The following is a 72,089-nucleotide window of genomic DNA, read 5'->3' as shown; positions in this document are numbered from 1 at the left end:
GCCTGGAGAGGGGCCAGGTAAGTCAGAGCAGTGCCAGGAGCGGGGCCAGGTAAGCCAAAGCGGGGCCAGGTAAGTCAAAGCGAAGCCAGAAGCGGGAACAGGTAAGTTAGAGCGGAGTCTGGAGCGGTACAATGTAAGTCAGAGGAGGAGCCTGTAGAGGGGCCAGGTAAGCCAGAGCGGAGCCTTGAGCGATACCAGGTAAGTCAGAGCAGAGCCTCGAATGGAGCCTTGAGCGGGGCCAGGTAATTCAGAGCGGAGCCTGGAACAGGACCAGGTAAGTCAGAGCGGAGCATGGATCGGGAACAGGTAAGTCAGAGTGGAGCCTCGAATGGAGCCTTGAGCGGGGCCAGGTAATTCAGAGCGGAGCCTGGAACAGGACCAGGTAAGTCAGAGCGGAGCATGGAGCGGGAACAAGTAAGTCAGAGTGGAGCCTGGAGCGTGGTTGGTAAGTCAGAGCGGAGACTAAAGCACGGGTAGGTAAGTCAGAGCGGAGCCTGAAGTGGGGCCAGGTAGGTAAGAGCGGAGCCTGGAGTGGGGCCAGATAAGTCAGAGCAAAGCCTGGATTGCGGGTAGGTAAGTCAGAGCAGAGCCTGGAGTGGAACCAGAAAAGAGAGCAGCATGGAGCTGAGTCAGGTAGGTCACAGCGGAGCATGGAGCAGAGCCAGGTAAGTCAGAGCAGAGCCTGGAACAGGGCCAGGCAAGTCAAAGCGGAGCTTAGAGCGGGATGTAGAACAGAACCAGGTAAGTCAGGGCGGAGCACAGAGCACGGATAAGTAAATCAGAGCCGAGCCTGAAGCAGGACCAGGTAAGTCAGAGGGGAGCATGGAGCAGGACAAGGTAAGTCAGAGTGAAGCATGGAGCAGGACCAGGTAAGTCAGAGCGAAGCCTGGAGTGGGAACAGGTAAGTCAATACAAAGCCTAGAGCGTGGGTAGGTAAGTCAGAGTGGAGACTGGAGTGGGACCAGGTAAGTCAGCGCAGAGCCTGGACCGGGGCCAGGTAAGTCAGAGCAGAGTCTGGAACAGGACAAGGTAAGTCAGAGCGGAGCTTGGAGCGGGGCGAGGTAAGTCAGAGCGGAGCCTGCAGAGGGATCCGGTAAGTCAGAGCAGAGCCTGGAGTAGAACGAGATAAGTCAGAGCGAAGCCTGGAATAGAACGAGATAAGTCAGAGCGGAGCATGGAGCGCGGATAGGTAAGTCAGAGCGGAGCTTGGTGAAGGGCCAGGTAAGTCAGAACGGAGCCTGGAGCAGGGTCAGGTAAGTCAGAACGGAGCCTGGAGCAGGGTCAGGTAAGTCAGAACGGGTCCTGGAGCGTGGACAGTAAGTCAGAGTGGAGCCTGGAGTTCTGGTAGGTAAGTCTGGGTGGTCTACGGGCAGGTAAGTCAGAGCAGAGTCTCGAGCGGGGCCAGGTAAGTCAGAGCAGAACCTGGAGCAGGACCAGGTAATTCAGAGTGGAGCCTGGAGCGGGGCCACATAAGTCAAAGCAGAACCTGGAGCATAGCCAGGTAAGTCAGAGCAGAGCCTGGAGCGTAGTTAGGTAGGTTAGAGCGGAGTACGGGCAGGTAAGTCAGAGTGGAGCTTGGAGTGGGGCCAGGTATGTCAGAGCGGGGTCAGGTAAGTCAGAGCGGAGCCTCTAGCGGGACCAGGAAAGTCAGAGTGGAGCCTGGAGCTCGGCCAGGTAAGTCAAAGCGGAGCCTGGAGCTGGGCCAGGTAAGTCAAAGTGGAGCCTGGAGCTGGGCCAGGTAAGTCAAAGCAGAGCCTGGAGCAGGCCCAGGTAAGTCACAGCGGAGCCTGGAACGGGACCAGGTAAGTCAGAGCGGAGCCTGGAGCGGGAACAGGTAAGTCAGAGTGGCGCTATCAGAGGAGTCTGGAAAGGGAAAAAGTAAGTCAGAGTGGAGCCTGAAGAGCGAGTAGGTAAGTCAAAGCAGAGCCTAGAGCGGGACCAGGTAAGTCAGAGCGGAGCCTGGAGTGGAGCCAGGTAAGTCAGAGCGGAGCCTCGAGCGGGAACAGTTAAGTAAGAGCGGAGGCAGGTAAGTCAGAGCTGAGCCTGGAGCGCGGGTAGGTAAGTCAGAGCGGAGCCTGGAGCGGGACCAGCTAAGTCAGAGCAGAGCCGGGAGCAGAGTCCCCCCCCATTTAACCTTAACACTGCATGATCCTTTGCGTAGCGACACAGCTCCCGCCTGCTTCTCGGCTCCCTGGTGTCCTGTTTAGTGAATCAGTGCTGTACCCCACTGTAACCAATGATAGAGATGATCGATCAGAAAATCTTAGATTCTATAGAACTCGAACCTTCCACATTTAATTCCCGATGCCTTCCCGGTCCATGGGGAAGGAGGTGACAGCCCGGGTACTGCCTGGAATTCCGGGATACTATTACCTAGGCTGAATGTGTGTGCAGGGAGGCTGTTCCCCTGCCGCATTGTGCCCGGCAGCTGCCCCCCCCCCCTTTGCTACGCCCAGTGGCGGATTAAATGTACCCTGGGCCCCGGGCTGTTCATCCAACCTGGGCCCCCCCCCAGTCAATTCACCCACATTATAATCTGCTACTGCGCCCCCCCCCCCCCCCACTGTCCCCAATAAACACTGCCTGCCTCCCCTCCCTGCTGGCCCCAATAAACATAATGTTTGGTTCCTTGCTGCTACCCCCAGTAAGCACTGCCCCCAATAAACATATTGCCACCTCACCTGGGCCCCTGATGTTGCCCCCCAAGGTCACAGCAGCACAGAGGATGTTAGGAGAGGAGGGTGCTGATCTTATAGGAGAGGTCACAGCAGCACAGAGGATGTCAGGAGAGGAGGGTGCTGATCTTATAGGAGAGGTATGAGCAGCACAGAGAATGTCAGGAGAGGAGGGTGCTGATCTATAGGGGAGGTCACAGCAGCACAGAGGATGTCAGGAGAGGAGGGTGCTGATCTATAGGAGAGGTCCGAGCAGCACAGAGGATGTCAGGAGAGGAGGGTGCTGGTCTTATAGGGGAGGTCGCAGCGCCCAGCAGCACAGAGGATGTCAGGAGAGGAGGGTGCTGATCTATAGGGGAGGTCCCAGCAGCACAGAGGATGTCAGGAGAGGAGGGTGCTAATCCTATAGGAGATAGTCCCCCTTTATAGATGGTCTCCCTCTTTCCCCTCTATAGATTGTCCCCCTCTTTCCCCCTCTATAGATGGTCCCCCTCTTTCCCCCCTTATAGATTGTCCTCCTCTTTCCCCCCTTATAGATGGTCCCCCTCTTTCCCCCTTATAGATGGTCCCCCTCTTTCCCCCTTTATAGATGGCCCCCCTCTTTCCCCCCTTATAGATGGTCCTCCTCTTTCCCCCTTTATAGATGGTCCCCCTCTTTCCCCCCTTATAGATGGTCCCCCTCCTTCCCCCTTTATAGATGGTCCCCCTCTTCCCCCCCTTATAGATGGTCCCCCTCTTTCCCCCCTTATAGATGATCCCCCTCTTTCCCCCTATAGATGGTCACCCTCTTTCCTCCCCTATAGATGGTCCCCCTCTTTCACCCCTTATAGATGGTCCCCTTCTTTCCCCCTCTATAGATGGTCCCCCTCTTTCCCCCTTTATAGATGGTCCCCCTCTTTCCCCCCTTATAGATGGTCCCCCTCTTTCACCCCTTATAGATGGTCCCCCTCTATAGATGGTCCCCCTCTTTCCCCCTTTATAGATGGTCCCCCTCTTTCCCCCCTTATAGATGGTCCCCCTCTTTCCCCCCTTATAGATGGTCCCCCTCTTTCCCCCTTTATAGATGGTCCCCCTCTTTCCCCCCTTATAGATGGTCCCCCTCTTTCCCCCCTTATAGATGGTCCCCCTCTTTCCCCCTTTATAGATGGTCCCCCTCTTTCCCCCCTTATAGATGGTCCCCTTCTTTCCCCCTTTATAGATGGTCCCCCTTTCCCCCTTTATAGATGGTCCCCCTCTTTCCCCCCTTATAGATGGTCCCCCTCTTTTCCCCTTTATAGATGGTCCCCCTCTTTCCCCCTTTATAGATGGTCCCCCTCTTTCCCCCTTTATAGATGGTCCCCCTCTTTCCCCCTTATAGATGGTCCCCCTCTTTCCCCCCTTATAGATGGTCCCCCTCTTTCCCCCCTTATAGATGGTCCCCCTCTTTCCCCCCTTATAGATGGTCCCCCTCTTTCCCCCCTTATAGATGGTCCCCCTCTTTCCCCCCTTATAGATGGTCCCCCTCTTTCCCCCTTTATAGATGGTCCCCTTCTTTCCCCCTTTATAGATGGTCCCCCTTTCCCCCTTTATAGATGGCCCCCCTCTTCTCCCCTTTATAGATGGTCCCCCTCTTTCCCCCCTTTATAGATGGTCCCCCCCTCTTCTCCCCTTTATAGATGGTCCCCCTCTTTCCCCCTTTATAGATGGTCCCCCTCTCTTCTCCCCTTTATAGATGGTCCCCCTCTCCCCCCTCCCTTTGTAGATGATCCCTCTCTTTCCCCCCCTTTATAGATGGTCCCCCCAGTCAGTAAATAACACAAAAATAACAAAATACAACTCACCTACCCTGCGTTCCCCCGTCGATCCTCTCCCCTTCTGCAGTCTTCGGCTGATGTGCGGCTGCCGGGGGTGTCCCGTCCTATCCCCGGCAGCGCGCGCATCACACAGCTCCTAGTGCCGCCTGGGCCCTGACTTCCGGTACGTGCACTCCCAGTACCGGAAGTCAGGACGAGGACGGGACACCCCCGGCAGCCGCGTATCAGCCGTAGACTCTTGTGACCGCAAGTGAAACAATGCTTGCGGTCACAAGAGTGCAGTGGCGAGGGGAAGGGGGCCTCCCGGGCGGCATTATAATGTGGGCAGCGTGGCATGGGCCCCCCCGGAGCCTCGGCCGCCCAAACCGCCTACATTATAATCCGCCATTGGCTACGCCCCTGTACTAGGAGATGCTAGATTTGTCCTCCTAATGCTGTGTTTACACGGAACGATTATCGTTCGAGATTTCTCTATAACGATCGCATTTGAGCGATAATCGTTCCGTGTAAACACAGCAAACGATCGAGCGACGAGCGAAAAATCGTTCATTTTGATCTTTCAACATGTTCACAAATCATCGTTCATCGTTTGCTAAAAATTCGCAGATCGCTTTGTGTAAACATTCTTTCAAAGATTCACACTATGTAAAAGATAGGCTTAAGCGATCTTAAAATGATCGCAATAACGATTTTTCTTACAAATTTTCTTACGATTTTTCTAACGATCTATTCGTCTAAACGCTGATCGTTATAAAAACCAAATTGTTGCTTCCAAATCGTTAAACAATCGATTGGGCGAATTATTCGTGTAAACGCAGCATAAGGTACTGATATTCACAGGATGAAGGAACTTGTGGTCTCTGATCATGATGGGTTTAATTCTTTTCGGTCAGTTTCATATCCTTGGAATTCTTTCCTGGATTCTTTGACCATGTGATCATGTCTTGCTGGCTTTCCAACATATAAAGATGGGGTTTTCAGGGTTCAACTTACAGCTGACTGATAATCAAGCAAGTGATAAGGTGTGGAAGGGGGAACAATAAGTCATAACAGTCCTTAACACTTTAGGGGATCTGATCAGCTTCTTTGATACCTTGTATAACTTTTCTAAGTTATGGAAGCACAGACCGATGTATCAAAGGTAGTATATGTCTCTTTGCCATAAGTATCTAACAGTGTCAGCCACTTGGAACCTGAATTGCAGCTTCCACTCTTACTGTTTCCAGAGGACATAAGTTGGTAAGGGGCCTATTCTACAGAGCGATAATCGTTCCATGGAATAGAGACAACGATCAGCCGCTGATCGTGTCATCGGCTGATCGTTTAGGTGCCTACCACTATATAGGGGGGTGAACAGAGGTGGCCATGTGCAATATCGGAGCTACACAGAGGGGCCTATTAATATTTAGAAATCTACAGGGGGCTATTATATGGGGCATGCACAGAGGAGCCTAATACTATATTATAGCTGCACAGTGGAGCTATTTTCTATATGGGTATGCAAAGAGATTCCTATTACTATATAGGTGCTGTACAAAGGGACCAAACTACTATATAGAAACACAGGGGACGTAACTATTATATGTGCTTAAGGAAGGAGTAATCTCTGAAAAAAAAGGAAAAGTAAATGACTCTGATCAGAGAAGGGTAACTGGATGTAATTGCACTCTCCTAGAGGGTCTGTTTTGGTCACGGTGTGACAGTATTATGTAGGCGTATCATTGTTATTATCTTTCTATTTGTTCAGTAGCAGGATAGAGGCAACATGTAATGAATGTGTCATGGTAAAATTCTTTCATACATACAGTGGGGAAAAAAAGTATTTAGTCAGTCACCAATAGTGCAAGTTCTCCCACTTAAAAAGATGAGAGGCGTCTGTAATTTACATCATAGGTAGCCCTTAACTATGAGAGACAAAATGAGAAAACAAGTCCCGAAAATCAGATTGTCTGATTTTGTAAGAAATTATTTGCAAATTATGGTGGAAAATAAGTATTTGGTCACCTACAAACAATCAAGATTTCTGGCTCTCACAGACCTGTAACTTCTTCTTTAAGAGTCTCCTCTTTCCTCCACTCATTACCTGTAGTAATCGCACCTGTTTAAACTTGTTATCAGTATAAAAAGACACCTGTGCACACCCTCAAACAGTTAGACTCCAAACTCCACTATGGTGAAGACCAAAGAGCTGTCAAAGGACACCAGAAACAAAATTGTAGCCCTGCACCAGGCTGGGAAGACTGAATCTGCAATAGGCAACCAGCTTGGAGTGAAGATATCAACTGTGGGAGCAATAATTAGAAAATGGAAGACAAACAAGACCACTGATAATTTCCCTCGATCTGGGGCTCCATGCAAAATCTCACCCCGTGGGGTCAAAATGATCACAAGAACGGTGAGCAAAAATCCCAGAACCACGCGGGGGGACATAGTGAATGAACTGAAGAGAGCTTGGACCAATGTAACAAAGCCTACCATCAATAACACACTACGCCGTGTCACGGCCGCGGCGGCGTCCCGTGCTCCGGGCCGCCGCCGCGACCTCTCCATGCAGCCGCCAGGGTCCATGTGCAGGGACCCGGCGCTGCTACTAGTTCAGCCCCGGGGGGCGCCTTACCTCGCCCCGCTCCTGTCCCCCGCTGTGCCGGCCGGCTGTCTCAAATTTAAAGGGGCAGTGCGCTCCTAATTGGTTTTAGTGTCAATCACTCCCCTATAAGTTCCAGCCCTGCCCCCTCCCAGGTGTTGGAGCCTCTGCATGCTTTCCATAGCGTTTGGCCCAGCTCCCTGTTGTTCCTGACCTTAGTCCTTGTCCCTTGTTCCTGTCCGCAGTCCTTGTCCCTAGTCCTTGCCCGCTGCTTTCCCATTGTTCCTGAGTCCTGTCCGCCACCTGCGATCACGCCTACAGACCTCTGCCTGCACAATCTCCTGCCTACTGCTCCTGCCACGCCTCGCCTGCCGTCACTAGCAACCAAGCCAGGGGTAGCGACCTGGGGGTCGCCTGCCGCGGTAAGTCCATCCCGCCATGCGGCGGGCTCTGGTGAAAACCAGCGGCCCCTTAGACTCCGCTCCCTAGTGAGGTTAGTGTCATCGCGAGTGACGGGCCAGTGGATCCACTCCTCCAGGCGTTACAGTAGGCTCCAACCATGGATCCCGGCGAGGTGCCTGATATCCGCGACATAGCCCGAGTGGTTGCCCAACAGGCTCAACAAATCCAGCAACAGTCGCAGCAGATCCAGCAACTCACTGCCGCCTTACAGCAGCATACTATAGCCCAGCGCACACCACCTCCTGCTGCTTCTTCGATACTTTGACTGGCTCTCCCAAGCAAATACGGTGGTGACTCCAAGTTGTGCAGAGGATTCCTGACTCAATGCACTATGCACATTGAACTTTTAAGTAGTCAGTTTTCCACCGAGCGCTCCAAAGTGGCTTTCATCATCAGCCAACTGGAGGGTAGAGCTCTGGCTTGGGCCACGCCGCTGTGGGACCGAGATGACCCTGCTGCTGCCAATCTCCGAACCTTCCTGGCCGAGTTTCGCTCCGTCTTTGAGGAACCTGCCCGTGCGTCTTCGGCTGAGACTGCTCTACTCAACCTCTCTCAAGGGAGCTCCTCCGTTGGCGACTACGCCTTCCAGTTCCGCACCCTGGCAGCGGAATTAGACTGGAATGAGGCCGCTCTAATTGCTACCTTCAAGAAGGGCCTGTCCAGTTGGGTGAGAGACGTGCTTTCCGCCCGAGACCTACCTACCTCCCTGAACGAACTCATCCTACTGGCCACCAGGGTCGATACTCGTTTTTCTGAGAGAGAGGAGGAGGTCTGGCATGAATGGCGACTAAGCCTGTCCCGTCGCCATCACCAGCTGGCGCCGGGCTTCCAGAATCCTGATGTTCCGGTGTCCCAGCCAACTCCGGAGATTCCTACGCAGGTGGAACGGGCTCATCTGACGCCTGATGAGAGAATTCGTCGTCTGGAGCTGAATCTCTGCCTCTACTGCGGTGGTCCGGATCACTTTCGACTGAGATGTCCCCAACGTCCTCAAGCGTCCGGGAAACGCCAGCACCTAGGTCCGGTGGGAGAGGCCTCCCTAAGTGTGAATGCCACCTCTCCAAGGTTGTCTATGCCAGTCTCCATCCAGACACCCACGGGACAAAATCACCAGACAACTGCCTTTCTCGATTCTGGGTCAGCAGGCAGTTTTATTGCAGCTACATTGGTCCAAAGATGGCGGCTACCCGTGACCCAACTAGCCAGACCCCTGGGCGAGATTCTTACCGACCATGTGCACTACCAGACTGCACCTCTAGGCCTCCAGGTGGGCACCTCACATCAGGAAAAGATCTCCTTCTACGTCCTGCCCCATTCTTCTTCCACCATCCTCCTGGGACTCCCTTGGCTGCGATTACATGCCCCTAAGCTGGACTGGAGAACCGGGAAGATTCTCAGTTGGGGTCAGGACTGTTCCAACCGGTGTCTGAGATCACCTCAGCCCAAGTACTCTATGTTGTCTACCAACCCCGCCAAGCCTCTATCCGGCCTACCGGCGGAATACCAAGACTTGCCTGATGCCTTCTCTGCCACGGAGGCGAACTCTCTACCACCTCATCGGGCGTACGATTGTCCCATAGACCTCCTTCCTGGAACTTCTCCTCCACAAGGTCGGGTGTACCCTCTCTCCGTACCCGAGACTGAGGCCATGTCCTCTTTCATCCGGGAGAACTTACAGAAGAGTTTCATCCGCAAATCCACATCCCCTCGCCACATAGGGATGGACTTCATCACTGATTTGCCTCCATCTGCAGGCAAGAAAGAGGGGGAGGCCAAAGGGGGGGGGTGGTACTGTCACGGCTGCAGCGGCGTCCAGTGCTCCGGGCCGCCGCCGCGACCTCTCCATGCAGCCGCCAGCGTCCATGTGCAGGGACCCGGCGCTGCTACTAGTTCAGCCCCGGGGGGGCGCCTTACCTCGCCCTGCTCCTATCCCCCGCTGTGCCAGCCGGCGTGCGCGTCCCCGCCTCCTAGGGCGCGCCGCCAGTGACTCAGATCCAGCAGTGCCAGACGTGTCCCACTGCTTAAGCCAGTACATGTCCGGGCCCATCTGAAGTTTGAATGTCCTATGGTCTGATGAAACCAAAGTGGAACTCTTTGGTAGAAACACAACTTGTCGTGTTTGGAGGAAAAAGAATACTGAGTTGCATCCATCAAACACCATACCTACTGTAAAGCATGGGGCTGGAAAAATCATGCTTTGGGGCTGTTTCTCTGCAAAGGGGCCAGGACGACTGATCCGGGTACATGAAAGAATGAATGGGGCCATGTATTGTGAGATTTTGAGTGCAAACCTCCTTCCATCAGCAAGGGCATTGAAGATGAAACGTGGCTGGGTCTTTCAACATGACAATGATTCAAAGCACACCGCCAGGGCAATGAAGAAGTGGCTTTGTAAGAAGCATTTCAAGGTCCTTGAGTGGCCTAGCCAGTCTCCAGATCTCAACTCTATAGAAAACCTTTGGAGGGAGTTGAAAGTCCGTGTTGCCAAGCGACAGCCCCAAAACATCACTGCTCTAGAGGAGATCTGCATGGAGGAATGGGCCAACATACCAACAACAGTGTGTGCCAACCTTGTGAAAACTTACAGAAAACGTTTGACCTCTGTCATTGCCAACAAAGGATATATAACATTATTGAGATGAAATTTTGTTACTGACCAAATACTTATTTTCCACCATAATTTGCAAATAAATTCTTACAAAATCAGACAATGTGATTTTCTAGATTTGTTTTCTCATTTTGTCTCCCATAGTTGAGGTCTACATATGGTGTCAATTACAGACGCCTCTCTCATCTTTTTAAGTGGTGGAACTTGCACTATTGGTGACTGACTAAATACTTTTTTTCCCCACTGTAATTGTAGCAGTTGTTTTAAAGTCCGCATTAACCAGCACTATTTCTTTCTGTACATCTTTGATCACACCTTGTATCATTAAATAGATTAAGTCCAATGAAGACCTATTACAGATCGCAGACCACTTTTGATGGTAAACAGCATCATTTTCCAAAGTATGGTACATAATCTACCTCTAAAACCTCTTGGAATTTTTTGAGCTTTCACACACTTTGTGAGTGTAGAAGCATGTAGCAGCACATTGGCAGCACATTTGAAAAGAGACATTACAATAAGAAGATTTTGGGAAAAAAACAGCTGGAGATGATGGCACATAAAAACTAATAGCATATAAATTTGTGTGTAATTGTGCATTCCTACATTGCTGCAGTGGTTACTCCCTTTTGGCAGCTCGGCAGAAAGATGGCGTGTGGTACCATCTTTGCAGTGTAACTATTCAGTTGCACAGTAATTTGTAAAGCACCATGGCTATCTCTTGGGAAGGTAATGCAACTCTCATCATGAGATGGTACTGTGGCTGCCTGAAATAGCTCTCAAACTGCTGGCACTAAAACTGGATCCGTTTTGGGGCTTTTTGGGTGTTATATAGACATCATAAAGATCAATATCATGAAACCTGTAAGTGTTTGTGTGGTGTCCCATCACGGGTGTTTCGTGTTTCACACCTGTCGCAAAAGCCGTTTTACTCCAAGCTAAATGGTGATGAAGCTTTTATCTATTGCACAGCTGCAGTGAACAAGGGGTTACTGTTCTTTATATATTATGTATTTTATTGTCCAATAGAGATACTCTTCTTTTCTAACCTATCACTTTTCTTCTCTTCTTCGCATACATTCTTTTCCACCACTCACAAGGGGCTTTTACACATCCCTGTAGGAAGTAGTCACTTGGTGGGAGGAAGTGTAGCTTCAGTCTTACTCAGATTTTCGTGGGAGGATGACACACAGAGTAGACGTCCCTGCTGCAGCCAAGCCAGGGCCTGGCTTTGTTAGGACCCCTGTTCTGGACTGCTCAATGTGTGAAGTGAGTAAGTACACACGTATAAGAAGCAGCTAAAGATACTCAGTTTCTCCAGTCTATCCACTATTTTCAATATGCAGTGTAAGACACTACATGGAGGACAAGTCGGGAATTAAACCCAGCTTACACCGGGAACCACTCTACAAAGTGCAGGGCAGTATCCTGATCCAGAAAAACTGACACATATAGAACAAAGGTACCATAAAGAAGGTCTACATATTCTATCTCGCAGTGCAGGTGAAACTGGGAAGGCTCAGACACGTAGCTTCACCCAGGTAACCATGACTGGGGCTTGTGTCACCCTATTAGGACAGGTAACTCAACACTGTAGGGCAGAAGGTGGTCAGACAACAGTCTAAACACGGGTACAAGTAACTTCTCACTCTCAAGTATCTCTCAAGTATTTTTCTCTAAAGAGTACAGCACTACCTTGGGTTGAAACTCCTTTGACAAACTCCTCTCCTCTACACTGTTCAACTCTAACTCCAACTCTACAAGCACCGCTACAACTACCTCTCTTGTATTCAGCCCTTGCAAGTATCTCTCAGCACAGATTTAGGGACTCTGTACCCACAATCTGCCCACCCCAAACCACTTGTACCTTCAGATAACTACTTTTAATTCAAGATCTGTCCTGGGGTTCGTTTGGCAGGTGATACAGTTATTGTCCTTAAAGCAACTTTTAAACTTGCAGCCTTGTGCCAAACTGGCATGGCCTAGAATGACTATGTATTAGGCTGGCACAACATCTCTGTCCCTCCTCCCTGCCCTCTTCATCATTAGTAATTTTCCCCCTTATAAGTGTGGCAGTACCGATAGTCTGGGTGGGTCATTTGCCACTAAGGACTGCCGTCACAGGAGCCCAAGAGACCAATCAAAGCCCGGCAGGTCAATGACCATTGGGGAACAGTACAAACCGGCCATATATATATGAAGCAGGTACCAACATCACACCTGTGTACTGGACTAGCACTGGCGTCACGACAATACCATACCCTGGCGTAGTACCGGTGTAGTACTACACCACATTTGCCTATATGTGCCCCTCTTTCCATACATAAAGAATACTTGGTATTAATTAAAACTGAATCTACTGCAGAAACTAACTGCATAGTAAAATGTTTGTTACTAAGGTTCCCTCATTGATGGCATCAGTGTATGGTTATTTTTGTTTAGGGATTGTAGAAATGGGGAGAAATACTGTATTTCATAGCATATAATACCAAATAGTAGCAACAGCCCTACTTTACAAAATACTTCCAAATGTCCGCATACTATACTTATTACCCCACAATGGACACATATTATTAACAAAAAGCTGTGCTATAGTTTGACCAAATAACACCAGGCATGGTGCAAGGCTTACAGTTTGAGGCAACCTACTAAGTCTGGTGATGGATGGATCATCAGGATAGACCTAATGCATAGTACACAACTGCACACATTGTATTTTTTTTATTTATTTATTTTAAAGTGCCATTAATTCCAGGGAGCTGATCACATGATGAAGGGTAAAACATAAAAAAAAAACCAAAAAGCAAGCCCAATAAACATGAAGAAAATGAGAGCTAGATGAGACAACCCTGCCTGCGAGGGCTTACAATCTACACTCTATGTTCTCCTTTATGCAAGCATATTTACCCTTTTGAATATTACTTGGTGTTCTACAGTATTTCAGGATAATAGGTCATAGCTCAGGAACTCCATAACTAAGTCTTTTCAGCTCTGGTGGAAGGTACAAGCAGAGGCCAATGCTGTGGGTACAATAGAAGAAGAAAAGAAAATTGTAAATCATGTATATAAAACAACTCTTGTTGGTGTAGTGTGACAGCCTCTCCTTATGTCATTTTCCATGACTGGTAACTATGCTGATGGATCTCTCTATATAGCTCTGTTATGGTCCTCATACACTTAATACATTTGTCAGCCATATCAGCATCGGTCACTGGACGGTCAGGAGAGCCTCATACACCTTATACTGGCAGCTCACAGCAGGTTTCGCTGCCAGTATAAGGTGTATGAGGCTCTCCTGACCGTCCAGTGACCGATGATGTTGATGGAGATAGGGGTTGGATGTGATGGAAAAATCGCTGCCTGACCCATTTGTTCTGGGGGAGAAAAGGATCTCCATAAAGAACACACGAACGTTCAGTAGTGCTGAATGTTCCTGTGTATGGTGAAGATTGGGGACGGACAGGAGAGATAACCGATGATTGAACAATCGTTTGGCCTTCAGTTATTAAATGTGTATGGCCACCTATAGGTAGGAACGTTGTCCTTGAAGCACTGGCTTGGCAATTAGATATCCCATAGCAGTGAACCTTAGCAGTGGCATCCTACCACATATTGAATGGGAGATATGGTAATAAGCCAGGGATGGTGCTCAGCTGTTTCTATATTTTCCACTCGCCATAAGAAAGTGGCCACTTCTCTGCTATGGTGTGTACATTCTACATGCCTCATATATAGTTGCTTAGAGCTTATATATCAAAAAAGGATGTACACCAGTAATTTCTTTGTGTCAATGATCAGCTAGATTTGTTTTTGCTGTCTGTCCATCTTGTGCAAAAAACACACAAAGAATATACAAAGAAAACAAAAAAACTGTCCAGTACTCATATTTGCTCTGGCATTTGAATATATAATAAAACAAATCATTCACTTATTTTCTAGGCAAAAGGTAACTAGCGCTGTTTACTGTGATAGACAGGAGTGATGACTGAGTATACCTGATAGTGGTAAGCACTGGATATCTTTGTACACAGCTGTGTGATAAGGTTTGCCAAAATAATCGTCCAGGATGCCTCTTTCTATTTGCCTGTCAAACTCGATCAAGCATTGTGTGCCATCACTGAAGAGGAGGTTTGGGCCAATACTTGAAGAAAACATCTGAAACATGTCCTTCTCAAATCCTATCCGCCCAAAGAGAGACTGGAGAGGAGACAAAGATGGAGTTACAGGTTACAGGTCTAGTTGCATGTTGCAATACTTACCTAATAGTGATGAGCGAACATGGCAAAAAAACTATTAACATAGTCAGGGCTGGCCTTAGGGTAAGTGGCGCCCTGTGCAAAACCTTTTTTCTGCACCCGCCCCCTTAAGGTAACCTAAAGCTCAGGGGCGTAACTAGAAATGGCTGGGCCCCATAGCAAACTTTTGATTGGGGCCCCTTCCTCCCTCGATCGATCGACCACTACGCCATCAACACACTCAGCTCTACACAGGTTCTGTACACCAAATACATTACAGTGCAGTTATATCAGGTGACTCACAGGGGACGTCTTCTCTGATCAGAGTTCTTCCCTTTTCATTTTCTTCTCCATCTGTCCTGGGCCATTATGAGAACTTCTCCGAGCCACGAATCCACAGAATCTGCCAGACAAACATATTAGGCTCCTTATACTGGCACCATCCTCATCTCTATACACACTGCACATCTGTATTGGCCCCTTTACACCCTCATTTAGTTGGTAGCCCTAACACTATGTGAGCCCCTTATAGTATATGCCCCTCTGTGTATTCTCCTTTACAGATGCCCCCGTGTTAGCCCCTTATAAATGACCGCCCTGTGCTTTCCATCCCCCTCATAGATGGTCCCCCATGTTGCCCCCCCCTTAAAGATTCCCCTCATGTTGTCCCTCTATAGATGCCCCTTATGTTCTCTCCCTAGAGATGGCCCCCTGTATAATCCCCCTATAGATGGCCCCTTGTAATATCCCCCATAGATGCCCCCCTGTATTATCCCCTATAGATGCCACCCCCTGTATTATCCCCATAGATGCCCCCCCTGTATTATCCCCCATAGATGCCACCCCCCTGTATTATCCTCCATAGATGCCTCCCCCTGTATTATCCCCCATAGATGCCCCCCCCCCTGTATACCCCCCATAGATACCCCCCCTGTATATCCCCATAGATGCCCCCCTTTATTATCCCCCATAGATGGCCCCCTGTATTATCCCCCATAGATGCCCCCCCCTCCTGTATATCCCCCATAGATGATACATAGATGTATCATCCCCCTTTGCAAAACAGATTAAAAAAAACAAAAAAACAACACAACTCACCTAACTCCCCCGTCGGCTGTCTTCTCCGCTTCTCCCCAGGGGGCTTCCTGGGGGGTGTCCCGGGGATTCCAAAGCAGCACTGGTTCCCGGAGTCGGCGTCCGCCCGGGCTGGTAATTCCGGGTCACGGAGCGTCTGTGCCGAAAGTACAGGCCGGGGGGGCGGACTCTGAACTCTCTGGTACCTGTGCTGCCGGGGATAGGACTGGATGACAAGGGGGGGCCCCTCGCGCGTCCCGTCCTATTTCCGGCAGCACAGGTACCAGAGAGCTCAGAGTCCGCCCCCCGGCCTGTACTTCCGGCACAGACGCTCCGTGACCCGGAAGTACTAGCCCGGGCGGATGCTGAGTCCGTTACCAGTGCTGCCCCCAGGTACCAGGACACCCCCGGACCCCAAACAGCTGCAGCACACGGGAGGCCTGCTCGGCCGCCGGGTGCTGCAGACTATGTCAGCTCCGGGGGCCCGCGCCACGGGCCCCCTGATGCGGCGGCTACGGCTGCTACGGCGGTAGTTCCGCCCATGCTAAAGCTCATTCAGCCTTCCACCCCTCCAGACAACACCCGACCCCCCCGCCATACACACAACTACCCCCCCAGCCCCCCCACACAACTACACCCCCCAGCCATTACACAACTACCACCCCCAGACCTCCACACAACTACAGCCCCACACACAACTACCAGCCCCCCGAACAACTAACATTCTCAAACCCCCAAACTACAGCCCCCCACACAACTACTACCCCCAGCCCCCTAAACAACTACAGCCCCCACCCAACTACAGCTCCCCACACAACTACCACCTCCAGCCCCCAAAACAACTACCATCCCCGGCCCCCAAACAACTACCATCCCCAGCTCCACACACAACTACCACCCCCAGCTCCCCACACAACTACAGCTTCCCACATAACTACCCCCCAGTTCCACACACAACTACCAACCCCAGCCCCCCACACAACTACCACCCCCAGTCCCCCACACAACTATGCCTGCAGCCCCCCAAACCACTACCACCCCACCCCCTTACACAACTACAGCCCCCCACACAACTACCACCCCTGCTGAGGGTTCTCTTTCCAGAGCGCCGGCCTGGCACGACTTCACCCGGACCACAGTCCCCTTACTGATTGGCTGGTCGTGTGGTTTGGGTGACGTAATGGTACGGCACTGTGCAGGGGAGGAGAGGAGATGCACTGCAGGAAGAGGGTGGCAAGGAATGCTCCGGCAGAGAGCTGCACTGCAAAGGTCGCACACATCAAAGGCCAGCCCTAAACATAGTAAAAATGTTGAGATACAATACACAGATTATTATGCTAATGGCTGTATGGTACATCTTAAAGGAGAAGTCCAGTGAAAAAAATTATTAAAGTATTGTATTGCCTCCCAAAAGTTATACAAATCACCAATATACACTTATTACGGGAATTGGTTATACGGTGCTTTTTTTCCCTGCACTTACTACTGCATCATGGCTTCACTTCCTGGATAACATGGTGAAGTTATCCATGGTGGTCACAATTTTATCCAGGAAGTGACATCACCATTTTATCCAAGATAAAATGTAATAAGTGTATATTGGTGATTTGTATAACTTTTGGGGGGCAATACAATACTTTAATAATTTTTTTCACTGGACTTCTCCTTTAGATGTACCATACAGCCACTAGCATAATAATCTGTGTATTGTATCTCAACATTTTTACTATGTTCAGGGCTGGCCTTTGGGGTGTGCGACCTTTGCAGTGCAGCTCTCTGCCGGGGAATTCCTTGCCAACGTCTTCCTGCAGTGCATCTCCTCTCCTCCCCTGCACAGTGCCGTACCAAAAAAGCACTTTATAAGCATTTCCCGTAATAAGTGTATATTGGTGATTTGTATAACTTTTGGGCAGCAATACAGTAGTTTGATAAAAATTTTCGCTGTACTTCTCCTTTAAATGAAGTAGCTGTGTAGACAGATATCCTTCCCTGGAGGGATATCTGGCTATTCCCGTGTTTTGAGCCTCGTAACTAAGGCTCCACTAACAGTGAGATGCTACAGTGACTTTTGCTTGCATAAGAAGTATACAACTTGAACAGTTTAGTTACACTGTAATTCTCTTAAGATGGCCGTCGACCACAGATGGATCATTGTTGTTACTTTGAAGTCTTAGTGGGGTATGTGAAGTCGCCCTTTTGTGGAAATTGGTAGTGAATCATATCCCAGTGACATGAAGGGCTTTAAGGGGTATCTAAACCAGGCCTTAAAGGAGAAGTTAGGCCAAAAGTATTTTTTAATATGTCATTACTTATGGAAAGTTAGACAAATTCCTAATGTACATTAATTATAGAAATGCACATATAGGGCTATTTCACTCAATTTAGTTGATCATGGAGACTTCAAATTCTCTGAAATACTGTGACGTCACGAATCAGGTGTAATTCCAATGGAGTGTCCAGCAGGGGGAGCAGTATATGTAAAAGCCTATGGACTGTATTGAAGTATATGGAGTATGTAATGTAATGTGAAAACTACACTTTATTGGTAGACTACGTGTATGGGATAATGAACTACGTGTATGGAATAATTTGGGGAGCAAGGACACTTGCTCCCCAAATAGAAGGCACTGAGCAGGGATGGAGAGAGGAGCCGGTGCATCTTTATACCTCCCCCCTCCCTCCCTGTTTAGTGCTGTGGGACAGATAGACACTACTACTCCCCCCCAGCCTCCCCCACCGCCGCACAGCTGCTGCTGCCACCCCCGCCGGTAACCTGTTGGCCCCCCATCACCAGCCCCCCAGAGCTACACAGCTGCTGCCGCCATCGCTGGTAGCCTGCTGCCCCCCATCACCAGCCCCCCAGTGCCGCACAGCTGCTGCCGCCGCCGGTAGCCTCTGTGTCCCCATCACCATCCAGCCCCTAGCCTCCCCCAGTGCCGCATGTACTACTCACTTCACTGCCGGTACCAGAGTCCCAGCTCACTGCCGCCCCCATGTCCTGCCCACTCGGTCCCGGATGTCACCCCCAGCAGCTCTCATCATCCGGGAGTCGGCAGGACACGGGGGCGGCAGTGAGCTGGGAGTCTGGTAGCGGCAGCAAAGTGAGTAGTACATGCGGCACTGGGGGAGGCTAGTGGCTGGATGGTGATGGGGATATGGAGGTCACCTGCGTCGGCGGCAGCAGCTGTGCGGCGCTGGTGATGGGGGCCAGTAGGTCACCGGCGGGGGTGGTGGCAGCAGCTGTGCGGCGCTGGGGGGAGGCTGGGGGGCCAGAGCCGGGAGGTTAGTGTGCGGCGGGTGTGGGGTCGGTGGGGGCGATGTCGGCTGAGGGGGGGGGGGGGGGCTTGGTGCTGGGGATCTCCCTGTCACTACTCCCCCCCATCATCTGCTCATACTATGAGCAGATGATGGGAGGAGTAGTAGTGTCTATCTGTCCCACAGCACAGAGCAGGGAGGGAGGGGGAGGTATATAGATGCATCGGCTCCGCTCTCCCTCCCTGCTCGGTGCCTTCCATTTGGGAAGCAAGTGTCCTTGCTCCCCAATTTATTCCATACACATAGCTCATTATCTCATACACGAGTCTACCAATAAAGTGTAGTTTTCACATTACATTACATACTTCATATACTTCAATACAGTCCATAGGCTTTTACATATACTGCGCCCCCTGCTGGACACTCCATTGGAATTACACCTAATTCGTGACCTCATGGTATTTTAGAGAATTTGAAGTCTCCATGATCTACTAAATGAAGGGAAATAGCCCTATATGTGCATTTCCCATAATTAATGTACTTAATGTACATAATTAGGAATTTGTCTAACTTTGACATATAAAAAAATGACGTATTAAAAAATACTTTTGGCCGAACTTCTCCTTTAAGGCCTGGTTTAGATACCCCTTAAAGCCCTTTATGTCACTGGGATATGATTCACTACCTATTTTCCACAAAAAGGCGACTTACCCCACTAAGACTTAAAAAAAACAACTATGATCCATCTCTGGCCGATGCCCATCTTAAGAGAATTACAGTGTAACTGAACTGTTCAAGTTGTATACTTCTTATGCAAGCAAAAGTCACTGTTGCACTTCACTGCCTCGACTCCCTGTTGTCTGGTTTTCTGTGCACCTCATTAACACCTCAGGCTGCAGAAATAGAGTACCACAAGTACCATCACCCCCAACCACCTAGGTGCAGTCCCTCTCTTTAACCTCTGTGGCTGTATTTTCCTCAGAGAGAGGGAGAGAGTTATTACCACTCGGCCAGTGACAGGATAACGCCTTAGGAGTTCTGCCAGTGACAGCCCACTCAGCCAATCATTTCATGTGGTACATTCCCACCTCAGTCAGTGATTGGCTGAGGGGGCTTTCACTGCCAAGACAAGTCCATATCACTAGTAGTGGGACTCAGTGGGGGACCAAAAGGTGAGACAGGAGGAACCCTGAGGAAGCGTAGTAGGTAAGAATAGGATGTTCCCTATGCAAACCCAGCAGTAAAAATATATGAATGCCCAGAGTATCCTTTTAAATACAATTCTACTAACATTAGCCGAGCACATCGCTTCTCGGCCTTTTGGCTAAGATCAAGTGTAGTATCTGTTCTTATCAGTTTAATATCTGATACGTCCCCTATCTGGGGACCATATATTAAATGGATTTTTAGAACAGGAAGATGGAAAAAGAGCTTGCTCTGTCCTCTCCAGGCATTGACCTGGTATTGCTGTGCCTCCAAGTTCAGTGCAAAAAATAAATAAAAATTAGCCGAGCAACCCCTATAAAATCATGCGAAGACACTTACTTGCTGGTTAATAGTAGTCATTACAACATCACTGAGACTCTCCGGACGAGTAATGACAGCTCGAGGGGGGACGCCTGTTAAATGGCACTTTCTGTAGTCAGTAACAGGGGCTCGAGATCCATCACGACATAACAGCTCAAAATCTGAAGATTTTAAATCCTTTGCCCAAGGTTCAGGATTTTTCCCTGGAAAACAAGCGACATAATATGTAGCACATTATCCAGTAACATGAAGTAAGAATCATTAGTTATACCCAAACATTGGTTGGTTGTCAAACATAACATCGATGATTGGCTGAATAAGCAACTCCAGCCATCAAGACTGACACCAGGAAGGGCTGCACAGTGTGATCGGGCTCTGACACAATGGTGTTGGGTTATCAGGGAAGGGGAGTACATTTTTTTTTATTTATAAATTCAGTCTGGACATATTTGCTTAAAAAATTAGCCATATAATCACCGACGTACATGGACCACTTTAGGACAATTAATACATAACCTTTAATGATATATTAAAAACACGGTCCATACAACATGTGCACACAGAAAACACCCAATAGTGCATTATATATACAGTGTGATATCCTCCATATCTGCACTAGCAGAACCGGAAGTCAGGGCCCAAGGCGCGCGGGGAGCTCTGGGATGCGCGTGCTGCCGGGGGTAAGACGCGACACCCCCGGCAGTCGCGCAGCAGCCGGGGGAAGACGGAGCCAGACTCTTGTGACCGCAAGCAAAACAATGCTTGCAGTCACAAGAGTGATTGATCAAGAGGGCCTTGTGGCGGGCCAGGTCGCGGCGGCGACCGCCGCGACCGTGGTAGCTACGCCACTGCCCCTGAGTACCCCTTTCATTTTAAACTACTGCTGTTCACACAGATAATGGACTGCACAGAAGGATCGAGATGGCTGGATTCTAACATGACTGATCTGTTTTTTCATCCAAGATGCTCTTTTTGTGCCACAGCCAAAAGTGGATTCAAATGGGATGGAAAATATAAAGGGAGGACTTGTACTTCTCTTTCCGGTTGGATCTACTTCTGGCTTTGGCACAAAAACTGCAGTGGCAGTTTAAAAAACTGCGATGCGTGAAACCAGCATTAGGGTACTAACACACTGGGCGGATCCGCAGTGGATTTCTCGCTGCGAATTCGCTGTGAGACCCGCTGTGGATTCGTGCCCTGTACACTCACGGCCAGACAAACTTCCACTGCAGCGCACTGATTGGCTGAGCGTGATGTGAAGACGCCGGGAGCCGGCGTGGGACCAGGTGATGTAGAGGCTCCGGCGGAAGGGGGGTAAGGGGGAGGGCTGCTGACAAACTTGCGGCAGGATGGACATCCCAATGCAAGTTTGTCTGGCCGTGATTGTACTGGGCAGGGATCTGCAGTGAGAAATCCTCTGCGGATCCGCCCAGTGTGTTTGTACCCTTAAGGTATTTTCACTTGGCCTATAAATGCTGAAAATGTATTATTGATTTGCCAGCATACAATCTGCAGTATGAAATCCATAGCCTATACTTTATGTATAGTATGTCTGAACACACCTTACATTCTTAAAACATTGAACATGTAACTTAAATATCCACTATGGTCCATCTGTAATCTTAACAAGAATAAAATATATTTCTTTTCTTACCATCTGTGTTTTCAAATACAGCCATGTGCGGCACAAAAGCCACGTCTGCTTTCTCCACCAGACACCTAAAACCAAAGTCAAAGTCAAAGTAAACATTTGTATCAGCTGAAATGATTCAGTCACTGCCAGACATTTTTGCTTGAGATTTGGAGATCATGGAACCCCCAGTTTCTTAATAAATGAATATCCTAGGGAGAGGCTCCCTTCTTTCAGACATTAGAGGGGCACTCCAGATATGCATTTTTTTAATACATTGGTGGGGTTGCTGAAAACATTAAAAGACAACCCTTGCTCACTTCTGGGGTCCTGACCCGCCTTCAGGTCCCTTGCTGAATACTTTGGTCACTACTTCCGAGTTGGCTCAGCAGTAACAGTCTGTTGAGCCAATAACCGACTGAGACAGAACAATGCTGCAGCTTGTGATTGGCTGTGCAGGCTCTCACTGCTACAATTAGTCAGTCTTAGAAGTAACGACCAAAAGGACCAATGAGGGAGCATGATAGGTGAGTATGAGCCTTTAATGGAGAGTTTCAAACAAGAATCTTTTTTGAAAGAAATAACCTGGACTCTGCTCCAGCACTGACGCCCATATACTGTCGATCCGCTCCCCCAGTCCCCAGCCACTTTCTGGTTAGAGAGGACCTGGGACGTAACATTCCAGGCCCGCTCAGTTAGCGGCTGAGACGGGACCCCGCAATGGCCGCTGACTGGCTCAGCAGGCGTGATGCGTCAGGTCCCAGGTCCTCTCTCTAAACAGGAAGTGGCCAGGGATCAGGGGACTGGAGCTGCATTATATGGGCATCAGCACTGCAGCCAGGTAGGTAAGTGGACGTTATTTCTTTCATCCTCAGAGATAAAACTGAGCATGTTCCATATTGCAAACAGGTAGATACAGTATAGATGCCTTTAAATGCAGGTTATATGGTCCTGCAAGGAGATTCATATTTTACCCTTTAATGACCGAATATTTTCCTTCCAAGGCCATACATTTTTTACTTTTCTGTCAACATAACTATCTGAGGGCTTGTTCTTTGCTGGACAAGGCATTCTGTTTATTTGTACCCTTTTGTGGTACATATGACTTTTTTAAATTGTTTTATTTTTTTGTTTTATATGGAAGGCCGATTAATAAAATACATCTATTCTGGCATCCCTTTTTTATTTAAATTTTCACAGGATTCAGCAGTTGGGATTAATAATAATATAATTTATAGCTCAGGCCGCTTCACACATGGCAAAAGCAAATATGTGTATTATTTTTTATGTTTTAAAAACAGAAAATATATTTTGTAAGGGCAAAAATTTGGAAGTGGTGGATTTAATTTTTAATAGAATGTTAAAATGTTTTATTGTGTGACACTTTTTACTAATTCCGCAAAGGGACTTTAACATGCAAGCTCCCAATCATTCATATCCTACTGCCGTATGCCGGGGTAGCTACGCCGTGTTATGGCTGCTAGATGGGAGTTGGGTCATTTGAGCACTTGTCACGGTGGCCAGGAGTGGTGTTAGTGGTGTTGGAACCCACCCCCGGACAAACGGGCACTGCACTTAATGTAGAGGGTAACCCAAGTGTAGACAGCTTCAGGTGCGACAAAAATAGGCCAGTGTCTTAACCAGGATAACTTTGTTTACTGGAGAAGTTTCCGTACAATACAGTACAATAATAACTTGTGCAGGTGCAGGCAAGAGGTAGTTAGAGTTAGCTGTAGAGAGGAGCGTAGAGTAGGGAAGTGTCTTGGGGGCCTTGTTCATGTAGTAATGCACTCTGCCGGGAGGAATTTGAGTATTTGAGTAGTAGAGGAGGTGAAGAAGTATTACTCGTACTCACATTTAGATTAAATCTGCCCTAACTAGTTCACAGAGTGCCAAGTTGGGTAATACGAGACCCCAGGACTTTACAACTGGGATAAGTAGACTTTCCAAGGCTTCCCAGAAGAGCCGTGCAATACAGTAGGGTACGTCAGCTTTGGTTGCTATTTGTCCTACTGGGGTCACTACCTAGTGGTGGTTACTTCCCTTTCTTTTAGAAGGATCCCAGGTGTGGACAAGGTTTTCTTTAGAAGACAGCAATCTTTCCTAAGGGTTTTAGCACTGCATGCTAGCTGTGGCTACTTTTATGAGGAAAAGAGGTAGCTTGCTTGAGTGTCTCAGTCCCTCCCTACCTCTACTGACAAAAGACCTCCCACCAGGAACAAAGCTCCCTTTTATAGGGGCAACTAAACTGTGCTGTAATTGGTGGGGTTGTGTAGTGAGGAGAAAGAACAGAGGTGATAGGTGGTGAAAAAGTGAGGGAAAGAGCCTGAACCTGTGATAGGGTGAAACATAACATGTGACACAAAACAATTAACCCTTTCTACCTTCACCTATGCCCTACTGTCACATAAAGGTCACTGATGGTGAGAAACCCACATTCTCCTCTACTTTCCTCTAGAGCACAAGTTACTGATTCACCCAACCAAGAATCTCACACTATGCCGCGCCTGTACTGGTGTACGTGTCAGGAAAGCCCCATAGAGCCTCATGTGACAGCCAGATATGCCAAAATAACACTAAGTACATGTTGTTTTTTTTTTTAAAAAAGAAGATGAACAAAATACGGACTTGAACAATCATCATTCAATAGACAATAGCATGAGAGATAGCATAATAGATAATACAGACTTAGATTATTTTACCTGACAGCCCCAGCATTGCCATAGTAAGCCTCCTTGTCATTTGGAGAACATTTGGTTCTTGCATTCTTATTTTGTGGATCCCCAATACACAGTTTGCAGAGGTTGGAATTAATGGCAGATCCAGGAGCACAACTCTCATTAAAGTAGGAACCTGTTTGGACACATAAACGTTAAGCTTATTATTAATAGAGTGATTAAACGTTTTAGGGGGACATTAACCCAGACTGGTGTACTCATACACCAATCTTACATAAAGCCACGCCCCCTTTTTTCTGGCGCACACCTCTTAGTAAATCTATCCAGCCCTTTGGGCTGTGACTGCTGGACAGGATGATGGCAGGGGGACACTGAAGGATACAGGGCACTGGAAAAACACTGAGCATCCCTCTGCCATCATCCTCTCCAGCAGTCACAGCCCGCACAGCTCTGGGAGTCTGGTCGTGACATCACCATGTTATCCAGGAAGTGACATCACCATGTTATCCAGGAAGTGATGCCTTGATGCAGTAGTAAGTGCAGGAAAAAAGCACTTTATAAGCATTTCCCGTAATAAGTGTACAGTATATTAGTAATTTGTATAACTTTTGGGGGGCAATATATTACTTTAATAAAAAAGTTCGCCTGACTTCTCCTTTAACGAGATCTACTGTGCACATCAAATGTACCAAACTGGTGGAAAGGATACGTGACAAAAAAAGGGAACTGAACAAAGACTACTGTTGGCAAGTACTCCATGCTTCCTCTGGATAAGTTCTGATAGATCTGAATATTACATGTAATCTACTCACCAATGTCGCAATTCATGGTCTTCTTACTAATCAGGCCAGTAGGGATTACCCATCCAGCCTGATGACCAACTCCGGTGTGACAAGACTTTTTGCCTTTAAGGTTGTTCCATGTGATATCTTTGTCACTTTTCTTTACTAAGGCGACAGCAGAAATGCCGCCAAAATCTAGAAGCAGAAGATCATATGATAAATATACGGCACCTTTAATAAGCTAAATACTAAAGACAATTTCTTAAAAAGGAGTATTTGACACCAATCTTCCTGAATCAGCTTCAAAGAACTCAGATTTGTAGAGAAGTTGTACTACTGTAACTACCTCTACAGAGAAACAGCTTCTAAGGGCACTCCAATAAGTTTCTCACATTAGGGCTGTATTAGATGACCCAATGAGCAGTGTAAGTGAGCTTACTTGAGCCTGTTACATGATTTGATGATTGTGTAGCAAGGGCTGTGTATATATATATATATATATATATATATATATATATATATATATATATATATAAGCAATGTCTGTGTAGCCCTTGCTTTCACATAGTAAAGAATAAAGCTTATGTGTCCATGTTTTTCAAAAATCTCGGGGACGGCATCCAACTTTTCAAACCATAGGGCCCTGATTTATCAAAAGATGTAAAATATGCACTGGTGTAAACTGCCCACAGCAACCAATCACAGCACAGATTTCATTTTACTGAACTGAAAGCTGAGCTGTAATTGGTTGTATAGGCCGTTTACACCAGTGCATATTTTACACCATTTGACCAATCTCCCCCGGGCGACTTTTTTTTAAATTTCTTTATTTCTTTTAAGAAAAAAACAATAAATAAATTAACAACTATCTCCTCAACAGAGAAGAAACATATAAATAGCAAAGACACAATCTTTTTCACATACAAGTCACTCCAATAACTTTTCAACCAATCCCACTCCCCCCCCCCCCCCCCCCCGTCCAGACAGCGAGGAATAAGAAAAAAAAAAAAAGGGGGGGAGATTAACCATTAGAGGACCCGGCCAATTTCAATTTTTGCATTTTCGTTTTTTCCTCCTGTTTAAAAGGCCATAGCACTTGCATTTTTCCACCTAGAAACCCACATGAGCCCTTATTTTTTGCGTTACTAATTGTACTTTGCAATGGCAGGCTGAATTTTTGCATAAAGTACACTGCGAAACCAGAAAAAAAATAATCAAAGTGTGGTGAAATTGAAATTAAAAAACGCATTTCTTTTATTTGGGGGGTATGTGTTTTTACGCCATTCGCCTTGGGGTAAAACTGACTTGTTATATATGTTCCTCAAGTTGTTATGATTACAACGATATGTAACATGTATAACTTATATTGTATCTGATGGCCTGTAAAAAATTCAAACCATTGTTTACAAATATACGTCACTTAAAATTGCTCCATTCCCAGGCTTATAGCGCTTTTATCCTTTGGTCTATGGGGCTGTGTCAGGTGTCATTTTTTGCGCCATGATGTGTTCTTTCTATCGGTACCTTGATTGCGCATATACGACTTTTTGATCGCTTTTTATTACAATTTTTCTGGATTTGATGCGACCAAAAATGCGCAATTTTGCACTTTGTGATTTTTTTGCGCTGACGCCGTTTATCGTGCGAGATCAGGAATGTGATTAATTATTAGTTCGGGCGATAACGCACGCGGCGAAACCAAACATGTTTGTTTATTTATTTATTTATTTACTTTTATTTATAACCTGGGAAAAGGGGGGTGATTCAGACTTTTATTAGGGGAGGGGGCTTTTTACTATTAACAACACTTTTTTTTTTTTTTTTTACACATATACTAGAAGCCCCCCTAGGGGACTTCTAGTATATACACTTGAATCTCTCATTGAGATCTCTGCAGCATAGATATGCTGCAGAGATCCATGAGATCGGCACTCGTTTGCTTTCGGCTGCTGCAGCCGGAAACAAACGAGTGCCGAGCCGGGGTCGGCGCCATCTTGGAGCGGTCCCCGTCCGGCTTCAGTATCAGAGATCGCTCCTCCGGGACAACGTCCCGGAGGAGCAATCTCCCCACTATACCACCACCGATCATATGCAGCCGGTAATCGGAGGCAGCTGTCATCTTTGACAGCTGCCTCCGATTACCTGATTAGCAGGCACGGCGATCGGACCGTGCCCGCTAATAGCCGCGATCCCGGGCTACATGAGGCACCCGGGATCGCGGCGGTTCAGAGCGCGATCCCGGGTGTCGCCTAAGGGTTAATACCTAATTTCTAATAATGCTCACTGAATTCCTTCCAGAAAGTTTAATATCGCCTGATACATAACGCTACCAACCACTCCATATTCTCTTATACCCTGGTTCCCTAGTGATATGCCCCTTCACCCTTGACCATTCCAGACGTTTAATAATGTTAATCTGGTTAACCCATTCTTCTACTGATAACGATCTGTCGTTCATCCAATTTCTCACTATTATTAGCCTAGCATAAAATAATAATTTTACTAAGAGATTCTGCCCCTTTTTTCCTTTTGGAGTTGTTCCCAAAACCGCCATGTCTAGGGAAAGAGTCCCAGTCAGTAGACCCCTATTCTGTAATATGCTCATAATTCCATCCCAGTACTTTCTACTCCGAGGGCAAAACCAAAGAAGATGAACCAAATCGACCTCTTCCTGATTACAATAATTACAGGTAGGATTGTCTTTTACCCCAATCTTATACAGAAATTGTGGTGTATAATACATTCTATGCAGAATTTTAAACTGTACCAAACGATGTTCAGCGTTGTAAGATACTTTCCTGATATTATCCACTATTTCTTCCCATAAGTCCTCTAGAGAAAAACCACAATCACTCTCCCATTTATGTCTATACCCCGGAAGAATTATACCATATTTTTTCCATCATTAATCTCTTATAAATTTTGGAGGGCAAGCCCCTAACCCCGTGCAAATTCATAATTCTATCCAATCCTGCATTCTGTGTTACACAAAATAGTTTTTTATCCCCAGTGTTCCTCACTGCACTTGTGAGCTGAAAATATCTAAATTTATAATTCCAAAGCCTATAATTAGGACCCAGGATATCCCTAGGTTCCTTAAGTGCCCCCTCAAAAAAAAAATCACCAACTTTACTAAGTGTCTGTTCCCTCCAGAACTTCTGGGCAGATAAGCCTGCAAATTCTGGAAAGTGCAGATTGTCCTAGATCTCTGTGCAATGTAAACTCCCCTGTATCATAAACAAATTTTTAATCTCCATCCAAACCTTATTAGAAAGTGCCCCAAACCAGTCTCTGCCTATACTTTCCACATGTATACCTCCGGACTTTAGTCTGGTAAAAATATCTTTACCACAACCAACAAATTTCTCAGTGTTCAACCACCCAGAATCCCTATGGGCCAGAATAAATGCCAATTGGAAAGACAAAAAATACAAACGAAAATTGGGCAATCCAAACCCTCCCCTATCCATTCTGGGGCAGAAATAATCATAGCGAATTCTAACCCTCTTCCTTCCCCAGATCAATTCATTCAGCATTACCTCAATTCTTCTAAAATGTTTATCAGGAATCCATACAGGCGAGGCAGCAAAAAAAAAATTAATTTGGGGGAGGAGAACCATCTTTATGAGCACTATCCGGGCAGCCATTCCCAACGGCAGTTTCGTCCAAACATCCACTTTTTTACTTATTTTAACTAATAAAGGTTGGATATTTCATTTTATATATAGATGGGGATTCCCAGTTTTTACCACTCCTAAATAGTCAACACCTCTGGGCTACGTACCCTCAACTCTGTCTTCCCCATATACCCCTGCCTATCCACTGGCATTATGAATGATTTCGTCCAATTTATCGACAGCCCCATAGGCCTACCCAAAATGACTAGTGTTTGAGTTCAGAGAAGTGGCTGTAAGCGGACTTAGACCTGAAGTTTGCTCATCTCTATTGGTGATCACTAGTTTATCGGCGGGTGTATAATATTAAAAATGCATTATTTATCATGTAACTTCGAGTTCACTCCTATATTGTCAATTCCTTTTCTCTGTTCCTTTATAAACACAGAAAAATGAAAAGGGCAGCTTACTGGAGTCATCAAGCAACACAAGCCAAAGGGGTCTGATGGACCCCATTGACTGAAGAGTTCTTAATGCTGTGTTATTCACTAGAGCTTTATTTTATGAAGACTGTATTTATACCTGTATATTTTGTTCCAATTACCTGGCATGGAGCGAAGTCATCTACAAAAAAGAGAAAAGATTAAAGGGGTTGGCCACTTTATATTAATATTGTTCAGTGTACAGTATTAGTACTGTAAGTGTAAGCGATGCACTTACTGACAGCAGCTCCCTGTGTACCCCAAAGAGCTACAATTAGACACTTCTCCAAGCTGTGCTGTCCTGCTCTATGGTGATTCTGTACAAAAGACAACCGAGCATGGAGAAGCATGTGACCATGTCCTGTCCCCTGTGTCTACTACTGAGCCTGTATATGTCTATGAAGGACACAGAGGGAGGGACATGGCCACATGCTCCTCCATGTCACCCATCTCATGGACAGGATCACCACAGAGCAGGACAGCACAGCCTGAAGGAGGGGACAATTGTGCTGATTGGTTCCGTTCGGTTAGTGTGGCTCTGTGGATATATTTTTAACAATGTTGTATACATTCACCAACACAAGTTTATTTAGAGTAGTATTCTCCATGAAATAGTTATTTTGGAATAGCTTCTCTTATAGGTCTGTGATGTGCTGCTGCTCTGTTATTCTTACTAAAAATTAGAGATGAGCGAATATTGAGCACACTCGGGTTCGGACAAGCTCAGGCACGCTCGATATTTGCTCAACTCTACTAAAAAAGTATAAATAATAACAAACTGGGTTTGACCACTTGGGGGTGTAGGGACACCTCTTAACTAATAACACCTAGTTGGCTAATAGTCATACATTTCTAGTAACAGAGGAACGACAGATCACACAACTATAAAAAGTTCTATACCCTGAAACCACACCAGGTTAAAATGTATGATGCAATTTATTTAGAAATCGTCGAAGGTTTGTATATAATGGAGGTCATGTTGTTGTTTTTGCTGTTATATCCAACATACTTGGAAACTTCCTTCTTCCGGCCATTATTTGCTCAACAATGGGGGGCCCTTTTAACAAAAAAAGGGATGTGCAAGGTGAATAACCACTTTTCTAGCTATGGATTTACATTACCTTCATTCTGTAGAAAAACACTATCTTGACATATGTCCCTTTTTGACTCCATGCTTATTGTGCAGAGAATAGAAATATTATTATGGTCTCTCAACCAGATAGAAATGGTAAGAATTAGATGTGCAAATCTACTCACATTATGCTACAAAACAAAGAGGTAAATGTTTGATACTGCATAAACTTACCTTTATTGTGATACTCTTCAACTGCTGGCACCAGTCCACATTTCAGAGCGGTGTACATGTGGTCTACACTAACAGTTACTGCTTCTGCTTCACCTTTCTGCAAGTAAAAGTAATAGGTCGTTACCACTGACTAGAGATGAGTGCAACTCGAGCATGCTGGAGGCCGATTGTTCGCCCTTAGAATACCAGTGGCTGAAGAAGTTAGAAGCAGCTCTAGGAAGTCCTGGAAACATATATATATAGCCTATGGCTTATGGCTGTATTCATGTTTTTCTGGACTCCCTAAGGCAGCATCCAACTTCTTCAGCCACCATTATTCAAATGCTGAACAATTGGACTCAAGCATGCTAGAGTTGGATTCATTTCTGCCCCGACCATACAACTGATCCACCTCTGCTTCCCAGAGTTAATCCAGATCACAGGTCGGCTGTTGCAAAACTACAATTTCCATCATGCCTGGACAACCAAAGCTTTAGCTGTCCAGTCATGATGGGAATTGTTGTTTTTCAACAGCTGTGGGACCGCAGTTTGACACCCCTGGTTTAGATGTTGCTTAGACTTACCACAACCTTTTCCACGCACTGCTCTGCAGACACTGGCTCTGTGCATTTGATAGCACCACCGCTTACTGCCGACCAGTTATCACATTTCTTCTTCTCGTTCTTGCTCTGTGTACACCAGCGTATTTCCTTCCTGGATGGCTGAGGTCCCCCTAATGGGAAAATAAAGAATATGGAAACAATTGCATCACCGCTTGTTAAACCTACAGACAAATGTATGGCCGTCACACGCACATGTCCCCTACCGTGCAGTGTTTTCATGGCATTATACATTTCTGGTCCCAAAAACAGACGTGTGTCCATTGCTGGTGGAAGAGTTATCAGACTTGCGGTTGTTTCTTCAAACAGCAAATCCTGGCCATGAGCGGAGCTGAACAGCTTACACTGCTTTTTCTGAGATTAGATAAAGTACAAAAAGTGATAAAAAAAATAACATAAACCACCACTGGCTACAACTCATTGCCAACTACAAAGCTTAATTAGATGGGGTACACATAAGCAACAGAGCAATAAATCCTAATTTAAATACAGTGTAATATCTGGATCTGCAAAAACACCAACTTAGTACCAATATGTTTCACATGACCCCAATATCTATACAGAAATAGTAATTATTCAGAGAAGCAGGTGAGCAAAGGGACACCAACAATTTAATATAATACTTATAATTTTACCTACCTGAGCTTCAAGAAGATACTCAGTGATATCCTTAGTCTTGTCTCCAGTTTTTCTGGTCACTACAGCACGTGTGGGGACTTTTCCAAAGTTACAGTCTTTATATTGACTTAGCGGTCTTCTAGTATTGTCTGGGCACAGCAGCTCAAAATCATTTGAGTTTAGCCCTAAAAAAGCAATACATAGAATTTATATTGTAAGAGTACATATATATATATGTATATATATCAGACACACATATGGTTTGTAAATTTGATGCCTGGACAAATAAATATACAAGTGTTTTATCATATAAGTTTATTATCATATAGGGGGAGATGGATTAAGCGGCAAAATCGTATTTTTCTGCGTAAAGTGCCCATTTGCGAAAATTTTTATTTGCAAATGGCCGCTTTGCAAACAAAATATTCGCAAATGGGCACTTTTGTGGTGTGTGGAGGGGACGAAATGGGGGGCGCGGACTCAGAGTCCGTGCTATTCATCTTTAGATTCGCCAAAAAATAAGCAGGAAACCTACTCCAGCTCACAGCTGGCGTAGGTTTCCTGCCGTGCGCACCGGCACGCACGGGATTTATGTAGAGGCAGTCTGCCTCTACATAAATCTCCGTAGTGCCGGAGCTGCAGGGACATTTTTAAGTCTGGCGCAGAAAACGCTGGACTTAATAAATGCCCCCCATAGTATTTAGTATGTGTTAAAATGTAGCTGTGATATCAAACAACTTTGCAGTAAGCAAATATAAGAAACTGTGTACTCACAAGGCTGCCCCCCCCTCGCCTGTACATTTTTTGGGTTGTTTGCCCATGTAAAGGCCCTATTCCACGGAACTTTTTCGAACAATTATTGTTCATAAAATCGTTCAAACGACCGCTCGTTAACGATATTCGTTCTGTGGAATAGCTGTAAACGAGCGAACGACAACAGCGAAATCGTCGTTGAGTCATTCACTATTTTTTTTCAACATGTTGAAAAAAATCGTTGGTCTTTCAACAATAATTCGTTAATCTTTTCGTTGAATAAAAAATCTTTCAGTCGTTCTTGAAATGTCTACCTACATTTCCCCACGTTTTAAACGACCATGTAACGATGTAACGACCGCAAAAAAATTGTTACACTACAGATATCGTTCACGTTCCCACTCGTATTATGTGTTATCGTTCGCTTAAAAAAATCGTTAAGTGCTCGTTAACGAGCGGTCGTTGGAGAGAGTCTATGAACGATAATCGTTCCGTGAAATAGGGCTATAAGCTTTGGCTTATGGACCTTTTTTTTGCTTTTCCCCTTGTAGGCTGCAATTATTGATGCAAACGTGGGGTTAAACAATAGAGATGAGAGGCTTCTCTTATCGTTCCTGTTTGCGAAAATGCAAAAGCGCATAAACGTATGTCCGGGTTCTTGGACAAGTGAATGGTTTAAATCTTTAAAGTGACACTGTCACCCCCTTTGTGCATTCTGACATCTCTACACAGGTGTAAAGAGTAAATTTAGCATTTTTCATACCTTATTTCATATCATACGTCATGGTTCTTGTTCAAGTAAAAAGTCATCTTTTATCAACTGCAGGTTGTTTTAAGTAGGAGTTGCCTCCCAGCATTAGCGCCACTCGGCCCCACCCACAACGGTTTGCCAACGTAAAGGGGGTGGGGTCTAGACCTTACAGCCAGCCTGTTCCAATGGGCGGCGAGGGGGCGGGGTCAACTGTGATGTTGTGGGCGGGGCTAAGTGGGGCTAATGCCGTGAGGCCACGCCCACTTAACACAATCTGCAGTTGATAAAAGATGACTTTTTACTTGAACAAGCACCATGACGTATGATATAAAATAAGTTTTAAAAACCGCTAAATTTACCCTTTACACCTGTGTAGAGATGTCAGAATGCACAAAGGGGGTGACAGTGTCACTTTAAATAACCCTAAACTCTTCAGAGCAGGGCCAATTCTAGGTTTTCTGCTGCCTGAGGCGAGAAATGAAATGCCCCCCCAAAATTAACAATTAGTAGTTAAGAAATCTATGTAGCCAACTGCATAAACAGATATATACATACATTCTGTAGATATACTACAGTATGTATGTAGCAGCAATATACAGCACATATATACCAATAGTGAATATACTGCAAGGAGATATGCTTTTTATGGTGTTCACCATGCAGGAAAAGTAATGTAGTTTTTGTTTAGTTCAGATATTTCTATAGATATATATAGTTTCTATAGTCTCAGGGTATTTTCACACTATGGAATACACTCAAAATTTTCAAGTGGAGGCCGTGTGGCAGACTTTGCTTGAAGTTCCATCTGTCCCATTGACTCAGTGATATTCTCAAGCTCAATCCGCCGTCCGGCCAAAGAATTGAGAATATCATTGAGTCGATGGGACCAGGTGGAACTTCAAGTGGAGTCTGCCGCACTGTTTTCATTTGAAATTTCCGAACGTATTCCATAGTGTGAACCTACACTCAAAGTTATATATATTTTTGTTTAGATTTTTTATTTTTTTTTAAATAGGGAAAGGTAGTGATTTGCGTTTTTTATACAGTGGATTAATTTTTATTCACATCTTTTTACAGTACACTGCACTAATAATGTAAGTAGTGTAAGTAGTGTATCCATATAACTATGGCATCTATATATATATATGTTTATTCACACGCACATATACTAGAAAATGTACCCAGCACTGCCCGGGTATAAAGTGCCAGTGTCTTAATTAGATTTGTTCCAAGGTCACCCAGGAGTCAAATCTATGCCCTTGTTTTGTGTTTTTTTGTTTAAGGGGAAGATGCCAGGAGCCCTATATACCCCTATATACACTATATATCCTGACAGTTCTGCACTGTTTATGTAAATTGTAGCTTATGCACATTAGAAATAAACTAAAAACTTTCAATATCCTAAATACCTAATAGCCAAACTGAGATGTCATGTGATCAGACTGTGTACAGAGCCTGGTTATACACAACATTGGCAGTTTTATATACAGAGCCTGGATATATATAACATTGTCAGTGTTATATACAGCCTGGTTATATGCAACATTGTCAGTGTAATATACAGCCTGGTTATATGCAACATTGGCAGTGTTATACAGTATACAGCCTGGTTATGTACAACATTGGTAGTGTTATGCTGAGCCTGGTTATATACAACATTGGCAGTGTTATACAGTATACAGCCTGGTATACAACAATAACAGTGTTATACTGAGCCTGGTTATATACAACATTGGCAGTGTTATATACAGCCTGGTATAACATTGGTTGTGTTATGCTGAGCCTGGTTATATACAACATTGGCAGTGTTATGCCGAGCCTGATTATATACAACATTGACAGTGTTAATTGAGGTCCTGTATACCTGTAGTATATAGTTTGTGGAGGTCCTGTATACCTGTATTGTATAGTTCTGGGGTCCTGTATACCTGTAGTGTAAAGTTTGCCCCTCCCCCCCCCCGATGACTGCAGACCATAAGTGTGTGTGTGCAGAAAACCTGCCGCTTATAATAAGTGCATTCAATACAATCCTGCATCATCATAATCGGGCCCTCTTAGGCACTACCTTTCATCCTTGTTGAAGACAACACAGAAGAGGTTTCAAAGTTTCTAATACTGTATACCCCCCCCCCTTGCAGGGAGCCCCCGTACCATATAGACTCCCCCCTTGCAGGTACTTCTTCACTGTATACACTCCCTCCCAGCAGGTAGCCCCCATATTGTATACACTTCCCCCACAGGTAGCCCCCATACTGTATATACCCCCCACCCCTGCGGGTAGCCCCCATACTCTATACACTCCCCCCACTTGCAGGTAGCCCCCATACTCTATACACCCCCTTGCTGTTGCAGGTAGTCCCTATACTGTATACACTCCACCCCCGCAGGTAGTCCCCATACTCTATACACCTCCCCTCTTCTTGCAGGTTGCCCCCATACTGTATACACACCACCCCACAGGTAGCCCCCTATACTGTATACACCCCCCACCCCTGCGGGTAGCCCCCATACTCTATACACTCCCCCCCCACTTGCAGCTAGCCCCCATACTCTATACACCCCCCCTGCAGGTAGTCCCTATACTGTTGACCCTGTTAACCCCCTGCCTCCAGAGCATATACATCACCTGGTCCCCGCTCTGGCTTGCTTTGGGGTTTCCCAGCACGTCTCGCTTGGCCAATCAGTGCGCTACCCAGCCACAGCACACTGATTGGCTGAGTGGGATGTGAAGACACCGGGGGGCCCCGAAGCAAGCGGGGGCGGGGAGCAGGTGATATATACTCTCCGGCGGTGGGGGGTTGATGGGGCGGGATGCTGACAAACTCACAGAGGGATGTCCATCCTGCTGCGAGTTTGTCTGCCCATAGAGTGTACAGGGCAGGGATCCGCAGTGGGTCTCGCTGCGAATTCGCAGTGAGAAATCCGCTGCGGATACACCCAGTGTGTTTGTACCCTTAAGGCCAGTTCACACTGAGCAAGATCGGCAGAATCCCACCGCGCTCAGTGTCCTGCTTTGAGCGAATGGGAGAGTGCGCATGTTAGTTCTTTGAGCGGAGAGCGGAGGCAGCGGACGAGCGTGCGCCCTCTCATTCACTTACAGCAGCATACTGAGCACGGCAGGATCTCTCCACCGCGGAATTCCGACGATCTTGCTCAGTGTGAACTGGCCCTTATTGTATTTATTTCTGAGGATCTGTTGTGAGGCAGCTGGCCCTAGCAATCAATCAGATTCCAGCTCCCTGTGAAAATGAAAGTAGTAATCCTATCGGTTGCTAAGGCTTCCAACTGCCGTTTCTGCTGGGTAGCTGCAGCACTAATTATATCACCTGTGTGTGCAGTGTGGAGATTCTTACAGTCATCTCTATGGGGCGCTCTTCCCCCTCCCGCTCCCCTCCTGTACATCTGGCAAGGACGGAACCTTCGCTCTAACCTTCCCAGACACCTAATGTATCTGTGGGCCAAATTTGGGGTCAAACGGTTCAGGCGTTTGGAAGTCTATAGAGGACAGACGGACAGACAGACTTTCATTTTTATGATATAGATATATATACATACACACACACACACACACACACACACACACACACACACTAACCTCCTGTATCTGTCTCCTCTCTAGCAGTTGTCACATCCCAGGTCAGCAGTGAAAGGGTCAGGAGATCAGGCGGTATGGGAGGGGACAGGGCACACACAGCTTCCAGCCATACCTGCTCTGTCGGCTCTACTGTGGTGCTGGGCCTCCCTCCCCCTTCCCCTCCAACACAGACAGCCAGCCAGCCAGCATAGGAGACTAATTCTTCCTTTACTATCCAGTCAGGCCAGACAGCCGCCCCCCAGTGACCGGGCTGTCCGTCAGAGAGCCTGAGCTAGAGAGAGGGGGCCTGAGGAAGACGCAGAGGGGCCTAAAGAGGCACGGGTGCCTGGTGCTGTGTCTGCAGACCAGATGCAAGTGGTAAGATAACCAGAGATCCTGCCACTTTCAGAGTGAAAGTAAAGGATTGTGTCGCCCCCTAGTGGAGCAAAGAAACTGCCGCCTGAGGCAGAAAGCTCATTCTGCCTCATGGCAGAAGCGGCCCTGTTTCAGAGACGAAAGTGACAGCACTCACCAACTTTAGCAAATAGAGTTATCGTGAAACTGCCGTTTTGAGATTTTCTGCCCGTTGTAAGCTGAGAACCCCTGTCAGCGCCAACTCTGGAATGTGTGTAAAGATGTATGTGCCATAGACAAAACCGCTATACTGACTAAGGACAGCATCAGAGTCATATCTTTAAATATCCATACCTGATAATGTGGTGTCTTCCACAAAAGCCATATCTCCGCTATTTTCTGTTAAACACCTGACCATAGAAGAAAAAACATGCGATCATCAGACTGTCATTATTCTATGTAATTCTGTTAGAAATGTTCAAGAAAAAAAAATCATTTCCACAATGCCTACCTCTGGACGCCTACCTGTACAGAGATAATAACTACTATAAGGGAGCACAGAGGGGGTTTAACTTCTAATGGGAACACAAAGCGGCCTTAAAGGGAATCTGTCAGCACCTACTGTATTCTGGTTCTGAGGTGCTGACATTGTGATGAAGGTCTGTGTCTGTTAGTGTGGTGGGTTACCTTTATTTTTCATATCGGTGATGTCCTTTGTCCCCATCTGTGCCGTAACTTTCTCCACCACTGTCAAAGAGGGGGAGTGGTGATGCGTTCGTGCCACACTTTGCACGCCTCACCACTACCTCTTCCCAGCTTCTGTTGAATATTCATGATGCCCGTCACCCCCGGCCTCCTGGCGACATCTTTAGTTGCCTGGGTCTGTGCATTGTCCACGCTCCCGCGGCCTGATTCGCGCATGCGCTGTAGTGTGTCGGATCAGCGTAGGCGCACTGAGGGCCAAAGCCTGAGGGCATCTCAATGGATTCGCTCAGTGCACTACGGCGCATGCGCGAATCAGGCCGCGGGAGCGCGGACAATGCACAGACCCAGGCAACTAAAGATGACGTTGCCAGGAGGCTGGGGGAAGGGCTCCATGAATATTCAAGAGAAGCTGGGAGGAGGCAGTGGCGAGGCGGCCCGAAGTGCGGCACGAAGACCTCACCACTCCCCCTCTTTGACAGTTGTGGAGAAAGTTACGGCACAGATGGGGACAAAGTACAGAACCGATATAAAAAATAAAGGTAGTCCACCACACTAACAGACACAGACCTTCATCACACTGTCAGCACCTCAGAACCAGAATAGGTGTTGACAGATTCCCTTTAATACCATATGTGCTGGAGCAAGGAACTAAAATGTTTGTCTTGCAGATTCTGAAAAAAGTCATGGCTCGGGCCGAATGGAAAAGAAAAAGTGAATTTTCCCAATCAGAGAAAACATCAACTGTGAGTCATTCAATATAAGTCACTGTTTCAGTGGCTTGCCAATATGGACATCCATACGTACACACATACTTTTCATTAGCAGGCATGGTAGATCTAAATAGACTTATTAGTTATAACTCACCTTAAGGCCCCTTTGTCCCCATAATACGGCTCTCCTGGACCGCGCTTACATTTATCTCCTTGTCCCGCACACTGCTTACACAGGTTTTCCTCTTTGGCTCCTGGAGCACAGCCGGCCGAGAAGAACTCTGAGACAACTATGGTGGAAACAAAGCATTATTAGCTTATAGAGACTAAAGTATTCACCAACTTACATTGAAGGGCAAAACAGAATGTCATGTGGTGACATATACCATGTGATCAACCACTAAAAAAAACTTCCCGCTCAATGAGGTTTGGTAGAAAAACATGTACAGTATATTTGCACCCTATACAAAGAAACCCAACAAAAAAAAATCATACTTTTTTGGTACAATACCCCAGAATTATTGCATCGCCTTCAGCCTTCCATCCCAAATACTTGGAGATGTGAAGATGCAAAGGGCACCCTCCCCAGCATTTTTTGGTACTGTCCCTTGACAATAACTCCCTCTCTTACCTCTCCCCTTTCTCATGAATTTGTTTCCTTCCCCAATTGACTTGAAGGCACTCAAATTCATACTTCATATACTGACTGTGGCCAGGGGTCTAATAGCCAGAAAGTGGAGGCAGAGGGCTCCCCCTACTCAAATAAAGCCATACACTAGGGTTCAAGACGTCAGAACAATTGAGCATCTTACTTCATTGCTCAGCACCAAGTTAGATGTTTTTGATGCAGTATGGTCCCCATGGGACACGGATTGCATAAGAAGAGAATATGGATGACTTATTTTAATCTTTATGTCCTTAGTTAGCCAAAATATCTCTACCTCTCTGCCAAAAATTTATCTGTTCGTCTTGTTTTTCCCTTCCTTTTGTTTATTGACTTGTCTGTTTGTCTCATGTCCCTTTTCTTTTCTATATACTTATGTAGGTTATGGTCCATAATTGAATAATGAGATTGTATGAATACCATCTTTTCTTTCTATTGTAGAAATTTTTGCCCCAACATTGGGGAATCTCTGATTCATTGCTTATCGTATTGTACCCTGTTTGTATTTTCTTCTTATATTTATACTTTATTAAAATACAGTTATAAACTCTATTTCAAGAAATAATGCGGGGCACTATCCAATTAATACAGACTTTTCTAAGCACATTGTAATGGTTTCAATTAGAGATCAGCGAACCGGGTTCGGGTTCGAGTCGATCCGAGCCCGAACAATCGGCATTTGATTAGCGGTGGCTGCTGAACCTGGATAAAGCCCTAAGGCTATGTGGAAAACATGGATATAGTCATTGGCCTCCTTTCTGTGGCGTACGCCTGGGGCGCATCTTAATAAATCTCTCCCATATTACCTCACGTTCCTCCGGAAGGTTCCTAGCTGTATGTATTTGTTACCCCTTAGTACTCTCAGCTATACCTGGTATATGCCAATAATGGTATATGCCAATAATCGATTTATTAAATGACAACCATCAACAGGTCCTGAAGGAGGTGAAACTGCAGGTCCTCTAGGTCCTCTACACTATTATAAAGGGGATACTGCTATGACAGCCACAAGAATTTGTCTTGATAAGACAAACCATTGGAATAAACCTAACACTTAAAAATTGTGTTTGGCTCTTTATCTATAGGCTATGTTCACACAATGTTTTTTCAGCTCGGTTTAAAATGATGTCCATCGTTTTCAGTCTAAAACACTATTCTAGTTTAAGGTAACTAATTGGCCTTTGGGTGTGTCTTTAATTGAAAACTCCATTGAATTAAATAGTAAAAACAGGGAATAAAAGAAGAACTGTGTGTGAACAACCAAAAAATAACGTCCGTTGTTTGCAATAGATGTCTGAAAATAATTGACATGATCATTATTTTGACGTCCGTACAGACAACCGTTATTTTATACATTGTGTGCATTGGACGTCCATGCATTGCATTGAAGTCAATCAAATTGTGGAAATAATGGATGTCTTTTTAAGTAGAAAAAGCGGACGCCTTTTCTCTTTTTTTAACACTCTGTTAACCTTTCCTTGTACCTTTTTCAAAAGGTTTATGTTCAGGTCCTTCCCAAGACAGCAATTTCTTCTTAAGGAGTGCATGCATAGGAGCAATCCAACCCGCAGTTTCTCCCACCGCAGAATGACAAGACTTCTTGCCCTTCAACTGGTCCATCTGAAATGCACTGGATTTTTTCACCACAGCTACTGCATAATGGAACGTTACGGGATCTAGAACATTATATAAAGAGTAACATTAATGTTCACTGTACGTTGTTGAGTATAACATCTTATTATAATATAAAATATAGAAGCATCTCAACCAGACTTACAATAGAAGGTATAAAATATTGGCAGGTTTTCTGCCATCTCTCCATGACAATTTAATGTTTATAAAATTCTTACCATGGGCCGCACAGTTTTGGGCTGGTTGTCCAGGTGGGGTTTTTGTCCCGGCTATCTCTTCACCATTGACATTAACACACCAACAGTGCCCAGTGCTACCATGACACTGCTGTGGGCTGTAGCGACCCTTCTCATCACACTGAGGGACAAACATTCCAAGTAAAGGTCTCTCTCCTTGAACCAGTTTTCTGCGTTCCTTTAAGCAGGGAGTATCGACTCCTAAAAGACATATATTAAAGTTTTATATTCACTTGCTCCCACTAAAAGTTTTTACTTTATACAATGTGAGTATATATTATTACTGAACCATTCTTTTTATAGAGTTCTCGCTCTCACTCTCCTGGCTCCATTTTCTCCCAAGTTTCGGGAGGGACTATTCAGCCAGTCAGTGACTGCAGCAGAGTTCCACCCCAGTCATTGATGGCTAACCAAGCTCTTTGTAATGTTGCAAGAAAAGGAGCTGCAGGATGCGGGTGGGGGTCTGTGAGCAATGATCTGGTGCTGCAAAGACAGATTCTTTATTACATTACTGCACCCCCCTGCTCACACGAGATTTTTTTTTTTTTTTTTTGCAAGACTTCTCCTTTAAGCCATGCTGCATTTTTATTTCATATGCATAGTTTACAAAAGTTATGTTTTAACATTGTTGATGAATAGGAAATATAGTTAATACATTAATCTGCATCTTATTTTCAAAAAGAAAAAACAGTGACACGCAAATATAAAGAGTATGACCACCAATTTCCAATGATTTACTAATGAGGCAAAGCACATGGAGTAGCTAAGTTGAAGTTCAAGTAGATAACCATAGTAATCGAAAACAGAAGTTGAAAGTGTTATCCAGGATTACAAAACACACAGATACTTTCTTGCAAAATCCCCAGGCTGTGTGTGATATTACAATTTAACTCCATACACTCCAAAAGAAGTGAGGTAAAAAAAAAAAAACACATCCAAACTGAGGCCAAAAGCAGTGGCATAGCTACTATGGAGGCAGACCCCACAGCTACTATGGGGCTCGGGCTGCAGGGGGCCTCCCTGGCAAAGCGTGCCCCCTATCTCCATGAAGCTACAAAGCTCACTGAGATTCACCCCCCCCCCCCTCCCTGGACACAGAGCGCCCCCTCCCCCACCCCCTGCACCCGCAGGGACAGAGATCGTCCCGCAGCCTCCTTCCTGGACTCAGAAAAGCCAACTGCCCCTCACTATCCCCTCCTTCCTTTAAGGCCAGGTGAGTTGTTGGGGGGCCCCCATAAAGTTTTTTGCTGTGGGACCTCATGAATCCTAGTTACGCTCGTGGACAAGAGTGGTGATGTTTCTAAAACAAAGTGCAAAAAAGAGAGCCCGAGAAGAGTCATTTAAGAGTCTCAAAACACAGGACTAGTCAGATATCCCTCCGGGAAGGACCGAGCTAAGAGGTGGCTCCTGTAGGGAAACCACCAAAACCACCATATTAAGTCAATGTTATGACAAGGGAAAAAACCAAGGCCAGGTATCCATCCACAGACAGCTGTTTCTGGGTGTTGCCCCTCATCAGTGTGGAGCAGGATTCTTGCTTGGTGGGAGCAATGCCTAGTAAAGCCATAAGAGAAACAGATCGCTGATCTCAGGAAGACCAGCCAAAGATAACACTGCAGGCTGCCAGTTAAAGTGCTCAATGCTGTGAAATCCTAAGTGTATTGCTACCCTGCATATTCATGTTTCCCAGGGAGCAATGTACCTAGCATTTCATAGCATTGAGCGCTTTACCCAGCAGCTGGCAGTGTTATCTTTGACTGGTCTTCCTGAGATCAGTGATCTGTTTCTCTTCTAAAAGAAAGTGGCATGTTTTTAGGTTTGGATAACCCCTTTCATTGCACCTTACTTTGCAGAGTGTTTTTAGTGAATCAAATGCAGGAGCATATTAGGCAAAGGTATGAAGAGTGTTCAACAATAGAAGCACAGGTGGTTTATTTGCCATTTTTCCATGTTGAAATTAACAGTGTTTACAAGAATCTTACCATGGGCTGCGCAGTTTTGGGCTGGTTGTCCAGGTGGGGTTCTTGTCCCGGCTATCTCTTCACCATTTGCATTAACACACCAACAGTGCCCGGTGCTACCATGACACTGCTGTGGGCTGTAGCGACCCTTCTCATCACACTGAGGTACAAACCTTCCAACTGAAGGTGTCTTTTCTTCAAGTAGTTTTTGCCGTTCCTTTAAGCAGGTGGTATCAGCTGATAAAAGATGAACAATATATAAAAAAGAGTGCTTTATATTCTAGAGTTGCTTAGCAAACAATCCCTCGATCCCTATGTCTACAAAAATTTATGAAGTAAAGGACTTACGAAGTAAGCAGGCATGCATCCTATGGCTCAGCACATTTACTTTGACACTTGATCTCTGAGTATGATCTACTGCTGACCGATTCCCTTGAACTCAAAAGGGGGAATTTATGATACTATGTGCTTGATTAAAAATAAACAGGGAAATGGTACAAAATCTTCAGCAAACAATGAGGCTGTTCTCAGGCACACCACCAACAATACCTGCTGGTGGTACCGTTGCCGTGGCCTGGGTTGCTGGAACTGATGTTGGGCCTGTGTTTGCACCCGGACACTGGAAAGATAGGCAGACTGTTAGGAACCGGACAGCAGGACAAGACAAGACAGTGAGCCCTAAGCTCAGCCCCGCCCACTGTCCTCTACCTACTTGCCACAATCCACCCTAAGATGGCGGCGAGCAACTGGGCGGCAGTCCCTGCACTGGCTAGTTGGGAAACAAAGACAAGACAGACAGACAAAACACAATAAAGAATAGTTGACAATCCGGGTCACAACAATCGGGCAGCACAGTACAAAATCACAATCCTATAATCAGAGTCAACAAACAAGCGATATGGTCAGGGGCAGGCAGCTAGCAAGGATAGTCAGAACACAAGGCCGAAGGGTCAGAGAAAGACAGATAATAGCAGAACCACTAGCAGGCAGAGACTAAGTCAATAACCAGCAATAAGTGCACAGCCTGAGGTTGGTTATATAGGAGGCCAGGGTTCTGGTCCAGAAGGTAATTGGACCATCTCCCTGATCTCCAAGCACAGACAGCTGAGAACAAAACAGATCCACTGGCAGGATGACCTGACAGTCACAGCAGAACCAAAACACAGATTAACTATGACATGGCCAGACAGAATTCAGCAGGTGAATTAGGGTGTGTCTCCCAACAAAGGTGAGCATATCAACCAGTGTTCACACACTGCAAACAAAAACACAGAAACAGAAAACAAGAATTTCAGATCCTTCTCGGACGCACAGCACCAGCCGAGGGGCGCATAATGCTCTGCAAGGATACCATCCTGACACAGACAAGACAAGAACAGTGAACCCTAAGCTGAACCCACCCACTGTCCCTGCCTACTTGCCATAAGACAGCCCTAGGCGACTGTGGGCAACCACGGTGCCGATCCCTGCACTGAAATTGGTGGATAACATGTAGCAGGACAGACAGACAAACACAATGCTATCAAAGTCTACAGTCTGGGTCGGCAACAGTGGGCAGCGAAGTACAAAGCGACAGGCAAGAGAAAGGTCCAGATGCAGGCACAAGGTTCAGGGCAAGCAGCAAACAAGGATAGTCAAAGCAGAGAAAGCCAAGGGTCAAACACAGAGAGAGATTCAATACAAAGCTGAGCAAGAGTGATAGAACTACAATAACCAGCAAGGATTGCTGGAGCTGAATACTATTTATGGAGGATCAGGGACTCAGTCCAGCAGCTGATTGGACCGGCCCCTGATCCACCACACAGCCCAACTGCATAGCAAGTTAACCTTCAAGCTGCCAAGGCATAGCAAGCAAGACAGGTGGGGCTGAACAAACCTAATATACACCTGTGTTCAGACAGGGTTCAGGAAACTGCACAGAAACATCAAAATTAGCACCTTCTCAGCCGCAGAACCCGAACCGAGGAGCGCCAAGGCACAGTCCTGACAGCCTGCTGGTAGGTTCTGGTGTTTGAGGCTACTTGTCACGGTGGCCAGAAGTGGTAACACCCAACCCCAAACACACAGCAAAAGAACCTTGGTTAGGACTAAAGTGAGGTGTAGGTGCAAGTGAGGTGGCTTGAAGCAACGTCCAAACTTTACCTCTTAAAAGGTATTTTAGTGCAAAAATAGTATTGAACAGTGCTCAACTACATAGTACAAAAAATCAAGGGTTATAATCCAACAGACAAATAAGTGCGTTGATAGAAGAAATACAGTAGCAGGTGTCATGGACTGGATAGGAGGGTCCTAGTTATCTCACCTAACTGCCTTCTGTCCCACAGCCTCCTGTTTCCATCCAAGGAGGGCAGTATGAGTCTCAGGTGTCTGCACTGGGTGGAGCTGGCTTGTAGAATCCTTCCTACACAGCTGAGCATTAGTCAGTAGAGAGCGGAGTGCTGGCACTGAGCTCTACTGCAGGTACAGTCTTGATAAATCCTTTCCTTTTCTCTAAGGTGGCCGACTGTCCTGTGTTCCAAGTAAGATCCACGACGTAGGCAAGGAGTGAGACTCCCTTGTCTCCGGCTTTCCTGGGCAACTGGTCTAGCAACCCATAGTGGTTGTGTAATGCACCACTATGGTGTTCGACCAGTCACTCGCCTGATGGTACTGTGTGACGCCACTACTGTGGTGGTTGGTTGGAGTATAACTCAGCCAGATGGTAGATTGTTGAGAAACCAGTGCTGGTTGGGCACACAGGTATGAAGGCACATCTGCTTTTAGTTAAGGGAGGTTGGCTATACCCCTTTCCCTGTGGTCGGTGACCTGCCAGGCTGTCAGGGAGTCCCTTGGGTGCTTATTACAGTAGTCCGGAGTGGAATTGTGACCCACCCGGACTATCGGTACCACCACCCAGAGAAAGGGGAGATGACCCAAGGAAGGTGAAATTATTGTGTCGGTGTTAGAGTAATAATAACTGAGTCCTGTTAACATAAATAAAATGTTCTTTACTTCAGGCATATTTAATACAGTAGTAGACTGACTTGACTGACAGGATCTGTGCTGAGAGCTTGAGAGGTAGCATAGCCATGCTGGCTTCATTGTGTGCCGAGAAGTAGAGTGACTACAGAGAAGCCGAGAGGAGGATGTCACGAGAGTACTAACCCAAGTAGTAATGCGCTCTGCCAGAACTTTAGAAGTAGAATAAGTAGAATACTTGAAAGTAGAGAGAATACTAGTGCCCGTGTTTTGACCTCTGTCTTGATACCACCTATTGCCCTTCCTTTCCCCATGTGACAACTTTCTACAGGGTATGTAATACCTCCTGTGAGTGGTGGAGAAGAGAGTGCAAAAGAAGGAAAATAGAGATAGGTGGAGAAAAGGAAAGAGCTCTCATTGGTGCACAAATTACAAACAACAATAACCCCTTAAGTACTACAGCTGTGCAATACTTAGATACAAGCTATACATACTAGCAACATCTAGTGGCAAAACTTAGGTACAACTTCATTACCACGTTTACTTAGAGTACAGGCTTTTGCGAGGGGTGTATAAATCAGCAACACCCGTGGTGGGAAACCACACATGGGTAACTAGTTGTTGGAAACAAACTATATACACATCCTGCTTGGCCTGTAGCTGGTGAGACTGGGGAGCGGCATGGGAGGGGAGACTGGGGAGCGGCACGGGAGGGGAGACTGGTGGGAAGGAGGGGAGAGTGGCACGGGAGGCAGAGGAGGGGTGAGCGGCACGGGACACTCATGGGAAGGGAGGGGGTGAGCGGCAGTGGGTAGTGGTGGATGGCCTTGCTTTTGGGGGGGCCTTACTTTCAGTGTGGGGGTGTCTTATTTTCAGGGGTGCCTTACTTTGAGCTACTTGGTAGATTAGTTAGGGTGTCTTATTTAAAGAGGATGCCTTATTTTCGGGGAAACACGGTATATATTGCTGAAATTCACACTCTTTGAAGAGTGTTTGACCACCAGGGTGCAGCGATCACTGTTAGAGAGGGCGCCCGCCCCTGCAGCCTGCAAGAGTTTGGAAACAGCTGAGAATGTCGGTGTTCTGGCACATACAGCTATAGCAATGTGATGTCACTGTAATTTACCACCTTCACTGTGTCATGTACAGTAGAAACAGGACCAATCTCCTAAGTTTGTGAGTAGGTTTACTTTTTTTAACATTTTTGTTCGTATTTTCTTGTTGTTCCATTGTTAAAGCGGTTATCCAGGATTAGAAAAGGCATAGCTACTTTGATGCAAAAATAGTACCACCTTTGTCCTCAGGTTGTGTGTGGTATTACAATTCGGCTTCAATCAATTAACTGAAATTGAGCTGCAAAACCACACGCACACTGGGAACAAGATTAGTGCTATCTCTGTAGGAAAGCAGCCATGTTTTTTTTAGGTAGGCCTACGTTTTTATCTTTTGTAACTTTTTATATGCCTCATAATAAAGACAACAAAACTTTTTTTGGACGCTGTGGATCTTCTCCTCCTTCTTACTATTATCACCGGGTGTGGCCCGCTACTACTCCACTTGCTCCTGCCTGAACGTCCACCATCACACAACAAACCACCTATGGTGAGCTGAGTTTTTTCTTTGTTCATGAGATGTTTTTTAGGCCTAGATGTATGGTAGAAAAACTCCTCATACTTACTTAATGGAGGGGTTTACTTACCTACCTCTATGTGGAGGGGGGTTCTAACTACGGATTATAAGCTGAGGGGAGGTTTACTTACCTACAGGAGAACAAGAGAAGGCTACAGATGTATGGGGTTAGAATCAAGAAACATTATTTCTTTAGAGGTATTCTAGGCAAGAGGTGTTTTTAACTATATGGCTGGGCACGGGCTGTTTTAACAAAATAAAGTAAACTTACCTCTCTCTTACCTCCTGCAGCTCCGTCCCTTGTTCGTCTGTGTCTGGGTGTTGGGACCGTGATGTTTCAGGCCTGCCCCAACCAATGAACAGCTGCAGCAGAGTCCTGCCTCAGCTGCTGATTGGCTCGGCGGGCTTGCAACGTTGCGGCTTCAGCACCTAAATGTGGTGATACAGGACTGCAGCGGTGCTGAAGCCAGGGTAGTAAGTTTACTTTTTTTTGTTAAAACAGCCCATGCCCAGCTATATAGTAACAACCCTTGCCCAGAATACCCCATTAAGTGTGTAAGTTTCTTTATATCTACTATATAGGGCTACCTAACTATCTACCTGCTATATACAGTATTTGCATTATAGGAGGTCTACTGATATACATCCCATTTGCTTACTATAAGAAGAGTCTTCCTACCTACCAAATGGAGGAATCTACCTACATACTGCTATTTAGGGGTCTACCTACCTATTAAATGGGGGGCTTACTTACTATATGGGGGAACATCAGAAGACTAAAACTGTATTGGGTCACAAATGGGGAGCCTTTTTACTTAAAGAGAGGTAAAAAGGATGCCTTCTTGCTGTGTGGGGCATTAATATGGCTGGGTTATGGTGCGTTTACACAGACAGATTTATCTGACAGATCTTTGAAGCCAAAACCAGGAACAGATAAACAGGGAACAGGTCATAAAGGAAAGCCTGGGATCTATCCTCTTTTCAAATCCATTCCTGGCTTTGGCTTTCAAAATCTGTCAGATAAATCTTTCTGTGTAAACGCACCCTTACACTTTAACTATATGAGGTTAAAAGGAGGCATTATTAGTGTGTGGAGCAAGTTTAGAAAATCATTATCTCAGTGCGAAGACCTTGCCCATAAGTAGCAATAACGCTCTTATTACATTTTCTAAAACAAACACTTGACCATAAGCAAACACAGAGAATATGGCTGTCACCTTTCTTCAATGATCCACAAGTGGGGAAGGTAAAGTAATTGAGTTGAAGTGCTCTGCAAGTGGTATAGGTAAAGGTTAAGTAGATAACAGTACACTACAGAGTACTGAATAGATCGATTAGAGGTATATGTGAGGAGATAGAAAAGTGAGGCCACAGTGTTTCTTCTTTCTTTCTTTCCATGTTAAATTTAACTTACTTTTTAAAAAAAAACTTACTATGGGCCGCACAGTTTTGGGCTGGTTGTCCAGGTGGGGTTTTTGTCCCGGCTATCTCTTCCCCATTGGCATTAACACACCAACAGTGCCCGGTGCCACCATGACACTGCTGTGGGCTGTAGTGACCCTTCTCATCACACTGAGGTACAAACCCTCCAACTGAAGGTGTCTTTCCTTCAAGTAGATTTTGGCGTTCCTTTAAGCAGGGGGTACTGGCTGCTAAAAGATAAGATAAAAGATAGTATTTGTAAATAGATAGCTGTATATTCTACATTTACATTAAAAGGCTATGTCACTTGACGCTTTTTCCTTTCCATTTATTATTTTTTAAAATGAGGTCAGTCATTTCATGTTTTGGAGGCCCATCATTACATTGAGGCTGTTGGGTGTGTCTTTAATTGAAAAGTCTATTGAATCTAATAGTTTACACACACAGATATCTGACAAGTTATCTGACAGAGTTTTGAAGCCAGAGCCAGGCATGGTTTTGAAAAGAGGAAAAATCTCAGTCTTTACTTTATGATCTGTTCTCTGTTTATAATCTGTTCCTGGCTTTGACCTCAAAAATCTGTCAGATATCTGTGTGTGTAAAAGGACCCTAATAGTAAAGACGGTGAAAGGACGGTGAAAACAGAAAAAAAATGTCTGTGAGCAACTAAAAAAAGTCTGTTGTTTTTAAAAGACGTCTGCGAATAATTGTCATGATCTTTATTTTGACGTCATACACTGTGTGCATTGGACGTCCAACCTTCTATTGACTTCAATGTATTTCATTGAGGTCAATTAAAATGCGGTAATGAATCTCATTTTAACCCTTTCCCGCACAAGGACGTAACTGTACGTCCTCTCGCGGGTGCGGGCGTTCAGAGCGGGGCCGAACCGAGGTGGTCCCGAGTGCCGCTTGTAGCCAGGGACCGCCGGTATTAGCAGGCACGGTCCGATCGCCGTGCCCGCTAATACAGTAATCAGATGCAGCTGTCAAACATGACAGCTGCATCCGATTACCGAATACAGCATTGCCCTGGTGTCCCGGAGGAGCGATCTCCGTTACTGAAGCCGGCTGGGGACCGCTCCAAGATGGCGCCGTCCCCGGCTCGGCACTCATTTGTTTTCGGCTGCAGCAGCCGAAAGCAAACGAGTGCCGATCTCATTGATCTTTGCTGTATATCTATACAGCAAAGATCTCAATGAGAGATCAAAGTGTATATACTAGAAGTCCCCCAGGGGGGCTTCTAGTATATGTGTATAAAAAAAAAAGTGTTGTTAATAGTAAAAAGCCCCCTCCCCTAATAAAAGTCTGAATCACCCCCCTTTTCACAGGTTTTAAATAAAAGTAAATAAATAAATAATTAAATAAACATGTTTGCTATCGCCGCGCGCATAATCGCTCAAACTATTCATTAATCACATTCCTGATCTCGCACGGTAAACGTCGTCAGCACAAAAAAATCCCAAAGTGCAAAATTGCGCATTTTTTGGCGCATCAAATCCAGAAAAAATCTAATAAAAAGCGATCAAAAAGTTGTATATGCGCAATCAAGGTACCGATAGAAAGTAAACATCATGGCGCAAAAAATGACACCTCACACAGCCCCATAGACTAAAGGATAAAAGCGCTATACGCATGGGAATGGAGCGATTTTAAGGAACGTATATTTGTTAACAATGGTTTGAATTTTTTACAGGCCATCAGATACAAGTTATACATGTTATATATCGTTTTAATCGTAATGACTTGAGGAACATGCATAACAAGTCAGTTTTACCCCAGGGCGAATGGCGTAAAAACACATTCCCCCCAAATAAAAGAAATGCGTTTTTTTTTTTTTCAATTTCACCACACATTGAATTTTTTTCTGGTTTCGTAGTATACTTTATGCAAAAATTTAGCATGTCATTGCAAAGTACAATTAGTGACGCAAAAAATAAGGGCTCATGTGGGTCTGTAGGTGTAAAAATGCAAGTGCTATGGCCTTTTAAGCACAAGGAGGAAAAAATGAAAACGCAAAAACGAAAATTACCCTGGTCCCGAAGGGGTTAAAAAGAAAGTGGACGCCTTTTAACTCTTTTCACATATCCCTGAAGTGTTCCTCATGCCTTCTGATATTATGACTATAGACAGTGACAACGAGAGTCTGGTGGAGCCAACATCCTAACTCTCTGGGCACCATTTTCATCAGTGCGGCTATCTGTTACTTGACTAAAACCTGGTTTTGGTCAAGTAGCATTTGAGAGACCTGGAACATTTAGAGGTTGAGAGTATTTCAGTAGCTTTCTTAATAATTACAAAGAATAACCTGTAAAATTGAGGATAAGACAGGCATATCTAGGCCAGTGTAGAAACTGTAACATATAATATAGGTCATACCTGTATCGTCACATGTTACACGAGGTTGTCCTGGTCCTGCTCTTGTACCCTGTATCTCTTCACCATCTTTATTCACACACCAGCAATGACCGGTGCTGCCATGGCACTGCTTTGGAACATATTCACCCTTATCATCACATTTTGGCACAAATGCCCCTATCAAGGGTCTCTTTCCTCCTCCAAGTAACCTCTGGCGATGCTTCAAGCAAGGAGAGATTTCTGTTAAAATGAAAAACAATCAACAAACAACCAATCTAAATACCTCAAAATAGTTTCTTATCAGCACATATATATTTAGCTTAACTATAGGTGCGACTTTTCTAATCAAGAACTGTATTATTATAACTGCATTGATTTTAAGGCTGGGTTCACACTACGTATATTTCAGTCAGTATTGTGGTCCTCATATTGCAACCAAAACCAGGATTGGATTTAAAACACAGAAAGGATCTGTCCACACAATGTTGAAATTGAGTGGATGGCCGCCATATAACAGTAAATAACTGCCAATATTTCAATATAACAGCCGTTGTTTTAAAATAACAGCAAATATTTGCCATTAAATGGCGGCCATCCACTCAATTTCAACATTGTGTGAACAGATCCTTTCTGTGTTTTAAATCCACTCCTGGTTTTGGTTGCAATATGAGGACCACAAAACTGACTGAAATATACGTAGTGTGAACCCAGCCTTAAAGAGGTCACCAAGCTGTTCAATGAACATTGAAAATCACAGTGCGGTAATGTATCTCTGTCGTATGTACGTACGTACATACATACATACATACAGCAGTTATGGTGCTATATTGTATATGACAACTATAACTATGCCACAATAACAGTGAAGAGTGTGACTTACTTTCAGTTTCTTCACATGTTGGGGCTGGTTGCCCTGGTGGAGTTTTTGTCCCATTAATCTCTTTCCCTTCTTCATTAACACACCAGCAATAACCTGTGCTGCCATGGCATTGCGTTGCATTATAGTTGCCCTTTTCATCACATTCAGGCACAAAAGCTCCAAGTAGAGGCCGTCCTCCTCCAAGCAGAGCATGACGTTCCTTATGACATGGGCCCTGAGTTCCTAAATTAACATGTATAATAGAAAAAAAAAAAAGTTCAGTGAAAATAAACGTAATATAGGTTTAGGTGCTACATATTCAAGACACATTTTTCTTCAGCTTTCTTAAAGGAGTTATCAAGGCTTAGAAAAACATGGCCACTTTTTTCCAGAAACTGCACCACTCCCGTCTCCAGTTTAGGTGTGATTTTGCAATTCCTTGTCAATAGCTATCTAAAATATATATAAAGCCACCGGGAGCACAGAAAGCTATGGAAGAGACCCAAGGGGGCAGATGTTAGAAAGAACCGCAGGACACTTGTTGTCATGGTTGCCTTTTTGGACCAGCTATGGCCACCCCTGGATACACTAGGCCGACACAGGGATGCTGGGACTCTGGGAGTTATAGTTGTTGCAGTTGGGTAGAGAAGTTAGTGTAGTATATTGGATAGGATTGAAGACACTTTAGTACGTAAACAGTTAAAGATATTACTGAAGAACTTGATAAACAGCACAACCTATGCGGTTCTTGCATAGTGGCGTGAACAGTACAATAAATAGTAGACTGGCTATCCGAGGTGCCTTGTACAGGGTTGATCTGCAGTGTGCTTGAATAAGTAGTTTAGTTTTGTTTAGATTAGTTCAGGTTGCAGCGGAACGCTGTTAGGTCTATAGGTGAATAGGACCTGGTGTAGGGTGGTTACTCAAGGGAAGGGACTTATACAGACCTAAAGGCTCTCAACAAGAGGGACTCTGGACACTTCGGGGGTGGTGATAGAAAAATACCTGCCACTCATGGCACATGATTAGGGAACGCAGGCCTCAACCCTGGGTGCGTTAGTTATGCAGGTCACCCTCTAGGGACACTGGACACTTGTCTTGGCTTAAATAGTGCACTTAGCTAACTGCTGGCTCGACTAAGGGCCCTATTCCACCGGACGATTATCGTTTGCATAATCGTTAACGATTAACGATCTCACACGACCGCTATTGCGAAAGACCTGAAAATATTCACTCATTTCCATGGAACGATAATCGTTACTTATGATCGTAATTGCGATCGTTTTTCTTCGCTATTTATTCGCTATTGCGTTCATATCTACTGCAAACGACCGAATGATGTCTTATTCAATGCGAACGTTTTGCGAACGCTTTGCAAACGAGCAACGATAAAAATAGGTCCAGGTCTTATAAAGCGATCAACGATTTCTCGTTCGGTCGTTAATCGTTAAATGCATTTCAACCGAACGATTATCGTTTAGATTCGAACGATTTAACGATAATCTGAACGATAATCGTCCGGTGGAATAGGGCCCTTATCTTCTCAGAAAATCCTCCTCCTTTACTCCTCTGATAGTCCCTCTGTGTGGATAAGTTACCTCTTTCACTCCCCTAAGGGTATTCTTCGGTATAGCTTCGGTAATCACTAGACTCACTCACTCAATCTGACTAGTCTACACTCTCCTCCTCCGACTAGTAGCTGGTAACAATTAACTGAGACTGAAACTTACTTTTTCTTTTACATCCCCAGGGAACTCTGTGATTGGGGGAAATCCACCTTGTGACAGAGTCTAAGGCCTCTGATAGGCTGAGTGTGAGAGGAAAGTGTTGTGTGAGGTGAGGTGAGCATTGGATCTTAGATAGCTTACAGAACATACTGTGATAGGCCGAAATACAGAATGAATCATAAACAATTACCCCTGACATAGGTTTGGCTTTTAGCTGAACCTGAATAGTGTACTGCAGAACAGTGACACCAAGTGGTGGAGTTACATACTACAGCTATCTATCTCAGTGCCTGCCAGAAGGAAACAGTGGACCTTGCTCTGGGATACTGTATATGTGTATATATATATATATATATATTATATAAATTAGACAAGAGGACGGCACTCCAATTGTATGAAAGTGATGATTTATTCACCCAATCACGTGCAGCGACGTTTCGACTCTAACCTGAGTCTTTTTCAAGCCTTGAAAAAGACTCAGGTTAGAGTCGAAACGTCGCTGCACGTGATTGGGTGAATGAATCATCACTTTCATACAATTGGAGTGCCGTCCTCTTGTCTAATTTGGATATCCAGTGAAGCCATTGGGATCGACTTCTATTGGGATGTGCACCCACCAGCTTAAAGCTATTTGACTTAAAGCCAGCACAGTGCCGTCCAACCTTCTGTTTTGTATATATATATATATATATATATATATATATATATATATATATATAATCACTTTGCTTATGGAAATGTGAGAACTTTGAGAACCTCGCCTCTTATGTGTATGGGCATCTTAGGTTTGTAGATTTATTTATTTTTTAAGTTTATTCAATAAAAATACCTTTTTGTGTATTTATTCACATTAATGAAATTAAAGAAAAAAAAAACATAATATATTATTACTCACCTTTTTGAGGATGATAACTTTCAGTCATGATGGGCTTCAAATTAAAAGGATTTAATGAAGCTTTGTAAATGCTTCTACTATTCAGGGAAATGGCATCTGCTTCTCCATCCTGAAAAACAATAGGCTAGTCATCACTAGTGTTGAGCAGACTCCATAAAAGTGTCTGGGTGAGGCAACTTCTCTGAACCTACATTTAACTCCCAGCATCTGAAGAAGGTGGGGGCAGCCCGAGGGCTGCATAGAAAACATAGATACATTCCATGGCTGTATCCAGGTTTTCCAGGTCTCTATAGGGCTGTATCCAACTTCTCTAGACGTGGGGAGATAGATGCCAAGCATACAAGTTCAGAGAAGTTGCCGAACCCTGACATTAATGACATTCACTAAACGCTACTCATCACATATATATATATATCATTCCCTTTGTGTTAGCAACAATCTCCAGTGATCAGTTGACTCAATTGTTCAATTTTCCTGTAGCCCCAGTCATTTTTTTTAACTTTTCACATTGTCGACAAAGTTTAGGTCACACAGGGTGTCATCCCTGATATTTATTGTGATTATTATAGCCAGTTATATGTATAGCCAGGTGAAGCGAGCTACCAGCTGATGTCCTACATTATAGCTTATTTGCTGAGGAATTCCTGATCTACTGTACTGAAACACCTCAGTGACATATTTTGTAAGGCTGACAAAGACATACGTCCATCCAATTCAGTGGAAACACAGCTTTTTTTGGGAAACCTGCCACTGCAGTTTTTCTGCAAAAAGCAGACGTAGATCCAACAGAAAAAAGAAGTACAAGTCCTCCCTTTGTATTTTTCATCCTATTTGAATCCACTCCTGGCTTTGGCACAAAAACTGCTGTGACTGTTATCCAAAAAACTGCTCTGTGTGTTTCCAGCCTCAAATAAAAGCTAGAAAAAGCCACAAATCCTGACCCTCACCACAGATAGCCAGGACAAGAATGTAGAAACACCACTGAAATGGTCTCCTAGTCTACAAAGTGATATAAATCAATCTTTTGGACAGGTCCTCTTTATGCAGTATAGTAGAGTGGACTCCCATGGAGATGTACTTACACTGATAGCTTTCACACAGTCCTCAGTGCTGGATTTTTTCACACATGTGAGCAGAATCCCACCGACATTGCAAGACTTCACTAGATCATCGCACTTTTTTACTTCAGAATCTGACGTCACACACCAACGTATATTTCTTGGTTTTATCACTGCGGAGCTCAGCCCTGGACAAATTCGATATAAGTATTAATCAGGAGTGTTATAGATTATTCCGAAAGAAAAATCTCTTTCCAATAAATCCAGGCCTGGTGTCAAAGGTTCTGAATTTTCATAAAAAAATAAATAAATACAAAAAGAACCTAAGAAGTCTATAATTTTGCTATCCTCAGATTCTAGGTAAAATACAGTAGATAAATGGTGTGGATGGTCTTTCTCGTGAATATAGTGGAGACAACTGTGAGTACATCTGATATATTCCATCTGTGTTTAGGCTGTTTGGTACAATAGCTCAGTAGACCTGTTCCTGCTTCATACACACAGACATGTGAAATGTTTTGATCCTGAGACCCCCACTGATCACTATATATAGCCAGGAGAAGTGCATACTATGCACTTTCCTCCTCGTCTCATCCATATTCTGCTAGGGTGTGTTCACACTACCTGCAGAGGATTCCGCCGCTCACGCCTGCGTACATCTCCGCCCATGCCATAGACTCCATTCTATGGTTGGGCTGATTTCGCCGTCCATTCAAAGAATTGACATGTTAATTCTTTAGGTGGATGGTGGAATCTTCTTGAGTGGTGGACCCTACAGCGGGTTTTCCGCCCAGATTCCATAGTGTGAACGCACCCCTACAAGTCAAATTAAGCATTGGAGAGTGAAACGTACAGCAATCACTGGGGTCTTAGCACCAAGACCCAAACCAATCAAAATTTTTGTTTGACCTGCTAATTAGTTATGGTCCGAACCGAGTTCGTATGGAGTTTGTACGAACCCGAACCATCCGCAATGATTACCGCTGTCTGCCCGCTCCGTGCAGCGGGCGGATCCAGCGGGAGGAACGCCTGGAAAACAGCCATAGCCATAGGCTGTATCCCAGTTTTCCAGGCGGTCCTCCTGCTGGATCCGCCCACTGCACGGAGCGGGCAGACAGCCGTAATCCGATGCCGAGCGTTCGGGTTCAGCCGAACCTGAACCTCGGCGGATTCGGACCATCCCTACTGCTAATGTTTAAATTCATTATTACATTCATTTTTCTTATTCATTATAATAGTCATTATTATAGAGATTTTAGTTCTTAGCATCGAAAGGTTTAACCATTGCTTGTGTATAATGTTGCCATCATGAAAACTCAGAAGAAGAGGCTATTCAGCAGGGGCACAGCAGTCATATGACATGTCTAAGGGGCTATGACCTTGTAACTGTTTGGAGCATGTCATACATACGAGCCATACTTTACAATTCTGTTTTATCCAGCAGAGACAAGCAAATAAAAAATGACTTTTACTATTATTAATAATGTTGACACCTTAAACACTGTGCTTAAATTTATGTAACATATATGTTGGTTGTAATGTTTATGGTATCAGGTCACTGCATCAGTTATTGTGCCTAAGTAATAACTGAAGACTGACTGAGTAAGGATCTCACTGCTGGGATCCAGTTGCTGTTATATTCAACCTTAAAGGGAATCTGTTAACTCCCAGGCCCGACCTGAGGTGTTGACAGTGTGCTGTAGTTGGCAGTCCCCTAGTGAGTATGGTGACTTTTGGTAATTTTTAGTGATGAGCGAATACTGTTCGATTGAAAAGAAATTTGATCGAATAGTAAGGTATTCGATCGTATCGAATATTATCGAATAGTTCGCCGCATATCTGATAAATATTCGATGAGCATTCAAATCCCCCTTCTTTCCTTTTTTTTCAGCCAATCAACATGCAGGGAGGCTGCCACAGCCCCTTGGTGTACATAGCATCGCGAGAAACTATAATAACAATGATTGGATGGCATAGTCACATGACCCAAAAACATATATACGTGTGTTCATCCAGTGCTACGTGCTGCTTCGTTAAATATAAATACAAAGGGTAGTGCAAGCACTCTGCTCACCAAGTACTTTGTGCTGCTGATACGTGCTAGACTGCTAGATCTAAAAAAAAAGAGTAGTACGTGTGTTCATCCAGTGCTACGTGCTGCTACGTCATACATAAATACACAGGGTGGTACATGCAGGCTGCTGTGCTACTATAAGGCACTCTGTTTACCAAGTGCTACGAGCTACATAATACAGGCAACCAGCTGTACCTATAAAATATTCATACTCCCTTTAATAACCAGGTAATTCACCTGTATAACATTGACTTGTGACTTTATTACCAGCGATTTTGGGGTGTTAGATGCTTCCCCTGCTGTCCCAGTTGCATTTCAGTGAGGTTGCCATCATTTCCTGAGGTGTCATTGTGGACTTGGAGACCTCCAAGTGGTCAAATAGATGTTTTTCAATAAACTAATACTTGTTCCCATAGACTTTAATGGGATCGAATATTTGATCGAATAGTCGAATATCGGGGAGATATTCGAACGAATATTCGAATATTTCACTATTTGCTTATCACTAGTAATTTTCCATGCAGTGGATTATGCACTTGTCTCTGGTCTCCTACTGTACTAAAGAGGCAAACAGGAGTTGTTCGTGTCACACTCTGGCACACCTCTCCACTCTTTCCTCCTCCCTCTTCTTCATGAATAATCATTGCTGCCTGGCCTCCTGCTTGCTCAGCTGTCAAGCAGTGTCTCTGATTGCAGATGAGTTGAATCTCTCGGCCCAAATGTGTTGGAACTATGGTCTAGGGGTAACTCACCTATCAAAAATACTGTGTGTGAACATAGCCTTAAATTATACAATGATGAGAAGAAAAAAAAACAAAGAGCTCTATTTTATGTCCATCAGGGGATTTGAACCAGAGACCAAATTGCTGGCAGGTCACTAGACAGGTGAGTTATCCCTACTCCACATACCCTACACAGTTTCTTTCAGACATAACCTGCCTACAGAGGACTGATCTGCAATCAGAGACACTGGCTGACAGCTGAGCGAGCAGGAGGTCGGGCAGCAATGATTATTCATAAGGAAGAGGGAGGAGGAAGGAGTGGTGAGGCAGCCATAGTGTGACACGAACAACTCCTTTTGCCTCTTCAGTACAGTAGGAGATGTGAGATTGTGCATAATCCACTGCAAAGAAAACTACCAAAAGTCACTATGCTCACTAGGGTACTGCCAGCTACAGCACACTGTCAGCACCTTAGGTAGGGCCCGGGAGCTGAGATTTCCTTTAAATAAAAAGTTATGTAAATCTGAAACATTCCTTTAAGTAATGACAATTCAGAATTGAATTTTAAAATTGACAAATCTCATCCGGCATTGACTACTGTAGGTGCTATTGTATGAATGTAGTGATAGATGTCTATGCTTACCCAGTATGCAGAGACTTAGTAACACTTGCAAGGCAGGCGTCATCCTCAGTTCTTCCAGAAGAGTCCCATGTAATGCTGCAGCTTGTTGTACTCTATATATAAGGGAGAGAGGGATGGGTGAGTAATCATTAATCAGCAGATCCCCTGTCCTTGTATTATTTACATGCATTTCTCAATCAAATCTGTTCCCTCCCTCTTAGTAACTGGTATGGCACAGAGACTTGTTTTCTCTCTTACATGATACTTACATAGCTCTGCCAATTCCGAACCTAAGCTATCAAACTATTTTCTGGTAGGCATTGTTTAGCTTACATAAGTAGTTCACATTACATAGCTATGTTCCCACTTCAGGAACATAGCTGGGAAAGGTGGCCTTCTAGTTATATAAACGGCCACTAATAATGATCACGATTTGTCCTCTATATTCCTGAAGTGTGAACACAGCCCACTAGGGATAACGGGGGCACTAGGTGGGGAATTATTTTGAAGTAAGGGCAATGAGACAGCATTGTAATTTTTTCTACATAGAGGCATCATTTCTATGGGGGCACTTAGGAGGACATTATTACTTAATTAATAGGAGCATTAAGGGGGTAAGTATTAAGTGGAGCACTCAGGGGCACATGATTTCTAAGTGGTAAATACTGGAACCCTAGAAGTGTCTGGAAGGTCTCTTACACAGTGCAAAACAAATGTAGGGACAACTCCCTATAGAGACCTTTCTGTCAGGCTAGAGAGACAAGGACAAGACAGTGAATCCTGAAACTTAGCCCAACCAATGTCCCTGCCTACTTGCCACGGACGACCCTAAACGGTCGCGGACAACCACGGAGTCGGTCCCTACACTGAGTAGGTGAACACACAAAACGTAGACACACAAACAAAACACAATGGAGGAGAGTCAGCTAGCTGAGTTAAAACCAAACGGACAACGCAGTACAAAATCAGAAAGAGCGGATAGTCAGATGTCAAGCAAGAGGTCAGAACACGGGCAGAGCAATAACAAGGGTATTAGAACAGGGAACGCTGGGAAAGGAGCAGGGGAGCTGGGACTAGTGTGAACTAATAGCCAGCAAGGAAATGAGGAGCTGACTGCTTTTTATCCAGGATCAGAGCTTAGGTCCAGCAGCTAACTGGAGCAGCCCTGGTCCCAGCACCAAGTTCAGCGGGACAGACCTAGCAGTGCACTAACCCTTGCACTGCCAGACGTCTGACAGGCAAGGCAGGTGTGGCTAAAAAGTAAAACACAATTCAGACACAATTCATTCAGTGCAAACACAGACAGAAACTCAGCACTTCCTCGGCCGCCCGGCACGGACCGAGGAGCGCAAAGTCACATTCCTAACACTTTCTTTGCAAGGTCAACATTTATAGTATAAAATGTAACTTTCATTCATATAGATAAAATATGATTATCAATGTCTACCCTAATGATTAAAAACGCTCGATGTAGTAGTATTTATTAATGATATATTGGATTCAGGTTATTAATGGGTACTGTGCTCCGGCAGCCTTGTCATAGGCAGTGTAGCTGATCAGGAATATGTGAGTTGCACTTAATTCCAAAATACACTGTATCTAACCATTATATAATGACCCTGTACCAATCACGGTGATACTAAGTGGGGTATTCACAAAGTCGCAACAGTATGTAATGGGGAACTGTGGGTGCATTAATGGGAATCAATCAGCACCGGCCACGGCTGTAGCAGTAGCTTTAGTAAGCGGAAGTTTTATTCTGCGGCACGTGGCAGGGAGAGGGGAGGCAATTATCATCTGGACTAGTTACTGTTCTCTTCCCCTCCGTGCGCAGTGCAGGGATAATTGACAGGCAGAGAGACCTGTTAGTGGCCTCTCTATCTGTCAATCATCCCCGCACTGCGTGTTGACAGGCAGAGAGCGGTGACTAGTCACAGGTGGCTCCCTGCCCATATGACTAGTCGCCACCCCTTGTCACTGCCTCACAAGGCAGAATAAAGCTTCTCTTCTGCTTGTTAAAACTACTGCTGTAGACAAGGTGCTGGACTTTATTTTCAGAGTCAGCTGTGTGGAACCTGAATTGCAGCTGACACAATCTTATTGCTTCCATAGGAATTAAGAGGGTAAGTAGCAGTACGATACGTTGCAATTTGTTATGTGGTCCCATTGATCTAGGGTTGGTTTTACCTCATTTTTAAGACTTTCTAGGGAAGGCATGGCTGTATGTGATTACAATGTATAAAGTATTGCCTGAGGTAATGTATAATGCAATTCCCACCTCTTGGAATTGATTGGTGACTCACTTTAATTGGGGGCAATTTGTGAGTCGTATAAATATGTGTCTGATACAGTGTTGGCCCAAATTTATTAATCTGTCTGAGGCAAAAACCAACTGTCTTTCCCATAGCAGCCAATCACAGCTCAGCTTTCATTTCATAAATTGCGCTGCTAAAATGAAAGTTGAAAGTTAATTGGTTGCTATTAGAGATGAGCGAAGCATGCTTCATTTACTGTAGCTTTGTACGAAGCTAAATGATCAGCTGTCTGCCCGCTCTGGGGAGATGGTGGAGACAACCTGATGAAATGCTAGAAAATAAACCAAGCATGCTTCACTCATGAATAATGAATAATTCAGGCGGTTTAGTCTCAGACTGATAAATCTGAGCCAATGTGTATTTAAAGGTTAGGAACAACTTTGCATTAATTCTTTCTCATTGGTGCTCGTTTGCTTCTGTAGATATCAGGCCATCTAAAAGGACCCTTATAGATCCATGTAAACAAGGACGAGGCTGCTACTCCTATTCAAGAGTGTGAGGCCAATTCAGAGAGCAGACTGGCAAGAGTTGGATCAACCTACCCTACAGATATCCCTTCTTGTTTCCACTTATTCATAGTAATTAGGATTGGTAAGTACAGTGGTACCTTGGTTTAAGAGTAACTTAGATTAAGAGTGTTTTGCAAGACGAGCTCACAGTTTTTCAAAGTTGTAACTAGGATTAAAAACATTGCTTTGGTTTAAGAGCTCCCTGTACTGGGTGGAAGCAGGAGTGGGGGAGGGGCATGGCCTGCACAGGGTGGTCTACAGCCCTATACTCTGACTCAGGAAGTCTCCCTCACCTTCTAAATCATAGCAGATCCACTTTAGGCTGGGGCTTGAGTGGTGTCCCACCATGGGTGTTACTTGTCTTTATACCCCTCTCTCGAAAGCCTGTACTTCAAAGTATTAGTGGGAGGGAAGTATTACCTATGTTTTACCACTAGATTTCGCTACTATATGTATTGTATGCCTGTATTGCACAGCTGTAGCAGTTAAAGGGTTATTGTCTCTGTGATCTGTGCACCAATGAGAGCTCTTTCTCTTTTCTACCTTTCTCCTTCTCTTTTTCTTGCACTCTCTTTTCACCCACTCACAGCACATGGTGGTCATAGTGGTCATGTTGTAATGGGATTATTTAGGTCTTATGTAGAGTTATCATTGGTATTCTCTTTCTGTTTTGTTCAGTAGCAATAGGGACAATATGGGATCACTGTATGGTGGTATTATTTTTAAGCAACATTGTTATAAGATAGCTGTGTATGTGATGAGGCAAATTATATTGATTGGGGGCACTTTGAGGGCATTATACTGTGTGGAGCATTAATGGTGGCATTATACTGTTTTAGGAGACTTAAAATGTGTCCTTAGTTGGGAATGGTTAAACATGGCCTTAACCAAATTTGGTATAGTAGGACCTTTCTGTACTCTTCTATCCAATATCTATAGAAACCCTAAAGCCCATATACACCCTCCTTACTTCCTTTCTGATTTCTTCCCCATTTGTAAAGGTACATGATAGGGATGCCCTATGTCTCCCCTCTTATTCAATCTAGCACTAGAACCCCTTATCCAATTTCTTCTAGCCTCTCCAGTATTTAATGGCATTAAAATAGTAGATGTGGAATCAAACGTATTATGTTTTGCTGATGACACTGATATTCCTTGAAAATCCACATACAGACATTTCCAAAATTTCAAATATCTTCCAATATTTTAAATCCTTTACCGGATTTAGAATCAACGCATCAAAATGGATTCTTCCATTCTTCCTCTTCTATCTATTCCCTTAACTATTTCCCTCTCGTCAAAAAAATTGAAAATGAATTACTTAAATGGAAAGACTTATGGTGCGTTTACACAGGCAGATTTATCTGACAAATTTTTGAAGCCAAAGCCAGGCACAGACCATGAACAGGGAATAGGTCATAGAGAAAAGACTGAGATTTCTCCTCTCTATAAATCCATTCCTGGTTTTGGCTTCCAAAATCTGTCAGATAAATCTGCCTGTGTAAACGCACCATTACCCCTTTCTATCCTAGGACGCATACAATAATCAATCAATCAATATGATGTATTTTGCAAAACTACTTTACCCTATGAAATGATCCCACTCCTCATTACACATAAAGGCGTCACAAAACTCAGATCCCTCTTTATTAACTTTATATGGAGATCTAAAAGACCCCGTATAGCTTATGAAACTTTATGTATGTCAAGGAATAAAGTTGGCGCCCAATTACCTAATATATGTCTATACAACCTAGCTGCCATGTGCAGACATATCAGAGACTGGCTCCACCAGACCTCCTGTTTCTCCAACTACCAACCTTAGAATCCTCCCTAGTCCATCCCTGGTCCCTATCCGCACTCTTACATTCTACAATCTCTGAGTTACCTCTAGAGATACTTCACCTGCACCCTTACCTTTGTAACAAATCTACCGACTACTCTGCTCAGTCTCCATTAACAACTCTCCCCCTTCTTTTCTAAAAAAATGGTCCCCTATCCGGACCTCAGACGATTTAGAAAATAAACTACTTAAAGGGATTCATTCAGTTTGTACAGCGACTCCGAGTGTAAAGTTAAGAGAACTTCATTTCTGAATATTACATAAAGCAATATACGCCTTTGACCGTTCTTTTACTTAATCTCTGGAACATTATCTAAAAAAGTGTCCTAAATGTGACGAACCACAGGCAGATCTCTCCCATTGTCTGTGGCTTTGTAAATCAGTACAAAACTATTGAATATTGGTATAATCCTTTATACGTGACATGTGGTCGTTAACAATTCCTCTAGATCCGATTATTTATATATTCCATGGTGACACTGAACCTATAGATGATCCTACGTCACACCATCCTATTCCCTCCGGTGTACATCTAACCCTATTACTAGCCCTTAAATGCTTATTAAATCATTGGCTACAAGCTAGCCTCCCAACTACTTCGGAATTAACATCTGCTCTAAAAGAAACATTACACTGGGAGATGCTGGAAACCATACGAAATAAGGAGACCTTTACAGCTTCCTTCTTTAAAAAATTGAAATTATTCCTAATACATGGTTACACAAAGGTAGAAAGACGTCCTATTATGCATCACTTTACCTCGACCACATGGTATTATAATATGCTGGCTGATGCCACCCTAGAACCATTCTTGTAGACTTGGAACTTTACTTTCTATTACTAAAATGCAATATATTTTTATTATCTACATTCTATGTAAGATTTTGTTACTACTACTGATCTTGTTATATTGGCCATATACTGTATGTACACGAATTTGAACTGCTACTTTTTCTTTTGTACAAATCTTCCCATTGTGGATTTTTTTTATTGTGCAAAAACTCAATAAAGAATGTTTAAATATAAAATGTATCCTTAAAGGGCTTTATGTGGGCAATAAAAAAATAACGGGGCACTCCCTGTATACATTCTGTACTTCCTACTCTGAGCTTTTGATAGAGCTGCATCCTAAGGCTGGCCCTAGACTTGGATCGCAGCAAATGTTTTAGTCAGATTCTTCCTATAAACCCTTGTCTCGCAGAAAATTCACAGGAAACATAAGTGTTTGCCCACTGCTGCAGGGTGAAGGTGTACAAATGTTTGTTCAGATTACCTTTTGTATAAAAGCACCAACGCATCATGTTTTTCGAATATATATGTCTGTTAACTAATCAGGTAAATGACCCACGTAAATTACAAAACTGCCCTTATGCCCTGGTTCAAAGATAAATATATTTTTCTGTTGAATAAAGCAAGTTATCTCAGTCATACTTTACATATGAATTACTGAATTAACCAATTAAGGGCCGTTATCTTATCAGGTTAACCACTGACCATGTATTCTACAAAGGCATTTAGACTAATTGAAATAGATGGGACCCCCCCCCCCATTTGCCAGAACAGAAACTGTAGGTGTTGTACCTTGCATCCAGGTAAAATTTGTGTTTATGTATCATTCTGATATGTTACCAAATGTTCTTCTTCCTTGAACTTTTAAAGTTTCCATTTTGCCAGCATGCTGACGATCCGTAATAGGAAATGGAAAAAGCCAGTGCTCCCAATTATGTCAGATATTGGAATTAGGACCTGTGGGTGATGCTGTTTAGGACACATTAGACCCAATTCTTGAGCAAACTTGCTGGTTTACAGTGGTTACTGGTGGTTTACAGTGGTGGCCCAGGTCAAAATAAAGGTCCAGGCCATACAAGGGACATTGAGGTGAGCTTAAAGAGGATATACCACCAGGTACATCCTCTTTAATCTGACACAGGGATAGAACGTTCTATCAATGGGTCCCGGGCTGGTGCTGAAGCACTGGAGGCGGGCCGGCCCGCCCCCAGTGGGAGGGAATTCTCTCCCGTGTATGATGCGGCTCCGTTAGAATCAATGGAGCCGCGTCATACAGGGGAGGGAATTCCCTCCCACTGGGGGTGGGCCGGCCTGCCTCCAGTGCTTGAGCACCCGCCCGGGACCCGTGGATACAACGGCACCGTACACGGGAACCGGGCCACGGATCAAAAAACTGACCACGGCATCGGCTTGCTCATGACGGCACTGTTCTATCCATGTGTCAGATTTAAGAGGATGTACCTAGTGGTACATCCTCTTTAATGTGGAAAACATCCCTCCTACATGCCTTGTTTCATTATAATAAATGTTTGCTCTAAAATAAATATTAGGGAGATTTATCTACCTAAACTATGGAACTATTAGTAATTATAAAACGATATAATTGTCATATTAAACCCAAGCTTGTGTGGTGTCTCACCATGGGTGTTGCTATTGGTTACACCCTTCGCAAAAGCCTATACTTTCTTGTGAGTAGGTGGTGATGTAGTAGGGATAAGGTTTAGCCACAAGATGTCGCTATTGTAAGTGTGTGTATTTAGTTGCTGCACAGCTAAAGTATGGAAAGGGTTATTGTTTGCTTGTGTATCACATGGATCTGTGGATCTTCTTCTATCCTATCATCTCCTTCTTTACTTCTTCTTTATGCACTTTATGCACTCTTCTGTGACTGTAGATAGGAAGTCACGTGGGTAGAGGAAGTGTAAAGCAGTCTAAGTCGAGTTCCTGTACAGTGAGGAAGCAAGACAAGATGCACCTGACAGTTTCTTCTCAAGTCACTCTACCCAGCACTATCAGTGTTAGACCCTTTACAGGAGAGGACAAGTCAGAGATCCTCTCAACCCACACCGTGGACTAGGAGAGTCACAGTGCAGGACAGTATCCACAACAGCAGAAAGATAGGAACTGATCCGGATAGAGCAAAGTTGCTAGAAGCCTATGAACTCTATCTCGTAGCGAAGTTGTCAGCAGGGAACCAACCGTACCACCTCCACACCTACACGGGGGGTGGCCAAACACACTTGAAACAGCCATATAGTTGTGTTATTTACCAGCAAAAGAATAGGAATGCAATACTCCTGTGTACAATGAAGAGGTGCCGATCAGTGTGGTGCCCGTATATGACCACATTAAATTTCAGCTATGGGAAGAGATTCACTGCAGCACTCCAAAATAACGTGGGGTTGATTTAATCTAGTTAATGCAACGTTTCAGCTGTTCCATGGAGCCTTTATCAAACTGTGTAATACATGTGCCTGGGTTCCTGGAACAGATGTTGGGCCTGCTGGTGGGTTCTGGTGTTTTGAGAGGCTACTTGTCACAATGGCCAGGAGCGGTAACACCCACCACCGGACACACGGCAATCGGACCTTGGTCTGGACTAAGGTGAGGTGTAAGGTGTAGGTGCAAGTGCGGCGGCATAAATTACACTCCCACTTTAAACAACTTTCAAACTTTACTTAGAACAGGTCAAAAATAGTCATAAACAGTGGTCATATACTTATTGCACAGATAATCAGTACTAATACTCCAATAGATACATAGATAGGTGAGTTGATAGAAGAAACTGTTACTGGTGTCAGGCATGAGGTGAAGTAGTGTCTGAAGAAATCCTTGAACTCACATATGGATGAGTCTCAGTTACGTCACCTAACCACCCTCTGCCCCACAGTGTACTACTGGGGTAGTACGAGTCCCAGGTCTCTGCTCTGGGCATAGCTGGCTTGTAGAAACTTCCTACAAAGCTGAGCGTCTTGTCAGTGGAGAGCGGCTTGCTGGCACTGTGCTCTACTGCAGGTCCAGTCTTGAGTTTATCCATTCCTTTTCTCTAAGGTGGTCGACTGTCCTGTGTTAGCTGTTTGATCTATTGCATAGGCAAGGAGGAAGATTCTCTTGTCTCCAGTTTCCTTAGGGGTCTTGTCTAGCAACTCATAGTGGTAGGGTAACTAGCTGTGAGAAAAACAGGTCTGCTTTCTTCTCTTTCTGGAACCAGACTGAATACCTACAGTGCAGACTAAAGAGGGAAAAGTATGTGTGTGGTTAGAACTAGTGTTAACTACAGCTGTGCTGTGTGAGTGTTACATCTAATGGTTGGAGTAAGGAACAGTGGCCACCTGTCCTAACCTGTGACACTAGAGAGATACACTTTTACCAAGGTGTAAGAAGAAGAAAGAAAAACATGATCAACAGTAGAGATGAGCTGCAAATTCGCTACATTTTCTTCGAATCACACTGTAAATTCGCTTTGTTCAGCGTTCATAAAGGTATTAACCATAATCCCTAGCGCCCATCCAAACAGCTGCAAGCCCCTCTGTGTTGTCAGTACCTCCCCTCACCCTCTATTTAAAGTGATTTACTTCCTGGAGGCGGCCACTCGGCTGTATGTGCAGTGAAGAGCAGGATTGCAGCAGGTAGTTAAAGTAGAGCAGGGAGAGAATAACTGAGAGATATAGGGACAGAGGGGAGAGGATAGGAGGGTGGATTGTGAGTGTATTGTGGGTAAATTGTGGCTGATTTTCTTTGGGAGCGGTTAAGCCAGTATCCAGTTTACCAAGTAACTGGGTTCCTTTTGTGCTTTATACAAAGTCACTGGGACCAGTGAAGACAAAATCAATATTATTGACTGGGCGCTGTAAACTCATAGGGGGAGATTTATCAAACATGGAACATGGTGTAAAGTAAAACTGGCTCAGTTCTCCCAAGCAACCAATCATATTCCACCTTTCATTCCTCACAGACTCTTTAGAACAATAAAGGTGGAATCTGATTGGTTGCTAGGGGCAACTGAGCAAGTGTCACTTTACTCCATGTTTGATAAATCTCCCCTATAGTGTGTTATACAAATTCACTAGGACCAGTTAAAACAGCGTCCGCCTTCCAAACTTAGTGGGTGCAGTCAATTCATAATGTGTTATATCAATTTGCTTTCATCAGTGAAGACAGCCTTCCAAACCTGCCTCATTCACGCATTCAGTAATTTTTCTGGTCCACAAATCCTCCTGCTATTTTCTCCCCCGCTGCAATATAAATAAATGTGCACAAAGTTTAACTGTGATTCCACAACTTTGCGAAACGTGTGAATAGCCTTGGTGGCCGCAGTGAACTCATAATGTATGCTACCAATTCGCTTTTATGAGTGAAGACAGCATCTGCTTTTCTACCTTAGTGGGCACTGTTAACTCATAGTGTGTTATATCAATTCACTGGGATCAGTCAACTGAGCATCCGCCTTCCAAACTTATGGTGTGTTATACCAATTCACTTTCATCAGCAAAGACAGCGCCTACCTTCCAAACTTAGGCCTTATTCACATGTCCTTAATCACAAAGTTGTCCATAATTGTGGATCCATAATCATGGTTCAATTTAGTGCACATTGATTTACAGTATATAAGGCTATTCATACAGTCCGATTTAATTTTGATGCGCAATCCATTCCATAAACAAATAGGAGATTGTGAATGTGGTACAGATTATCAATAGAAGTCTAAGAGATCTGTGTTTTTTGAAAAACCCAGATCAAATTTAAGCAAACTAGTCCCATTTTTTGTTGCAGTGGGCTAGGAAACGTTGTTATGCTACAGAGATAGGGTGTGCTATGTTGTAATGACAGGAGGAGGTGATGGAGGAAGACAATGAGGTGTCGGAATGATGGCCCCAAATTAGCTTAGGAGGAGTGGTGTAAGCTCCATTCATTGTTGCTGCCGCTGCGCCTCTCCTGGAAGGATGTTTATCCAATAAGCAGTGATGCACATACTGCCCTTGTCCATAATTAGAACTCCAAATATCCGCACCAAGGTGCACCCGATGAGAGACGCAAAGACGCAAGGAGTTGCTGACCTTCTTTTCCAGGTAGCTGTGCAGAGCTGGAATTGCCTTATTGGCCAAAAAATGGCAACTCGCCACTCTCAATCTTGGTTGGGCATAAGCCAACAGCTCCCTAAGTGGCATGGACTATACTACCTCCAGTGGGAAAGACTACATGGCAATCATGTACTGGGGAAATGGGATGCAGACCAGCTCAGTGGCAGTGTTTTCCCAGTGCTCCTCACAAAGGAGGCAGAGGTAGATGTTCTTGACCTCCTGTGCCTGTGCCTTCCTGAACACCAGTCTGTTGACTAGCTGATGCTGTACCCTTCCCTCTTTTGCCTCTGGGACGACGAGCTGTGGATTGGACCTGATCCTTGGCTCGGTGGAACAAATCGATCTTCATCCCCTCAGTTGCACTATTGTCTGATGAAAGGAGGCCTCTCCTGAAATTTGTGCTTATGCCGAATAAACCTTATTTATTTTTAATTCATTCCAGGAAGTGCTGGTATTAAGTATAGCCTTTTTTAAAAAAAAAAAATTATTGTCTATACGGACCCCATCTGGGAGCATCCTGTCTGCTTTACCACCAGCTTCAGCAGCTTCAGAACTCCTTGGCCAACAATCACACATTTGTTTGTGGACCCAATACCGACATTGGTACCCCCACCACCAGGGAGGGGTGATAGGCACAAAGCCCAAGGGGCTAATAGGTGAGCAGCACTCCTACTTCTCTTTGTCACCTACTTTCAAAGTATCATACGAGGCGCTGGGCCTTTTTTCTTTTTCTTTTCAAATTAACAATAAAGAGCATAAGAGCACCAGCTAAGTGTACAGTATGCACAGACGATGAGCTCATAGCATAAAAAGCACAGTGAATGATATACAAGATAGATAAATACTTATCCGGCATAATAGTGCTGCATGATGGACACTCCAGCGTGATAGTAATCATGTGTTGAGTTAATTGGTAAGTCTCGTTTTATAGGATACGTGAGAGCAACACTGGCTGAGCAGCACTCATGGGAGTCAGATGTGGGTGATCCCTGTGACATGTCTGGACGCTGATCCTCTGGGATATATCCATCATGCTGCACTATTATGCCGGATAAGTATATAATTATCTTGTATCCCATTCACTGTGCTTTTTATGCCATGAGCTCATCTTCTCTGCATGCACTTTAGATCTTACCTGGTGCTCTTTATTGTTAATAGTAGTTTTGTAAGATGAGAACTACTGTCTATCTTCTTGTTGATGTAGTATTGTAATTGGACAATCCTCTACAATCTATGTAATGTTTTAAGATTTGATCAGTCTCCTGAGGTTCCCTGATAAACCTGTATTTATTGGACAGGGGAAACGCGTAGAAATGCTATGTATATTTGGAATTTTCTCTGAACATACTGTATATGGGGAGATTTATCAAGCATGGTGTAAAGTGAAACTCAGTTGCCCCTAGCAACCAATCAGATTCCCCCTTCTATGTTCCAACGAGCCTGTGAGGAATGAAAGGTGGAATCTGATTGGTTGCTAGGAGCAATTGAGCCAGTTTCACTTTACACCATGTTTCATAAATCTCCCCCACAGTTTTTATAAGTTTAGTTCACTATATGCGCTTTTTTGTTGCAGTAGTTTGAATTAGGGCATGTTCACACTACGGATTCAGCGCGGAGATTCCGCTGGGAACCTCTATCCACAGACTCTGCGCTGAATCCCTCCTCTATGTCTTTCAATGGGAGGGCTTGTGCGACTCCTCCGCCCATTCAAAGACATAGCAGGAGGGATTCAAATCCGTAGTGTGAACAGGCCCTTATATATGTTACACCTGGTGTTGATTATTTTTTCCCTGGCACTTAACCTAGGAAGGGAATGGCACTCTGGTTAGGGCCACCCTGTAAAGGAGGGGGATCACCCCAAAAGGCAGGGTCAGTGTGCAAGGTTACTAGTGTAGAGTGAACTTTCCCACCCTGGCCCTCTATGAATTTAAGAATCCGCCGGAGCTTGTCCATGTGATTTCCGTAG

The 72,089-nt window shown here is 44.8% G+C and overlaps 1 protein-coding gene and 1 non-coding gene across 2 annotated transcripts; one reads left to right on the top strand and one right to left on the bottom strand.

The window, feature by feature from the left end:
* Window positions 1-12,832: 12,832 nt before the first annotated feature.
* On the bottom strand, window positions 12,833-59,694 carry LOC138795912 (saxiphilin-like). The gene is made up of 21 exons (XM_069975641.1): window positions 59,608-59,694; window positions 56,193-56,356; window positions 55,111-55,219; window positions 52,510-52,731; window positions 51,651-51,869; window positions 49,283-49,501; window positions 41,284-41,502; window positions 40,918-41,109; window positions 38,924-39,059; window positions 37,709-37,764; window positions 31,944-32,107; window positions 31,511-31,658; window positions 31,269-31,417; window positions 30,706-30,802; window positions 29,500-29,541; window positions 25,334-25,498; window positions 24,546-24,696; window positions 21,868-21,932; window positions 20,232-20,416; window positions 14,118-14,319; window positions 12,833-13,142 (listed from the first exon to the last, which is right to left on the bottom strand). Exons 1-21 carry the CDS (start codon window positions 59,648-59,650, stop codon window positions 13,108-13,110), a joined length of 2,982 nt encoding a protein of 993 aa, XP_069831742.1. The 5' UTR covers window positions 59,651-59,694; the 3' UTR covers window positions 12,833-13,107.
* Window positions 19,991-20,181, top strand: LOC138796169 (U2 spliceosomal RNA). Its single transcript, XR_011363764.1, has one exon. It is a non-coding gene; the product is annotated as a U2 spliceosomal RNA (small nuclear RNA).
* Window positions 59,695-72,089: the final 12,395 nt, after the last annotated feature.

Source organism: Dendropsophus ebraccatus, chromosome 6 (assembly GCF_027789765.1).
Source record: "Dendropsophus ebraccatus isolate aDenEbr1 chromosome 6, aDenEbr1.pat, whole genome shotgun sequence".
NCBI lineage: Eukaryota > Metazoa > Chordata > Amphibia > Anura > Hylidae > Dendropsophus > Dendropsophus ebraccatus.
Note: the sequence above shows the minus strand (reverse complement) of the source record. Positions and strands in the feature narration are given on the sequence as shown.

Coding starts and splice junctions, on each gene's coding strand:
- LOC138795912 (XM_069975641.1), bottom strand. CDS start 59,650: ATGACGCCTGCCTTGCAAGTGTTACTAAGTCTCTGCATACTGG. Junction 31,418..31,510: donor TGCCATGAAAACACTGCACG/GTAGGGGACATG, acceptor TTTTCCCATTAG/GGGGACCTCAGCCATCCAGG. Junction 20,417..21,867: donor TGTATTTGAAAACACAGATG/GTAAGAAAAGAA, acceptor CTTGTTTTCCAG/GGAAAAATCCTGAACCTTGG.